The 72,089-nt window shown below is 41.1% G+C and overlaps 1 long non-coding RNA gene across 1 annotated transcript; it reads right to left on the minus strand.

The window, feature by feature from the left end:
• Nucleotides 1-14,575: 14,575 nt before the first annotated feature.
• LOC125486495 lies at nucleotides 14,576-33,663 on the minus strand. The gene is made up of 2 exons (XR_007265161.1): nucleotides 33,550-33,663; nucleotides 14,576-14,961 (listed from the first exon to the last, which is right to left on the minus strand). It is a non-coding gene; the product is annotated as an uncharacterized LOC125486495 (long non-coding RNA).
• Between the last annotated feature and the right edge of the window lie 38,426 nt (nucleotides 33,664-72,089).

Genomic DNA, 72,089 nt, shown 5'->3' on the forward strand with positions numbered 1-72,089 from the left:
CTGTGCGTGATGATCACCCTCCCTCTCTATCTCACAGTGGTTTATCCGGTGCCTGCTCTCTCTTACATTGTTTTATCTTTTATTAAGGTATGAGCCCGCATTTAGTCACTCTCTGCATAATGGAGTCAGTGTTGTGTCTTCAGTCAGTCAGTTATGTTTGTGTTATGTACAGTGACATCAGTAAGCACAGAACCTGTCTCTTGTGTACATCTGTGATTTCGTAGTTGTATAAATAGTGTTTTTAATACACTTCAAGACATTTGTCTCATAAGAATCTGACTCCCTGTAATTTATATTACATGGGATAACCTATAGAAAACTGGACACACATGAGGTGCCACTTTCACTTTTAAGCCATGAGGTGCTGAGTTCAAGAGGTGGTCTGTTGGAGGTGAACCCTTCAGATGAGATGTTAAACTGAAGCCTCATCCGTCCTCCCAAGATGGATGTAAAAGATCCCATTTGCACAATTTTGAAATCGAGCAGATGAGCCTAGTAACCTGGCTAATTTTTAATTCTACTTCACCATATTAAAAACATTATCTGGTCATTATCCCACTATTTGGGAGCTTTCTGTTTATATTACAACAGTGACCTTGCTTTATTTATTATCTTATTACCTGAAAAGTACTCTGGGATGTTCAGTAGTGTGAAAAATGCTAGATAAATGCAAATTTTTAAAAATGTTTATTTTTCATCTTTAAAATTGAAGTGTATCAAGTTAGAGAAAATTAGAGACACATAACAGAGGTGTTATAAAATGGATCCCACATTGAAGAGGCCATTTCGTGCTCTGCCAATCAAAGTGGGAGGAAGTCTTGTAGTGCAGTGAGAAACATCTTCGCCTGTGACCCAGCAACTCCAGGTTCAATTTCTCATCCTGGGGCTTAATGGTCAAAGAAGGTGCGTTCATAATGTGACCAAATAAGTTGATATCTAATTGCAAATCCTTCCAACTAATGGTAGATGATAAGAATGGGAACCATTCCTGGTCAGCAATATGAGAAAAAAAAATTGGAGTCCCTATCATCACCATCCAAATATTCCAGAAAATGAAATGCATATAAAAGTGAATATAGCTTTACAACTCGGATTTGAGTGATCACTAATATTCCACTACTGGGCCAACATTTATTTCCCATCTCAAATTGCCCTTTCAACATTGATAGTGAGGGGCCATCTTGAATTGTGCAGTCCATCTGGCGTGGCTAAGCCTACTGAGCAGTTAGCAAAGGAGTTCCAGGATTTTGACACGGTGAAGGAATGGTGGAATAGTTCCAAGTCAGGATGGAGTGTGGCATAGAGGAAAAGTTGGTGGTGTTATAGGATTTTAGCATAGCATTGCTGTCACTAACAGCATGATTTTAATGAATGATACTTCTTATTTCATACCCTGACACCACTGCATATCCTTGAATATGATTTGGAGTAATAATTTACACTCCACTGACAAATTGGTCATGAATTTTTCCAAATGATTGGTGAATGCAACAAATTGTTGCACTGCTTTTACATCTGTTGGTTGCTGTTTCCCTGCTACAGCTCTCACTTTTTCAAGATCCAGGTGAACATCTTTTACTGTCAGTATATGGCCTATATCCTTGACTTCGGACATCTTTAATTGTAATTTTTTTTGTTCAGCTTCAGGTTCTGTTTGTGGAGCAATCACAGAAAATTTTGATTGTGGTCAGCAGTAGCTTTATCTGTTATGTCTCTGCATCCATAAACCAGCAGATCATTCGTTATAGCTTCCCCACAGGGAAGATCCCTAGTTCTATTTTGTCTGTTTAGTATTTTCACTGAACCAAAGAACATCAATCAGCATGTGTAACCCCCTGTATTTCCCAAATGGCACCAGAATGTAGTTAGAAAACTATTGCTTTATCCAGCTTCATTTGCCAATAACCATCCTTCGCATCTAAGGTGGTTGATTTACAGGTATGCATTTATAGGTTGAAGCAAAATTGCTTAAATGTTGGCATAGTGGATCTCTTCAGAGCTTTATCCTTTGGGTCAATTCATGGGGAGGCGATCGCCAAGTGGTATTATTGCTGGACTGTTAATCCAGAGACCCAGTTAATGTTCTGGGGACCTGGGTTCAAATCCCACCATGGCAGATGGTGGAATTTGAATTCAATAAATATCTGGAATTAACAGGCTAACGACGACCATAAATCCATTGTCGATTGTCAGGAAAAAGTCATCTGGTTCACTAATGTCTTTTAGGGAGGGAAACTGCCATCCTTACCTGATCTGCCCTACATGTAACTCCACACCCACAGCAATGTGGTTGACTCTTAACTGCCCTATGAGCAATTAGGGATGGGCAATAAATGCTGCCTAGCCAGTGACTCCCTTATCCAGTGAATGAATGAAGAAAAAAATGCATACTTTCAGCTTTCCAGGTTGTGTGTCTGCTACCATCTGCTAATTCATTTTATAGGAGTTGTCACGTTCTTGATTGTTCCTGTCTATTCGAGCTCTTCTATCTTGGCCTTGAAGCTGCTGGAACTTTCCTCAGCAGAGGTTGAATTGGTCTGATTTACTTTGAGATTATACTCTACTGGAAAACATCCTAACCCTGTAAACATTGTATTCCCCTAGAATCTATTTCACGGTCAATGTCACGTGTGTTATGGAATAGACCAGACCCCCTCAAAATATATTAAGAAGGTAGCCTAGACCCTAACTTTTTCTTATTTTAAAGGTAAATGTGAGATGCTGTGTTCTAGTTGCGACTCGATTGGTCAAACTACTTGACGTTAAGCAAAACACAATTTATTCAAACAGTATAGTTAAAAGAGAAACTTGGAATAACTTAACTTTTGGAAAACTTAACAGAACAATAGATACAGTAACTATTACTAATTAACTGTTCCAATACAACAACATCCCATAAACATATCCTTGGTAAAAGACAAATTCAGAAATCAGATTGTCTCACATGCAGTTCTCCAATCCAGGTGGAAAGAACATAAAAATAAAAATCTGAAATAGAGATAACTCCAGCTTTCAACTGTAGCAAAGAGAGATGGCACAGTTAGTAAGTTTGCAGGTGACCAAAATTGTAGTGTAACGGACAGCAAAGAAGGTCACCTCAGAGTACAACAGGACCTTGATTAGATGGGCCAATTGGCCGAGGAGTGGCAGATGGAGTTTAATTTAGGTAAGGTGCTGCATTTTGTTAGGGGAAATCAGGGCAGGACTTATACATTTAATGAGGAGTGTTGCTGAACAAAGAGACCTTGGAGTGCAGATTCATAGTTCCTTGAAAGTGGAGTCACAGGTAGACAGGGAGTGAAGAAGATGTTTGGTATGCTTGGCTTTATAGGCCAGTGCATCGAGTATAGGAGTTGCGAGGTCATGCTGCGGCTATAGATGACATTGGTTAGGCCACTTTTGGAATATTGCATTCAATTCTGGTCTGCCTGCTATAGTAAAGATGTTGTGAATTGAAAGGGTTCAGAAAAGATTTACAAAGATATTGCCAGACTTGGAGGCTTTGAGCTATAGCGAGAGGCTGAATAGATTGGAGCTACTTTCCCTGGAGTGTTGGAAGCTGAGAGGGGACCTTATAGAAGTTTATAAAATCATGAGTGACATGGATAAAGTGAATAACCAAGGTCTTTTCCCAAAGGTAGGGGAGTTCAAAACTAGAGGACATATATTTAAGGTGAGAGGGGAAAGATTTAAAAGGGACCTAAAGGTGTTGCTCTTTGGAAAGTCAAACCAAGGTAGGACTTACACTGTAAATGGTAAGGTCCTAAGGAGTGTTGTGGAACAGAGGGACCTTGGAGTACAAGTACATAGTTTGTTGAAAGTGGCATCACAGGTGGACAGGGCGGTGAAGAAGGCATTTAGCATGCTGGCCTTCATTGGATGAAGCATTGAATACAGTTGTATAAATCGTTGGTGAGGCTGCACTTGGAGCGTTGTGTACAGTTTTTGTCATCCTGGTGTAGGAAAGACATAGTTAAACTGGAAAGTGTGCAAAGAAGATTTACAAGGATGTTGCCAGGACTAGTAGGTCTGAGTTATAGGGAGAGGTTGGCCAGGATAGACTTTATTCCTTGTAATGGAGGAGAATGAGAGGTGACCTTATTGAGATGGATAAAATCATGAGGGGCATAGATAGGATGAATGCATATAGTCTTTTTCCCAGGGATGGGGAATTGAAAACTAGAGGGCATGGGTTTAAGGTAAGAGGGGAAAGATTTAAGAAGGACCTGAGGGGCAACTTCTTCATACAGAGAGTGGTACGTATATGAAATGGGCTGCCAGAGAAAGTGGTTGAGGCAGGTACAATAGCAACATTTGTATAGGTGCATAGATGGGAAGGGTTTAGAGGGATATGGAGCAAATGTGGGCAATTGGAACTGGCTAAATGGGCACCATGGTCAGCATGGAACAGTTTGGGCTGAAGGGCCTGTTTCCATGCTGTATTACTGTATGAATCTATGACTCTAACTGAAGCAGAACATTCTTACTTTTATGTTCAATTCCTCTCTTACTAAAGGATAGCTTCCCATTAGCCTTCTTCATTAAATGCTATATGCGTACAATACGTTTTTGTGACTCATGCGCTAGATCATCTAAATCCCTTGGCATCTTTGGAGTTCAACAGTTATTATTTGTGTAAATGATAAAGGTAGTTCTGCTATAATGCGTGCTTCTTAAAACATGAATTGATGAATAGTGTAAGCTGTTTGGATAACGTGAACTTTCTGCTGTTCAGGTATAGCGATCTCCCGATAATGCGATTTTCTACAACGTGAGGCCACAGAAGAACGCAACTATCACGTTATAGGAGTGTATAACGTGATAGTTGCTGTACACCTGTACTCTGCTTTTATGTTTTTATATGTCAGATCTTATCTATATCAGTCTGCATCCTTGTGCATTCTTGAAAGGTCACTAGATCCGAAACATTAATTCTGCTTTCTCTCCACAGATGCCAAATCTGCTGAGTTTTTCCAGCAATTTCTGTTTTTACTTCCTTGATATATCAGCTTCACAATATACTTTACTATCTATCTTTGTGTCAGCTGCAAATTTACCCAGCACGTCTTTGATCTCTTCCACTAAGATGTTGATACAGATTGCGAAACATTGAAGGTCCAGCACGGGCCCCTGCAGGATCTCATGTCACATCCTGCCAATTTAAAAAAGTATCTGTTTATGCATATTCTCTGCTTTCTGCCTGACAGCCAATCTAAGTCCATGTTGGTATCTTCGAGACTATGAACCCCTACTCTGCACAATAACTTTAATGTAGAACATCATCATATGCCATCTGGAAACCCTAGCATTGTATGATAACAGGTTTTCCACTATCAAAGCACAAGTTACTCTTTCAAATAATTCTAACACCATTTCATAAAATTATGCTAAATCTTCCTGATTATCTTGAGTTTTCGAAATGCTTAGTTATGACTCCTTAAAAATCGATTCTCATACCTTCCCACATAAGATATCAAGATATCTGGCCTACAGTTTCCTGTTTTCTGTCTGTCTCCCTTCTTCAAAAGAGGGGTTATATTTGTGACTTTCCAGTCTCATGGAAACTTTCCAGAATCTAATGAATTTTGGAAAATTAACACTAGCACAGTTACTACATCATTAGCCACCTCATATAAAACTCTTCTAAGGATTAAATTGATCAGATGCCAGAGACTTATCAACCTGCAGTTCTTTTAGTTTGGTTAGTACTGTTTCCCTAATAGAAACATAGAAAATAGAAGCAGCAATAGGCCATTCAGCCCTTGAGCCTGCTCTGCCATTTATTACAACAAGGTGTGGAGCTGGAGGAATACAGCAGGCCAGGCAGCATCAGAAGAGCAGGAAAGCTGACGTTTTGGGTCTGGACCCTTCTTCAGAAATGGGGGAGGGAAGGGTGCTCTGAAATAAATAGAGGGGGTGGCGCGGCGATAGAAGGAGGAAGCTCCACACCTTGTTATCTCAGAATCCAGCATCGGCAGTTCCTACTATCTCTGCCATTTATTACGATCATGGAGATCATCGAACTTAATAATCTTTTCCTGCTTTTCCCCTAGATCGTTTGATCCTTTTAGATCCAAGTGCTTTATTCAAATTCTTCTTGAAATCATGCAATGTTTTGGTCTCAACTGCTTTCTGTGGTAGTGAATTCCACAGGCGCACCTCTCTCTGGGCGAAGAAATTTCTGATCATCCCAGTCCTAAATGGTTCACCCCATATCCTTAGACTGTGACTCCTGGTTCTGGACTGCCCTGTAATCGGGAACATACTTCTTGCATTTATCCTATCTAGTCCTGTTAGGATTTATAGGTTTCTGTGAAATCCCCCACATTCTGCTGAACTCCAGCGAATATAATTCTAATCAATTCAAACTCTCCTCATCTGTCAGTCCTGACATTGCAGGAGTAAGTCTGGTAAACTTTAGCTGCATTCCGTCTAATGCAAGAACATCCTGTCTCAGATAAGGAGATGAAATCTGCACAAAATATTCCAGGTATGGCCTCACCAATGTCTCACATAATTGCAGCAAGACATCTGTGTTCCTGTGCTTGAATCCTCTCACTATGAAGGTCAACATACCATTTGTCTTCCTTACCACCCGCTACACTTGCATGCTTACCTCTAGTGACTGATGTATGAGGATACCCAGGTCTCATTGCACATTTACCTCTCTCAATTTATAGCCACTCAGATAATAAACCACCTTTGTGTTTTTGCTCCCAAAGTAGATAATCTCACATTTATTCTCATTATGCTGCATCTGCCATGCACTAGTCCACTCACTCAACTTGTCTAAATCACACTGAAGCATCTCTGCATCCTTCTCAGTTCATCCTCCCACCCAGCTTTGTGTCATCTTCAAATTTGTTACCCCACCAGGCCCTGCCTGCCATTTGGAAAAAATCCATTTATTCCTACACTTTGTTTCCTGTTTGCCAACCAGTTTTAATCTATTTCAATATACTACCCCCAAATCCCACGTGCTTTAATTTTACACACTAATCTCTTTCGTGGACTTTGTCGAAAGCCTTCTGAAAGTCCAAATAAACCACACTCACTTGCTCCTGCTCATAAACTCTACAAGTTACATCCTTGAAGAATTCCAGTAGAATTATCAAGCATGATTTCCTTTTCATAAATCCATGCTGACTCTCTCTTGTTCCTACCACTGTTTTCCAAGTGCTCAGCAATTAAATCCTCTAAGACAGACTCTTGCACTTCCCCACTACTGACGTCACACTGACTGGTCTATACTTTCCAGTTTTTTCTCTATCTCCCTTTTTAAACAATAAGGTTATATTAGCTACCCTCCAATCTGTAGTAATTGTTCCAGAGTCTAGCAGAATCTTGGAGTATGACCACCATGACATTCACTATTTCTACAGCTAGTTCCTTAATTACTCTGGGATACAGGTTATCAGGCCCTGGGGATCCTGAAAAGGGTAATACCCAAAGCATTGACCGCTCCTTTCTTCCAGAGGTCTATAAAACTCTGGTTAGACCACACTTGGAATATTATGTTCAGTTCTGGTCACCTCATTATAGGAAAGATGTGGAAGCTTTAGAGAGGGTGCAGAGGAGATTTACCAGGATACTGCCTGGACTGGAGGGCAGGTCTTATGAGGAAACGTTGTGGGAGCTAGGGCTTTCTTCATTGGAGCGATGAACGATGAGAGGTGACTTGATAGAGGTGTACAAAATGATGAGAGGCATAGATAGAGTGGATAGCCAGAGACTTATTCCCAGGGCAGAAATGACTATTATGAGGGGGCATAATTTTCAGGTGATAGGAGGAATGTATAGGGGAGATGTCAGAGGTTGGTTCTCTACACAGAGAATGGTGGGTGTGTGGAATGCGCTGCTGGCAGTGGCAGTGGAGTCAGATATTTTAGAGACTTTTATGTGACTCTTGGAAAGGCACATGGAGGATAGTAAAATGTATAGTATGCAGGGTAGTTTGATCTTAATGGGATAATAGGTCAGCACAACATCGTGGGCCAAAGGGCCTGTACTGTGCTGTACTGTTCTATGTTCTATGCTGCCTGGCCTGCTGTGTTCTTCCAGCCTTCTGTTTGTCTAACTTGGATTCCATCATCTGCAGTTTTTTTGTTTCTAACCTGGGGATTTATCATCCTTCAATCCCATCAAACTCCCCAACACCATTTCCCTACTAATGCTAATTTCCAAAAGTTCCTCCCACTTACTAAACTCTGTTCCCTAATGTTTCTGGTATGTTATTTGCATCCTCCTTTGTGAACACAGAATCAAATAATATATTTGGTTGGTCAGCCATGTCTTTATTCCAAATTGTGGGGGAGTCCAGTACAAGGGATCATAGTTTTAAGGATAAGGGATAAACCTTTTAGAACTGAGATGAAGGAAAATTTCTTCACCCAAAGAGTGGTGAGCCTGTGGGATTTTATATTTCAAACTAGCTTCCTCTCATTCTCTAATTTATTTGTCTTGAGTAACCTTTTTGTCATTCTCTGCCATTCCTACAGCATATTCTGATGAGACATCTGACCTACCACTCACTTTTGTGTCATTATATGCTTTTACCTAAATTTTGATACTCTCCTTACCTTTATATAGTTAAACATGGATAGTAGATCCTCCCCTTGTAATTTTTTCTTATTGTGGGAGTGTACTTATTCTGAAATATCCCTTTTTACTGTTTGACGTTGCTTCTCTACGGATCTTTCTCCAAGCCTGAAAATACTGCTCACTTCTTGTGTGGTGTGTGTAATCATCACATCAATGATTGCTGCACTCTCATATGACACTTGTCACACATGCTTAATGAAAGTTTTGAAGAATCTCAAGTCAAAGAGCTCTTGGTATTAATCTCTAGTTGAAGACAAGCAAATCATCAAAGATAGTGAGAAGACTGTGCTATTCAAATTAATAGCGTAGTGTGGGATTGTGAGATACATAATCTTGACATCTTTTTAGACAGCATTTATTGTTCTTGATACATTCTTCACCTTGTGCTTCACAATCATTTGCAGGTTCCTTTCTGTTGCTGGTAAATGGTTTTTGACTTCTAATGTGTAGGCTTATACTTCTTCAATTAATTCTGTGTCTGCTTGCTCCACTACATTCAATAGCATTCTTGACAGTTTGTCTTTTTCTTCATTCATTCATGGGATATGGACATCAGTTATTGTATATTCTGACTTGCACAAGGATTATTAAGAGTCAACCACATTGCTGTAGGACTGGAGTTACGCATAGGCCAACCAGATAAGGTCAGCAGATTTCTTTCCCGAAAGGGTGTTAGTAAAACAGATTGCTTTTTATGACAATCAACAGTGGTTACTCGACCAACAATAAGCTTTTTTTAATTTCAGATATTTTTAGTGCATTCAAATTTCACCATTTGCCATTGTAGACTTTGAACCCATGTCACCAGAACATGGATCTGACTTTCTGGATTACTGATCCAGTGACATTACTACTACAACACCACATCCCCATTTGGTAGTACCTCTATATGTATTGAGTCACACCCTATTAGCTTTGATCTTAACTATTGGGCTGTGGTGGCATCTTGGCTATTTCCTTTTTGTTCAGAAATGTGACTAATGGTTTATAACAAAGCAAGAAGCACTGGAGAATCTCAGCAATCTGGCAGTATGTGTGGAAAGAGAATCACAGTTAACATTTCGAGTTCAATATGATCTTTGGAACTGAAGAGAGCTGGAAAAGTGACGGGTTTTGTACTGTAGAAGAAGGTGCCAAGGAGCAAGTGGAACAGAAGGAAAGATCAGGAGAAGGTTAGAATGCAAGATAAACTAGAGATCACAAGTATCACAGATCAAAAGACAAAGGGAATTATAATGGTTGTAGAGAATAGAGTTCCACTGTAGGTGTTAATGGCAGATTATAGATCCTCCCTTTTCCAGCCCGCCGTGTCTGGTTTTCTTGGATATGCTGTCAGCAGGGTGGACCTGTTCTGAAGTCAACCATATTGGACTCAACATTAATTCTGTTTTCTTCTGTACAGATTCTGCCAGACCTGCCAGCCTTTTCTGTTTTAACTTCAGTTTCCATTACTTTGCTTTCGTTGACTAGTGGTTTATGGTGAATTTGTACCCTAAACTGTAAGTTAATCATATAATATGAAAATGTTTTACACATCCATGTTACAGCAAAAGCTTCTTTTTCAAATGTGGCATAATGCTGTTCCATCTAAGTAAATGATCTAGCAACATAATAGCTTGGTATTTGCTTTCCTTTTTATGAACCTGAAAGATTATTAGCTCCAATCTTGTTGAACATGCTGCTCTTATAGTCAGGAGATGCAAATCATAGTGTGTTAAGATTTTTAATAAAATCATAAATTGTTTGATTTGTCATAGGATTTTTCCTGGTTGATGTTCTAACTCAACTTTTCACCCTAGCAAGAGGATTCTAATTGATAGAAGTATTGGCATGAGGAATGTAAATGATGTCAATGGCCAGGCTTTTGTTTAAATTTTAAACCAAGCAGTTTCTGATTAGTTGAGGCGTTGACCTGACAAATGAATCAGTGAATTGCTATCATCTACTTTGATCAGTTGAATAGGTGCAAGTGCATGGACATGATCTTCTTGCCGGCAAAGAACAGGCCCTGTGCGTTCATATTTGTAGCTTCCAGTATACTCAAGCACACACACTGTGCACCTAACTGACAATTCCAAATTCATTGTCAATGTAGTTTGCGCATGTTTTGCAAGCAATGGCTGGTCAGGTATCGTTGGTACCTTATTTTTGTGAACAGTTGAAGCTATATGTTCTTTGATAAAATTGCTGACCTTTGGAACATATGGTCTACATACTTGGCATCATACTGGCATTGAAATTCGTGTACCAGATTACTTATTTTTATGTGATTAGTGGATCTATTCGCCTTGATGCAATGTCCTGTTAGTGACAAATACTACATTTTGTTACTACATAGTAGCAGCATAAAACAGCAAACCTCTCTTGTTCCTCAAATGTTTGAGATATTTTTCCCTTCCACGGTGAGCTAAGGTAGACTGGGCTCATTTCAGGACCAAAGGTGTGAATTATCCTGAAGAAAGCGATACAAAAATCTTGGGCAAAATATGTGTTGGCAATAACCTAGTGCTGACAATAAATGAGTTGTTGTCAACACTAGGTTGGAGCTTTTGCTCCCTTCCACTTCTCTCCCTTAATCATGTGTTGTTGACACCATGACAACTTCATTATACATATCATTGTACATGACGCTGATCGTAAATCCATTACTTTGCAGAGGAGTCTGCAATGTATGATTCTATGAGTATAACAATATCAGGCTGATGCTTGACTGAGGTCAGGTCCCAAATTTATCAAAAATCCCAAATGAAAGTAAAGGAAGCTGGGCATTGTTCTTTGTAGCCCAGGTTGATGCTGGATGGTCTGTCTGGTTATATCCTTATTCAAAGTTTCTGCAGCAGTTTGATACACAATAAAATAGGTTCTAGGCCATTTCAGAGGGAGATTAAGAGTCAACTACATTATACTGTAGGTCTAGACATGTAGGCTAGACAAAGTAAGGACAGTTGATTTTGTTCCCTGAAGGGCATTAGGGAATCAGATGTGTTTTCACAACAGTCTGTAGTTCGATGCTACCATTACTGAGATTAGTTTTTCATTCCAGATTTATTCATTAATTGAATCTAAATTTCATCAGATAGTGTATGTGTCTCCAGAGTATTAGCCTGGTTCCCTGAATCACTAACCCTTACATCACTGTATGCTTTCATTCTTCAAATATTGGAGACTTCTATTACATTTAAGTGGGGCAACATACCAAAATGCTGAATTCCTATGAACTCAGCCACCATGGCTGCTCTCCAGGATTGAGATGGATGCACAATGGATAGTGACATCTCCACAAACAGTGCTCAGATAGTAATGGCCTCACATCGCCAACCATTCTCCTGATTGAATAATCCTACATAGGTCAGCAACACCCGCCTGGAATCCAGTGCTGTCAGCAGTGGCTTACCCCTGAAAAGTAGACTGATCTCCTAACTCCGCCCACATATTGTAAACCAACACAGTTCATGATCATTCCATTTCATCAGTGAACCCATTACTTTGTTCTAGTTAATGCCAACTAAATCCACTGCTCCCATCAGCCAATAGCATTAATAACATCATCAATCTGTCACACTTGGAAATGTCTTCATGATTACTCCAGAACTGCGTGTGTCTGTAGCAGAGAAGGTGCAGGTCAGTATTTTTTTACTTTTCTTTGAATATGTTCCTCCTTTAATTTGTTCTGATTCGTTGTTTAACATGAGTAAAGATGTCCATTGTTATAAATGACTTAGAATAGATAGGAAGACATTGTTTCCACTATCTGAAGAGTGAATAACCATGGAGGATACAGAGGTAAGATGATTGTCAAAATGTCCAGAGATGAGATTAGGATGACAGAACCAATGTAAAGTCAAATGTTTAGCCATTTCAAGGCTCTGTTATGCAACAATCTCTGTTAAAGTGTAAGGTTGAACCAACATCTGCTCCATTTTTCCAGGCAGATCTAGCAATGAATGTTAACCAGGTATGTGCCATAATTGTAGAGGTTCATGTATACTTATTAGGGAGGGTTGATGGGGTCTGTACCAAGGGAAGCCATGATGGTGGGAGTGTGAATCTTACTGATAACAGTGATGTGAAGGTTGAAGGTGAGGAATTTGATTCAGCAGAATGGTATAGCTGCAGACATGCTCTGGTGAATCGAAACTAAATAATTGTATCATCTGTTTTGTGGATTCCAAAACATAACGCAACACATGTGTTGCCATGGGAGTACTTTCATGCTCTCATTTCACAGTTATGTGATAGAAACTGAATTTCTAAAGAAAAAGCATTAAAGGAATTTCTATACTTTCTTTGCACTCCCAGGAATGTTTGAAGTGCTGAATAGTAATATAATGAGACTCACTCCTAAAAATATCCTTCTTGATTAAAAGCACTGGACACACCCTTTATTCAACTGAGTGTGTGCAGGACTAAACCATGTTTGACACTTGTACTGTCTTGTACATTGCTTGTTACGTTAATCTTTCATTCAATTATCAAATCAGAGTAACACAGCACAAAACGAGGCTATTTGACCTATTGTGCCTATGCTTTGAGCGAGTTATCCAATTAGTCCCATTACACCTGCCCTTCCTCAATGGCCGTACAACTTTTCTACTTCAAGCATTTACCCAATTCCCTCTTTAAAGTTACTACTGGATCTACTTCCACCACCCGTTAAAAGCAGTGAATTCCAGATCTCAACAATTTGCCGTACGAATTATGTATTGCTCAAATTGCTTGAGGTTCTTTTGCTTCTCACCCAAACATAGAAACATTCACAGCATAAGAGGAGGCCATTTAGCCTGTTGTGTGCATGCTGGTTTTAAAAGAAAACTATCCAGTTTAATCCGACCTCCCAGCTCCTGGAATATGACATTGTCAGTATCTGCAGCTTCTACTTGTCGCTAGACATTTTCTAAATGGTGATAAAGGGGTTTCTACCTTCATTACTCTTTCCAGCAGTGAGTTCCAGATCCTCTCCACCATTTACGAGAAACCATACTCCTCAACTCTGCTCTAATTATTCCCTCAATTACTTTAAAATCTATGTCCCTGATTATTGACTTTTCTGCTAATGGAAATTGGTTTTTCAAGTACAGTCCATTGAATTCTGCGTTCTCTGGTAGCAGTCAGTGCTTTTACAGGAAATACTTTCTTCTTATTTACATTATCAGAGCCCTGTATGATTTTGAATACCTCTTTTCATATCTCCCTTTAACCATTTCTGCTCCACTGAAAGCACTTACAGCTTCTGTAGAGTTCCACATGATTGAAGTCCTTGATCTTTGGCGTCTCTCTTCTACACCTTCTGTAAAGCTTTGATATCCTTCCTAAAAAGCGTGGTGCACACAATATTTCAGCTGAGGCCTAACTGGTGTTTCATACATGTTTAATATGGCGTCCTTGCTTTTGTACTCCATTTCTTTCTTAAACAAAAGCAAAAGATACATATTATTGAAGCTTTTTGTTTTACATATCAGGACAGAATTGCAAGAGGACTAAATCTCAAAGGGAACAACAATTTATGATGCATGAGAAGACAGTGCCAATTGGTGGTCAGTTGACTGTGAAAGTATAACCATTGTCAGAGAATGCATTAAGGAATAGTCCCAGGTATCATATGAGCAAATACGGCCATATTCTCTGGAGTTTAGAATAATGAAAGTTGATTTTAATCAAAGCATTCAGGATTATAAGGGACTTGACAGCATAGATACTCAGAGGTTGTTTCCCAAATCTAGAATCTAGAAATGGGGAATCTAGAACAATTGTACACAATTTCAGGATAAGAGGTTAACCTAAACATTTAGGAGAGAGGAGAAGGAGAAATGTCTTTATGCAGAGTTGTGAATCTTTGGAGATTGAGGGATGTTGGGAGAGGGTGGGAAAGTGGAGCTGAAATCCAAGCTCAGCTATGATTGTACTGAATGGGCCATTTGGTCCTATTTCTTAAGGTCTTGTGCTCTTGCAAGAGACATAAATAGAATTTGAAAAATTGTATTTAATTAGCTTTATTGAATTAGTTTTATTGTCACATGTATTCAAATGAGTACAATGAAAAGTTTATAAGTCACTACTTAGTGCCATTTTAAGCTTCTTCAGTTACTGATTTGTTACAGTATACCAATGTCACCAATACACGGTGCCATCTTAGGTACACAGTACCTAGATACAATCCTTAATTACAGAATAATGAAGAAAAAAATTACATTACAGCTATATGCAGTATAACCATAGGTCAGAAAAACAACAAAGTTAAAAAGACAAACATCACAGTCTTTCTCCAAGTGCTCTCTTCAGCAGAGCAGTGCAGGGGTCCATGTGGTCTGACTGCTGGCTACTGTCACACTCTGTACCGGGCTGCAGCCCCCTTGCTCCACACTGTCTCAGTAGGTATAAAAAAAGAAAGAAATCTGTTAAAGTAAACATGGGTCCAATCGAGACAGCCATGAGTGTAATTATATTGAACAATAATGAAATGGCAGAGACATTCATTAAGTGTCTTTATAGAAGAAGACACAAACGCTAGAAATATTGGGAAGCCAATAATCTAGTGAGAATGACAAACTTAAAGAGATCAGTTTTAGTTAAGAGATATTACTGGAGAAATTGAAGGCTCTAAATGATGATGAATCCACTGTGTTTGATGGCTTGCATCCTAGGGATTTGTAGGAGGTGGCTGTAGTGATTTAGATAATTCCTTAAATTCTGGAACAGTTCCAAAGAATTAAAAAGGTAATGAACATAACCTTACAATTTAAGAGGAAGAGAGAGAATACGATAGGGTATAGGCCAGTTAACCAGATGTCAATAGTAGTCAAAATGCTCAGATCAGTTTTTAGGGCCATGGTTATGGGTCACTTAAATTGTGATTTCTGAAAGGGAAATTGTGTTTGATAAATCTGGTATGTTTTTTGAGATCGTAACCAAAAAAAAAAACTGGATAAAAAAAAGAGGTCAGCAGATGTCAGGTGTACTTAAACTTTCAAAGAGGTCCTCATACAGATATAGGAGTTGTCAGGATTGGGGTAATATATTAGCATGGATTGTGTATTGGTTATTTGATAGAAAACAGAATAGGAATAAACAGGAGATTTTCAGGTTGACTGGTTGTAAAGGGAGAGGCTTTGGAATGATTAGTCATTAAGTTTCAGCTATGGGGAATCTCTGGCTGGAATTTTACACCACCGTCCCAATGTACCACCACCACCACCTAGGAGTGGAGTGAATGTACAATTGGAATGGCAGGGACGCAGCACCCATTACCTGCTCAAGTTGACTGGTATTTTACCAGTGGCAGGATAGGTATTGGATGTCGTACCCACTCCTTTGGCTAATCAGGCTCTTGAATGGCCAATTAATAGTCACCCAAGTCGCTCTTCCCACTGCTACTGGTATTTTACCAGTCATGGGGCGTGCTATGCCATGTGACAAAGCCACTAGGGACCCTGGTGTCTTTTTGCAGGTTGAGGGATGTGTCTCTCCTGATAGGACACGGGGTGCCCTATGTGGAGGCATCAAGAAAAGTTTAAAATAAAACAACATTTTATTGGACTGCTCAAAGATCGAGTAATGTTAGCATTGACAGCATCTAGGTATCCATATACTTTTTTTTCTATTCATTTGTGGGATGTGGGCATTGCTGGCTGGCCAGAATTTCTTGCCCTTCCCTAGTTGCCCTTGAGAAGGTGGTAGTGAGCTGCCTTCTTGAATCACAATACCCAACATGCAGATATAGCAAACAATTATGAAAGTAGGATGCGAGCTATTGTTATAAAAGGTTTGAAGCCTAAGAGTAAAGAGATCTTGTTACAATTATAGGGAACATTAGTGAGGCCACACCTACAATGAAATATTATCCTCCTTATCTGAGGAAGCAGATGCTTGTCTTAGAGGGAGTGTAACAAAGGTTCACTTGACCCATTCCTGGGATGAGGGAATTGTCCGATATGAGAAGTGAGATTGAGTCAACAATACCATATTCCCTGGAGTTTAGAAGAGTGGGAGTTAATCTAATTGAAACATAAAATTCTTAAGTGGCCATACAGGAAGATACTAAGAAAGATGTTTCATGGCTGGGAAGCTTAGCATATGGGAACCATAGTTTTAGAATAAAGGATCAACTAATTAGGAGAGATGGAAAGAAATTACTTATTCAAGGGGATGTGACTCTGGAATTCTCTAACTGAGAGGGGTGTGAAAGCTTATTTAGTGAGTGTATTCAATTGATAATTTTGCGTATTATGAGAATGAAGAATATAGTGTTAGTGGAGGTAGAGTTGAGGTGGATCAACAGTGATTTTGTTGAATTCAGAATAGACGAAGAACCAAAGGCCTATTTCAGCTCCTATTTCTTAGGTTATTGTGTAAAGGCTTGAAAACCTGATTGAATATTTTGAGGAAGTGAATGTAGTTCGGGGGGGCGGGGGGGAGGGGGGGTGGTGGGATGTCCATGGATATTACTTATATGGACTTCAAGAAGGCATATCCTCTCATTGGTACTGTGCGACTTGCGGCATTCTATGTATATCTGTTATTGCACCTCAAATATTTACTATTTATTAACAATTTAGTTAATGGGATAGAGCCACTTATTCCACATTTGCCAATGATACAAGGATGTTTAGCTGCATTACAGTATAGTAGGTGTAGTGATTGTAACAGTGTTAACCAGGTGGACCTCATGGAATGAGTTCCCTGATTAGGGCCATTAACCTGGTCCAATCAGGGACCCCTGGCTGGCATAAGAACAGGAGTGTCAGACATCCTGCTCACTCAGAGCTGGCTCATAGGGAGTTTCAAGGACTTTGCACATGTAAATAAAGGGTGGCTTGGTGATGGGATACTGGCCTGTGTGGAGTTACTTCAATAGTATAGATGGAAACATAAAATTATAGACATTAAGCAAATGGATTTCAATGTAGACAAGTGTAAAATTACCTATTTTGGATCAAAATGTTTAGAAGGAATAGACAGTCATAGAGGTCTGTAGCATTGTAAAAAGAGTCTTTGGCCCATAGAGTTCCACTGTCAAAAACAATCGTTTAACTATCCTAATCCCATTTTCCAGCACTTGATTCATAACCTTGTACAACTTGGCATTGCAATTGTACATCTAATACTACTTCAACGTTATGAAAGTTTCTGTCTCTACCACCCTTACGGGTAGTGAGTTCCAAATTCATACCACCCTCTGGGTGAGAAAAAAAAATTCCTCACATCCCCTCTAAATGTCCAGCCTGATACTTTAAATCTGTGCTTCCTGGTCATCAAGGATAGCAATTGTTTCCTGTCTACCCTATCTATGTGCCTCAATTTTATACATCTCAATCATGTCCCCACCTTTGTTCCAAAGGAAAGCGATCCCAGTCTATCCAATTTATCTTCATAACTGAAATACTCCAGCCCAGACAACATCCTGGTAAACCCTCTCCAGTGCTATCATATCCCTCCTAGAATGTGGATTCCAAAATTGCACACAATACTCTAGCTGTGGCCTACCCAATGTTTTATACTTATTAAAAAGGAAAAAAAAACTTGTTGAAAGAATAAAGAAAAACAAGCTGTTGTAGTATGTCATGCATGGGACTGCATGGAAATTGCCCTTGAACTGAGTGGCTTGCTAGGTCATTTCAGATTGCAGTTGAGTCAACTACGTAGATCTGGAGTTACATGGAGAACAGACCAGGTAAGTAAGGATGGCAGATTTCCTTCTTAAAAGGACATTAGTAAGCCAGTTAAGTTTTCAAATCAATCAATGATAGTCAACTAGCTTCACATCCAAGTTTGAACCCATGTCCCCACACCCTTGGCTTGGGTCTCTAGGATACGAGTCCAATAACATCGCCACTACACCACCATCATACTAAAATATCATGCGCCTCTTCAGAGTGTTATAAAGTGCAATTTGATACTGAGCTGCATATTAGAGAAGATGACAAAAAGGTTGGTCAAAAATAGATTTTAAGGAGAGTATTAAAAGAGGAAAATGAGATTGAGTGGCAGAGAAATTTAGGGTGGGGTTGCTGAGCTTAGAGTCTAGGTAGGTGCAGGAATCATAATGCAGGATTCTCAAGAAACCACAATTAAGGAGTGCAGCTCTCCGAGGGTTGTGAGTCTAGAGAGAGATTACAGAGATAGAGAGGCTTTAGAAATAGGAACAAGAATTTTAAAATTAATTCTTGGCTTGACCACTCGGCAATAGAGGCCAAACAGCACAGAAGTAATAGTGAACAGAAAACAGTATGAGTAAGGTTATAGCCAAAGTTGTTGGATGACCTAAATGGATAAGGGTAAAATGTGGAAGGTTGTCAGGAGTGGATTACAATAGTCAAGTCCATAGGTAACAAAGGTATTGATAAGGGTTTCAGCAGCAGATGAGGCCTGGAGTTAGGAGGGAGGTGGAAATAGGTTATCTTAGTGATGGCACAATGTTTCAAACAGTCTTGCTCAGCCTCAGAATTGCCAGAGGGAGGGATAACAATTTGGAGCAGAAACTGAAGACAAGATTTAAATCGGAGGAATTCTTCCAAATATTTAGTTGGAACAAATTTCTGATCATGCAGAATTGCTTTTGGATAAACACAGCCTTCTAATTTAGCTACGGTGGAAGATTGGAGAGGCATTAGTGATGTGGAAAGGATGTCAGTAGTGTACATGTGAAAACACTAACACCAACACTCTGTTTTTAGATGATGTCGCCAAAGGGCAACAAAGATGCAATGTAGGGGGGGATGAAGGATAGATCCTTATAGACACCAAAGGTGACACTGAGAATGAGAAAGGGAAACCATTGCAGGTGATTCTCTGACTAGGATGGTACAGGTGAGAATGAGTCAGGTGAGGTCAGTCCCAGCCAGCTGGACCACAGTAGAAAGGTGTTGGAGGAGGGTGATGTAGTCAACCATGCCAAAGGCAGCAAACATGTTCAAGAAGATAAGAAGGGAGAGTTTACTTTTGTCACAGTCACATAGGGCACTTTGTGATTTTGGTATTTTTCTAAACTATAGGAAAGCAGAAACCTGATCAAAGGAATTTGAACATGGAATTCCAGGAAGAGAGCATGGATTTGGGAGAATAAAAGTAGATTGGAAATCAGGCAGGAGTTTGCAAGGATTGTGGAGTCAAGAGTTGACTTTTTGATTTTGGAGAGGGGTGACGAATGGTGAAAAGCTAGACACAAATGGGGATCCAAAGGGACATTTATAATTGAACATTAAAATAGATTGGGGGAGACCATCTCAGATTGAGATGAGGAGAAATTTCTTCATTCAAAGAGTGTTGAGCCTGTAGTATTCTCTGTCACAGAGGCAGATGAAGCCAAAACATTGTTTGATTTCATGAAGTTGCTGGATATAGCACTTGGGCTAAAGGGATCAAAGGATATGGGGGAAACACAGGGTCGAATTGGAAGATCAGCTATGATCAGACTGAAAAGTGGAGCAAGTTCAAAGGATCAAATGGCCTACTCCTGCTCCTGATTTGATGTTTCAATGATCAGTGCAGAAGAAAAAAAAGACACGGACAACGAGGGACACGAATTCGACTGGGACAACGCATCCATAATCGCATAAGCCAAACAGAGACACGTCAGGGAATTCCTGGAGGCCTCGTATTCCAACCGAACTTCATCAACAAACACATTGAATTAGACCCTGTGTACAAACCACTGAGAAACTGGTACCACTGGTTCTAACACCCCAACAAACCGAGGCATATAAATACCAAGTGAGACAGAACACTAATGCTTCACCGGAGGCGCACTGACGATGTTACCTAGCAGGGTGACAAAATGTTTACAACCAAACCCATCGGCTCAACAAGCATGTCTACAACCTCAGCATTTTTTTCCTGGCATTTAAATAGTCAAGAAGTGATCAACTGACTTTAGGAGGAAACTGATGGGACAAATAGAGAAATTGCTTCTAGTTGGGGACTACAGGACTAGACGATATAGCGTTAAGATCAAAGTTATTTTCTTCAGGAATATAGTCAAGAATCTTCCCCATATAAAATGGTATAAATTTTGGAATTTCTTCTGGAAACAAAAAGTTATTAGTTTAATATCAGACTTTTAAATCGGGTGGATCTCCCACTCTCCCTCCTAAAACTGGAGGCCATCCAAAATCCCCTGCCCACATCCTAATTTACACCAAGCTCTGTTCACTTATCACTTTGTCCTGGAAGATGTCAAGCTTCTTGAGCGTTGTTGGAACTGCATCCATCCATGCAAGTGGGGAATATTCCATCACACTCCTGACCTGTACCTTGTAGACAGTGGATAGGTTTTGGGGAAATCAGGAGGTGTTTGTGGCTCAGAGTCATATTTTTTTTCAGAATGCTCTCATGGAGCAGGTTGGGACATTGTATGACATTAAAGGCACTTTATAAATAAAAGTTGTTGTTGGCAACTAACCAAATGTATTAAGGGATATAAGGTAAAAGAGGGTTTAGGAAGTGAGCTGACTGAGTAGAATGATGTAATTGAGGTGGACCAAGCTTGATGGATTAAATGGCCTTCTCTTGTTCTTTTGTTCCTCTGTCATTAACAAATATCAAAAACTGCAATGGTCTTAATACTGGTTCCTGGGAAACACAACTGGCCCGCTGTATGAAAAAGAACAGATCACCAATTTGATTTCTGTCCCTTAGCCAATTTCATATCCACACTGTCACTGTCTCTTTAAGCCTGTGGGCTTTAATTTGCTAATCAGTGTATTGTGTATGACATTGTCACAAGCTTTTTGAAAGTCCATGCATATTACATCAACAAAACTGCCCACATTGACTCTCACCATTACTGCATCAAAAATAAGTCAGTCAATCATGTTGATCATTTATCTGGACAGAGGAGGCCATTTGGTCCAATAGGTCCATGCTTTCTCTCTCTTTCTCCATGGTCGCTCCCATACTTTTGCTCACCTATTAGATGCCATAAACTTACTTGGCCCAGGACCTTCCTAAGTTATGGTGACCGGAACTGGACATAGCACCCTAGTTCTACCAAAGGTTTATAAATGCTCGGCTATTTTTCTCATACTTAATGTTGTACCCTTGTTTATGAAGTCCAAGATCCTATATGCTTTACCAGCCATTCCTTCAATGTGTCCTAATACCTGCAAGATTATTGCTTTCAAGTGCCCATTTGATTCCCTTTTTACAGTCATTGCTTCTCTGTTTCTACCATCGTATAGGCAGCAAGTTCCAGTTCCTTACACTTACAGGAAAAAAAGGTACTGAGTTGGATGATCAACCACGATCATATTGAATATTAGAGCAGGCTTGAAGGGCTAAATGGTCTACTCCTATTTTCTATGCATTTACCATAAAAACACTTCCCTAAAGTCACCAATGCACCTCTTTCTCAAAACCTTAAAGCTATGTTTCCCAGCTCTGGTACCATTAATTAATGGGAACATTTTCCCTTGTCTCTCTTATTTAAAGCTATCTCAATCTTGTAGATTTCCATCAATTCTCTCAATCTCCTTTACCCTAAGAACATTTCCAACTTCTGTAACCTAGCTGTTGTGAAAATCCTCTATTTCAGAAACCATTCTGGAAAATCTCAATCTTCTCAAGGGCCCTTGTATATATCCTAAAATGCAGTGGCCAGAACTGGACATTTTTTTTTTGCTAATTTTGCACATTGCATTAAATTGATGTTTCAGCTCATAAGGCAGAAATCACACAATATTTCTTACTAATCTTACCATGTACCATTTCAGAGCAACTCACCACTTTGGAGACCCCAGAACTGACTAGCATCCCTGGTACAAGCACCATATTTAAAAGGCCATTGTGTACCGTCAGTCCCAAGCTGCCTGCACAGTTCCTGACATTTGCCCTGAACATGACAGACAGGGGGAAATAAAAATATCAGTACCTTACTTTGCAGCCAAGGACCTAAATAAAAACCAAAAGAACTGTGGATGCTGTAAATCAGGAACAAAAACAAAGTTGCTGGAAAAGCCTTTCTGATGAAGGGTCTAGGCCCGAAACGTCAGCCTCTGTGCTCCTATGATGCTGCTTGGCCTGCTGTGTTCATCCAGCCCTGCACCTTATTGTCTCGGATTCACCAGCATCTGCAGTTCCTACTATCTCTGCTGGAAAAGCTCAGCAGGTCTGGCAGCATCTGTGAAGGAGAAAACAGAGTTAACGTTTCGGGTCCGGTGACCCTTCCTCAGAACTGACCTAGTTATCCTACTGGTCAGGGTGGTGCATAGACTTTCCCTTCCACAGGACCAACAGTGGAGACCATGTCTGTTAGTGGACTGTCACTTTAAGAGTCTGATAACGTGACATCATTGGACATTTGAGGGAAACAGTTTGGTCTCTGCTGCTTGCAGAATGAATACCTCCTTAATAAAACTTCTGCTATTGTCAACCACTTCAGCTTCCTTAAAGTATTAAAATGTAGCAACATGAGACCATGCCAGCCTGGTCTGAGGTTGCCATCCAGGACAGAGCAGTTTCAGTAGTCTGGAAGAATGCCCAGCACTGAGGGAACAAGGTCCTACTCTACTCTGTCAGAGTAAATGCAACCATCCTCATTAGGATGGTCAATCTATGAACAGCTAGTTTATTTGGCAACCGCTTTCTTGCTTTCAGAGTCAGTGTGTTTGGCCAGTTCCCCAGCAGCATAAGGCAGATAGCACTCTGGATTGCTCTGGCTGAGATGGTCTGGCACCTGTAATGAATCAGGTGCGAAGCTTCAGAGGCAATGTGTGCAAAGATGATGATGGTGAAGGAGTTCATGACATTCATGGTCTCGGACAAGATTCTGGTGGAAGGATAGACCTGGTACACGTAGATCAAGTACCTCTGTTTCAGAGTCTTCCTCCGCTTCTTGGGCAGTTTCTTGGTGACTTTGTTAAGTGACTGCTTCAATGCCTTTTGGGATGCAGTGCTCTTCGCCACAACTGCCGATTCAGGCATGACTTCTGATCTCAGTAAATCCTGATACCTTACATTCATTACTTCTGCTACTAGATCCACCTTCCACCAAGGCTCATGCTCTACCACTCTCATTATTGCCTGCAGCATCTTCCCTCACTTGTCCTCAAACACCCAATTGTGTAACACTACAGTACTAGCTAACACCGCATGCTGTTTGTGTGGTGGATTCACTTGCTCAATGCACTTCCCCACCTATAACAACAGTAACAGCTGAACCACCTGTTTTCATCTCCTGTAATATCTTACTCTTTCTCATTCCAGAAGCAAAAAGACCCATAATTAGGGCAGAAAGAGTCAAGTTAGATGGTGAGCTGCCTGACAATCAGCTCCTTACCCCTTATCAGCACAGGATTCTGACTCTAACCACTCCTTGCACATTCTGGACTGGGGGTATCAGAGGCTACCCTTGACTTACTGTGCTGGGATCCGCTGAGCAAAGACTATCACCCTTGACTGCACCAAGGCCTGCTGACAACCATTGCAATTTCCTGGCTTTGTTTCCGTGCTAAATGAGATTGCAAAACAAATAATACGAGCCATGTATCTCTGGCTAAAGAGGCAATGCACAGAAAGGCAAAGCAATGCAAGGCAGAGATGCTGTGAGCTCCAGGCAGTTAGATATGTTACCTAGTAAGTAACCAGATATGAATCCTAAGATCCTAAATGCATTGCTAAATATCTTTTCAATACGTTCTATCAGCTCAATGCACATGAAGTCCCAGGTCCCACTGTCCCTGCATACTTTAGAACTGTCATTTTATCTATATTACCTCTCCATAGCTCCTCTATTAAAATGTACCACCTCACTTTTCTTTTTAATTTGTTCACAGAATGTGGAGGTCACTAGCTAGACCAGCGTTCACTGTCCATCCTAACTGCCCTTGAGGTGATGGCAAGCTGCCTTCTTTAACTGTTGCAGTACACAGCAGCACCGTGGGTGTACCTACAAGACAAGAAGGGAGTTCCAGGGTTTTGAACCATGACATATTGCCAAGTCAGGATGGTATGTGACTCAGAGGGGAGCTTGCAGGTGGTGATGTTCCTGTACACCTGCTGCCTTTATCCTTTTGGATGGAGGGAACTGTTAAAGGAGCCTTAGTGAGTTGCTGCAGTGCCTTTTGTAGATGGTACACACTGCTGCTACTGAGCATTGGTGCAGAAGGAGTGAATTTTGAAGATTGTCGATGTGTTGTAAATCAAACAGTCTGCTTAGCCCAAATGGTGTCAAGCTGCTTGAGTATTGCTGGAATTACACCCAGCCAGATAAGTGGAGAGTATACCATCACACTTCTGACTTGTACTTCATCGATAGTTTCTGCCTTTGAGGTGTCAGGAGATGAGTTACTCATTGTAGAATTTCTAGCTGCTGACCTCCTCTTGTAGCCACAGTATTTATGTCGCTATTTCAGTTCAGATTCTGCCAAACCCCAGGATATTAATCTATTAAATTCCATTTGCCACTTGCATGTTCGTTCTGCTCCCCTGTGATGTCCTTTTGTGGTCAATTGGAAACCTCATGATGAATCTCCTCCAAGTTTGGTATCATTGGCAAATTTTGAAGTTTTACAGTATTACAGAAAAGTCATGGTCCAGCACTGACCCTTGGGGAATAGCCATTGTCCACCATCCTCCAGTCTACAAAATAACCATTTATCACAACTTGTGGCTTTCTAAACTTAAGCTAATGTTTTATCCTGAGGTGACAATGCATGCTATCCACCTCGTATGAGTCACAGTTTTGTTTGCCAACCTTTTATGTGGTGCTAGTTTGACAAATGATTTCTTAAAATTCATGTAGATAATATCCACTGCATTAACTTCAATCTTTTCTTTTGCAAAAGATTTGATTAAACAATCTGCTGTTTACAAGTTGACTGCCATCTCTCCAAGTTCCTGTTAGTTTATTTTCCAATTATTTTTTAAAACTTTACCTATCAGTGATGTTAAACTAGTCAGCCTCTAGTTAGTAGGACTATCCTTGCATCCTTTCTTGAAAAAGGATGTTACATTTGTTACTTTCTAATCCTTAATAATAGACTCGAAAATCTTACCAATGCCCTAGGTCAGGCTAACTGGCCTATAATTTCCCATCTTCTGCTTCTATCCCTTCTTAAACAAGTGTGTTACATTAGCCATTTTTCCAATCCTCCCTGACTCCAGCGATTCCTGAAGGATCATCACCAACGCCTCCACAATCTCCTCAACTATCCCCTTCAGAATCCGGGGGCGTACTCCATCCGATCCAGGTGATTTATCCACCTTCAGACCTTTCAGCTTCCCCTGCACCTTCTCCTTATTTGATTTGATTTGTTATTGTCACATGTACTGAGATACAGTGAAAAGTATTGTTCTGTGTGCTAACCAGAAATCATACCTTACACAAGTACACCAGCTTCTCTCTCTCAAACTGCAAGGTGAATTCTATCATTTTGTGGTCACTGCCCCAGGGGTTCCTTCAACTTAAGTTTTCTAATCAAGCTTGCCTCATTTTACATCACCAAATCCTCCAAAAAGTCCTGATGAAGGGGCTAGGCCCAAAATGTTGACTCTTCTGCTTCTCTGATGCTGCCTGACCTGCTGTGTTTCTCTAGCTCCACATTGTATGGGCTCTACCACAAGCTGCTCCAAAAATAAATCTCATAGACATTCCACAAATTTCTTTTCTTGTTATCCATTGCCAACCTGATTTTCTCAGTCCACCTATATATTGAAGTCCCCATAATGCTTGTAATAGTGCCTTTTTTACTTACTGATTTATTTTCTTCCCCCACATCCTGCTACCGCTAAGGGGCCCGTACATAACTCCCATCAGTGTCTTTTTCCCCTTTGCAGTTCCTCAACTCTATCCACAGATTCTGCCTTCCGACCCTACAGCAAGAAGTGATGTCGATGTCATTTCATTTTTTACTAATAAGGCAACTTTGCCCCCTCTCCCTGTCCTTTCGATAGGACATATATCCTTGGATGTTTAGTTCCCAGCCTTGACCCACTTGTAGCCACGTCTGTGATACCCATGACATCATACTTGCCAATTTCAATCTGTGCTACAAGCTCATTTACCTTGTTTCGTATACTGCATGCATTTAAGTACAACATCATCAGTCCTGCATTGACTGCCCTCCTTCTCGTAGTTATTCCCTTATCTGCTGCACTTGAAGTAAGATTCCTGACCTTTTCCATACTCACTGTTCTTTTACTTCTTCTGGAAGCTTTGATAATCTCTCCAGCCCTCCCCAGATGTATCTATTTCAGAGTCCTTGTGGCCAGCCTATTTAGCCTTTCCGCTAGAATGCCGCTCCCAGATGGGTTCAACCAAAGACTGTCCCAACAGTACAGGTTCCCTTCTGTCCCAATACTGATGTCAGTAACCCATGAAATCAAACCCCATCTTTCCCACGCAACTCCTTTAGCTAGCATGTCCTTCCCTAATTTTCTTACCTTTGTGCCAATTTGCACCTGACTCAGGTAATAATCCAGTGATCATGACCCTTGAGGTTCTGATCTTTAATTTTGTTCCTAATTCCTGATGATCACTAAACAGGACCTCTTGCCTATGTTGTTGGTCCTGACATGGACCACAACAACTGGATCCTCCTCCTCCCACACCAATATCCTTTCAAGTCTATTTGAGATGTCCTTTATCTTGGCATTCATTCAAAGGAACAAGAAACACAATAAGGAGAGAACGAGGCAAACATGGCTGACAAGGGAAGTCAGGGACAGCATAAAAGCAAATTAAAAACCTTATAATGTGGTGAAGATTATTGAGAAGCTAAAGGATTGGGAAGCCTTTAAAAACCTGCGGAGGACAACTGGAAAAGCAATTAGGGAGAGCGGATGAAATATGACAGCAAGCTAGCTAGTAATATAAAAGAAGATTGCAAGAGTTTTTTTAGGTATGTGAAAAGTAAGAGAGAGATGCAAGACTGGACATTGGTCCACTGGGAAATGAGGCTGGAGAAGTAGCAATGGGGAACAAAGAAATGGTGGAGGAACTGAATAGGTACTTTACATCTGTTTTCACGTTGGAAGACACAAGTAGTATCCGAACTTCAAGAGAGTCAAGGGGCAGAGGTGGGTTCAGTGACTATCACCAAGATCAAAGTGCTCGGGAAGCTGCAACATCTCAAGGTGAATAAATCATCCAGACCAGATGGAGTACACCCCAGAGTTCTGAAGGAGATAGCTGAGGAGATTGTGGAGGCATTGATAGTGATCTTTCAGAAATATCTGTAGACAGGGAGATCCCAGGGACTGGGAAACACTAATGTAACACCCCTGTTTAAGAAAAAAGGTGAGGCAGAAGACAGGAAATTATGGGCTGGTTAGCCTGACCTCAGTTGTTGGTAAGATTTTAAGAGTCGATTATTAAGGATGAAATTGCAGAGTACTTGGAAGTGCATGAAAAAATAGGGCCAATTCAGCACGGCTTGGAGAAGGGGACAAATTTGCCTGACAAATCTATTAGAATTCTTTGAGGAGGTAACAAGCAAGTTAGACAAAGGAGAGCCAAGGAACATGATCTATTTGGATTTCCAGAAGACCTTTGACAAGGTGCTGCACAGGAAAATGCTACATAACAGCCCATCCTGTTGGATACTGGCATGAATAGAGGATTGGCTGACTGGCAGAAGGCAAAGAATGGGGGATAAACGGGTCTTTCTCAGGATGTCAGCCAGTGACTGGGGGAGTTCCACAGGGATCAGTGTTGGGACCACAACTATTCAAGTCACACATTAACGATCTGGAAGAAGGAACTGAGGGCATTGTTGCTAAGTTTGCAGGTGATACGAAGATAGGTAGAAGGACAAGTAGTATAGAGGATGTGTAGAAGGACAAGTAGTATAGAGGATGTATAGAGAGTGCAGGGAGGCTGCAGAAGGACATGGACAGGCTAGGACTGGCGATAAAGAAGTGGCAGATGGAATACAATGTGGAGAAGTGTGCAATTATGCATTTCGGTAGTAAAAGTAGAGGAGGAAACTATTTTCTAAATAGGGAAAAGCTTTGGAAATCTGAAATACAAAAGGATTTGAGAGTCCTAGTTCAGGATTCTCTTGAGATTAACATGCAGATTCAGTTTGCAATGAAGAAAGCAAATGCAATGTTGGCACTCATTTCAAGAGGGCTGGAATACATGAGCAGAGATGTGCTGCTGAGGCTGTATAAGGCTCTGGTCAGACCATATTTGGAATATTGAGCCATTCTGGGCCCTGTATCTAAGGAAGGATGTGTTGGCATTGGAGGATCCAGAGGAGGATTTTAAGAATGATCTTAGGGATGAAGGACTTGTTGTATGAGAAGTGGTTGAGGACTCTAGGTGTGTACTCAATGGAGCTTAGAAGGATGGGGGGTGCGGGCAGGGGAACCTCATTGAAACTTACAGAATACTGAGAGGCCTGGATAAAGTGGACATGGAGAAGATTTTTCCACCAGTAGGAAAGACTACAACTTGAGGGGACAACACTTTAGAACTGAGAAGAGGAGGAGTTCCTTCAGCCAGAGGGTATTGAATTTGTAGAACTCATTGCTGCAGAAAACTGTGGAGGCCAAGTCATTAAGACAGAGATAGATAGGTTCTTGCTTGATATGGGGATCAAGGGTTACGGAGAGAAGGCAGGAGAATGGGGGTTGAGAAACATATCAGCCAAGATCAAATACTGGCGCAGACTCGTTGGGCCAAATGGTCTAATTCTACTCATATCTTGTGTATCTAATGAGCAGGCAACACACCATGTGGGACTCTCCAATCCTGTTTAAAAGGATATATCTGTACCTCTAATTACAGAATTCCCTACTACTACCACTTTTCTTTTTGCTCTCTCCACTTGAATGATCTCCTGCATCACGGTGCAGTGATCAGTTTACCCATCTTCCCTGAAGTCGTTTCTCCCATCCACACAGGGACCAGGTATATCATACCGGTTGACCTGGCCAAAAACTGAGGCTCCTCCAATGCTAAATTCAGGATGCCTCTAAACTGCCTCACTTGTTGTCACATCCTCCTCTCCCTACCACTGGCCAAATTTGAAGTACTTAATCTACAAGATGTGATTGCCTCCTGAAACAAAGTGTCTGTCTCTCCTAGATGTGTCACAATGTTTGAAGCTCAGACTTCAGTTCATCAACTCTGAGCCGAGTTCCTCAAATAACCAACACTTGCTACAGATGCGTGTCACTATGAACCACAACAGGGTCCACCAACCCCCACAACATCACCTGGCCCTGCATCTCCAAATTATTTAATTTGTTTTTAAGTTGTATTTTTGAATTTCCTATTGGCTTTTAGCTTTTAATCTGTAAAATATTCCTCTAATTTATGTTTAATCTGAAAGGAATTTAGGTCTCTTAGGTATTTAAATTAGCAGTTACTTCCCAACCAATGAATTTATTGCATTTCGTTTGATATCACAAGCCCCACCCCACTGTTTCCGATCCCTGAGTCTCTTTGTGAAGAAGGGTCTAGACCCAAAACACCAGCTTTCCTGCTCCTCTGATGCTGCTTGGCCTGCTGTGTTCATCCAGCTCTACACCTTGTTATCTCTCTTTCCCCACCGCCTTCTTTCTCTTTCTCTGGGCTCCTGGCTAAATGTGTAGGCCTTGAGCCTTTGTCTCAAATTTAAATTTCCCACTTAGTTTTAGTGTCCTCCCCCACCGACTCCTCTTTCTCCTTATGTCCCAGATTCCTTAAGACGTTACTTGGATAATAAAGAGCAGACGTACTCACCAATGAGAGGAAAGGAGGGGCTAATAAGCTCCTCCAATCACACTCTAATACAACAAAGCAGTACTCGAGTCCAGCAATAAAGAAATCTTTCTCTTGTGGTCCCTAACTCAAAGGCTGCTGGAACTGGATTAAATCAAGTGTCTCATGCTTGTTTGTTCTTCATGTGAGAAGACTGTACAAAACTGCTTTAGTAACGGTGTATGTACATAAAGAGTTATGGATAAAGTATATTTTTGCAAGAAAATAGGCTGTCTAATTAACTAGTTTCAGCTGATAAGAAAAAGCTACTATTAAGCTGCACCCAATCAAAAGAGCAACTTTTAGTTAATTACTAAATCAAAGATCAGACTAGACTTCAGATTTAAATTAGCCCTTAAATTATTCTTTAACTCTAATTACACTCCAGTGCAACAAAGCAGCAGTCTAGTGCAGACCTGCTGAAACTCTTGCTTCGCCTTACCGCAACGGACTGTATACCCTGATACCTACTGGCTGTATTGTTTGGGTTTGAATTACCATACCAAATTACGCCCACAGCAAAGAAGGCCCCCAAGAGACAATAGTTTTTAGTGATGTAATCATACAGGAGGCAGTGTTAATGCTTTATTATTAATTTAGTAATGGAAATCAGGTGCTATATTCTCCCCAGAGATAGTAGGAATTGCCGATGCTGGAGAATCTGAGATAACAAGGTGTAGAGCTGGATGAACACAGCAGGCCAGGCAGCATCAGATGAGCAGGAAAGCTGACGTTTCGGGCCTAGACCCTTCTTCAGAAATGGGGGAGGGGAAGGGGATTCTAAAATAAACAGAGAGAGAGAGGGGAGGCGGATGGAAGGTAGATAAAGGAGCAGATAGGTGGAGAGGAGACGAACAGGTCAAGGAGGCGGGGATGGAGCCAGTAAAGGCTTGGGGCAGCTGCTGCCAAGGTGCAGTGGGGAAAGACCACCACTTAGGGTCTTTCTGTCAAGGTACAATAGGGGTCCGTTAAATTATCAGACCCTCTCAATGCCTCGACTGTGTGTAAATATTGTCCTGTATAAGTAAGAAAGGCCTTGGGTTTGTTTTTGCAATGGCAGACTGTGCCAAATTCAAATGTTTGTTTGTTATTCATGTGCAAAGGCTGTACAGAAATGCTTCAGTAACTGTGCATGTATATAAAGATTTTTTATGAATAAAGTACATTTTTGCACGCCCACATTCAGAGTAAGAATTTTTAAAAATTAGAATTTGCAGCAGCGTGAAGCTACTCCTCCTAATTTCCAAAGTACATCAATTGAATGTCTGATACTTTAGAGTGTTTACAGTACACCACTCGTGTTTGGGCTTTCAGTTTCTTTTTTACATTAGATAGTACAAAAACAAACTGCAGCTGGAGGAAAGTTAACAAGGACACATGTCTGGTGACCCTGATATCAGTGCCTATTGGAACCATGACTGTGGTGATGTTCCATTGTTTGAGCTGGTGCTGAGCAGCAGTCACTCCCCTGCCCCTCACTTGCCTAAATGACGATACCGTATTTAAATTATTATACTCCCAGGGTCTCTACATTTCTGCACTCGCTTTAACATAGTACCATTGATTTATATTGCCTCTCTGCATTCTAAAACCTTCACACTTGCCAGTGTGAATTTCAATTGCCACAGAGCTGCCCATTTCAATCCATCTTGTGTTCTCTTGAATCCTTCACAACTGTCCTCATTGTTCAGTACATTTCTGAGTTTTGTGCAATCCAACACTGAAATCATGCTCAGTATACCAAAGTCCAAATCATTCACATATTTAAAAAAAAACAAACCTTCTTTACAGTACTCTCAATTGTTGGTGCTCCCTTTCTCACACATATCACAGAATGACTATAGTGCAGATAAAGCCCATTTGGCTCATCAAGACTGGACTGACCCTCCAAAGAGCATCCCACCCAGACCCTGCTCTCCCACCCTATCCCCATAACTCCACCTCTAACATGGCCAATCCACCTAACCTGCACATCTTTAGACTGTGGGACAAAATTGGAGCACCTGGTGGAAACCCATGCAGACAAGGGGAGAACATGTAAACTCAACACGGACAGTCACCCAAAGCCAGGTCCCTGGCGCTGTGAGGCAGCAGTGCTAACCACTGTACCACCGTGCTGACTTCCTCGGTTATTGGGAATACTCCTCTTTCTCTCCCCTTCTGTCTTTCCTTTTCTTTCTCATTGTGCACCTCCCATCTCCCACTGCCACACACCCACCTCTCTCTCTCTCTGCTACACATCATTCTGAGTCGTGCTCTCTCTATTGAAAATACTCCAACTCCCCACTCTGCTCTTTTTGAAAAGCCCTGTCTCTAAATGGGAGTATCCCTATCTCTGCTGTGTCCTTGCCAAGTGTGAACAATGATATTCCACCTGTTATACCATTCCCCACCCTGTGTCGGAATGTGTTGATAGATCAACTGAAATATTTCTGCTTGGTTGCATCCGACACATTCTCTCACAGGTAATAAGTGACTGAACAAGTTTGGTGTCTACATAGTGAAGTGTGGGGGAGGGAGGAGATTGCAGGGGAAAACAAAACTTGAAAAGGAGAGTAAACATGTAAGCTGATACGTTGCAAATTCCTGACACAAGTAACGCAGCTGGTGTAAAAATGTATCATCCCCTTTAAACTCCGCAGGGTAGATCAATGGAAACATTAAGAGTTGTTGCATTGGGAGCTGTCAGAAGTTACTCATGTACTCTGAGAGAAACGTGGAGGCTCTGATAAGACTGAAGAAGCAAGTGACAAAAAGAGAATCCAAACGCAAAGATGTTTAAATATACTCATCCTTGGCAGGCACTTTGTCAAACAATAGACCAAAGGAGTAAGGTAAGAATTTAGAGGATTAATTCTTTCAATCTTGTACTGATTCTCTTTTGTATAATATTCCATTTCTGATGAGATTATAAATTTAACAGTAACATTTCTAGTCAACCATGTCATTCATGAAATGTTGAAGAATATAGGCTATTTTCAATGTCCTGATCAATCTTTCGACCACACATCCACTCCAAAGACTCTCTATATCCATCACTCTAACAATGCCTGCCTCACCTCATCTATTACTGAACCCTTAAGAATGTTTTTGTTACCTCTAGGCATGATTGTTTCAACTTAATTCCTGGCTCTTTTATATTATACCCTCCATGAAGTTGTGATCATCCAAAACCAACTCGCACAAAATCCTGTTTCCCCATCACTGACATTGGCTCTAGCTTGTTTAAATATCTTCTTCTTTGGTTTCAAATCCCTTCATGTCCTTACCCTTTCTCTGTAATCTCATCCAGCTCCATTATCCTCTCAACCATCCGCATTCCTCCAATTCTAGCTTCTTCAGCATCCCTGATTTCAGTCACTCTACTATTAGTGACTGTGCCTTCAGCTGTCAAGATCCTATATTTTGGAATTTCCTTTCTTAAAATCTCCACCTCTTTAGCTCTCTTTTCTCAAACACTCCTCTTTAGCCAAGTTTTTGATTATCTGCTCTACTAACTTCTTGTGTGACTCAGCATCATATTTTAATTTACATTTCCTACTACAGTTTGGGATATTTTGTTATGTTTAAGGTGCTATATAATTTAAGATGTTATTGATGGCTGTGAAAACAGCAACTCATGCATTTTATGGACTAGGTGAGAAGCTGAGTTTCTGTTCAAGGCTGAAATTCCCACTCTGCAGTGAGACAATGCGTGAAATTCTGCCTTTGGCTTTGGTAAGACCTTAAGAAAATAAGTTCATGATCTCCCTAAGGGGAGGATCATGTACTTATGCAGAGCTAAAACATTTGAAATGTAGTCACTCATGTCGTGTAGACAAGGATGGCATGTTATTTGTGAACATTACCATTACTCAGGGCCACTAGAAATTGAAATAAATCTGAACTTTTCAATGTCACCCATGTTCAAGAACAAATTAAAGTAAATGACCCAACAACATTTCTTTTTGCGTGGAGTATATCATTAAGAAAGCAACAGTGAAAGAAAACTCTTAAGGAGAACTCCCTCCTGTTCTTTCATTAAGTCATGGGTCTTTGTTTCCACCTTGATGTAAAGTGCAGGGTAAAGGTTAGCACCTCCTGTAGGTAGCACTGCTTCTCAAATGCACTGTAGTATCATGCTGCCTTGTGTGTATTACCCTATCATGTGGGGCTTGAACCCAAAATTTCCTGATTAAAAAGGAGTGCAGTTCTTCCACAAACTGCTTGGGTAGTTTAACAGGATTCAAGAAGTGTACAATTTCCAGTGTGGCTCCTCACTGAGATTGCAAGCTCCTAACATTAGAATCCCTGCACTGTGGAAACAGGCCATTCAGCCCAACAAGTCCACACTGCCCCTCTGAAGAGCATCCCACCCAGACCCATAATCCTACCCTGATTTCCCATCTCTAACCCACCTAACCTAAACATTCCTGGGCACTACGAGCAATTTAGCATGGCCAATCCACCTACCCTGCACATCTGTGGACTGTGGGAGGAAACCAGAGCACCCAGAGGAACCCCACGCAGACACAGGGAGAATGTGCAAACTGCGCACAGTCACCTGAGGTTGGAACTGAACCCGGGTACCTGGCGCTGTGAGGCAGCAGTGCTAACCACTGAGCCACCTTGTGCCAACATTAGTCCAAATAAAATGGCAACCATGAGCAGCTCCTCTGAATGAGCATAGAGGCAATGAAAATATGCACTGACCTATTGGAGGAATCACATTAGTATTGTATGAGGAACATTACAGGATGTGGGCCAGAGTGGATAGATTGCATTTATCAACCATAGCAGGAGATGGGAGGTACATGTAAATTCAGATCAGTCTATCCTGGTTGGGATACAGGTTCACTTTCGTGAAGTGATGTCAGAGAATTGATCGCGTTTAAACAATAAGCAATGCTTCATAGATATTGTCTGGTGCTTTACTAGGTTTATCAATTTCAGTTTCACAATTTGCCCTGGTGGAGGTGGCAATCTCACTGTGGAAGAAGGGTCATTGTAAACTAACATGCCCAACGGGAGATGTCATTGGATCAGCCCCCAAATGATTCTACTCCCTTTCGCCACTATCTCAACCTGCCAGGTTGTTCACAACATCAATTTTCCATTTGCCCCTGAATTAATATTTCAACCTCCATTCTCTACATCGCAAATAATGGCCACTTTCGGTTTTGTTACATTGCATGTCATTGCTCTGACTCAGCTAATTGGCTTTACTCAAAAGCTGAAGCTGGAGTATTGCGTACAGTTCTGGTCACCGCATTATAGGAAGGATGTGGAAGCATTGGAAAGGGTGCAGAGGAGATTTACCAGGATGTTGCCTGGTATGGAGGGAAGGTCTTATGAGGAAAGGCTGAGGGTTTTGAGGCTGTTTTCGTTAGAGAGAAGAAGGTTAAGAGGTGACTTGATAGAGACATACAAGATGATCAGAGGATTAGATAGGGTGGACAGTGGGAGCCTTTTTCCTTGGATGGTGATGGCTAGCACGAGGGGACATAGCTTTAAATTGAGGGGTGATAGATATAAGACAGATGTCAGAGGTAGGTTCTTTACTCAGAGAGTAGTAAGGGCGTGGAATGCCCTGCCTGCAAAAATAGTAGACTCGCCCACTTTAAGGGCATTTAAATGGTCATTGGATAAACATATGGATGATAATGGAATAGTTTAGGTTAGATGGGCTTCAGATTGGTTTCACAGGTCGGCGCAACATCGAGGGCCGAAGGGCCTGTACTGCGCTGTAATGTTCTATGTTCTATGTTCTATGAAGAGGATGCTGACAAAATATCACTAGAAGCAGAGATAGCTGATGGGTTAAAAATTGATAAGGAGGATTCAGTGGAAAGGCTGGCCATGCTTAGCAGACGTAAGTAATCTGATCCTCCTAGGTTGCAAAAGGAAGTTGGAATGGAGATAATGGGAGGGCTTAAATGCCATAATCTTCCACACAGACCAATCTGACCTATTCCCATTTGCCAGCATTTGGCAATATCTCTAAACCCATCATATTTGTGTGCCCATCCAGATGCCTTTTAAATTATACCCGCCTCCACCAGTTTGTTGCATACATGCACCACTCTCTGTGTGAAAAATTTGCCCCTCAGATCCCTTTTAGATATTTCCCCTCTCACCTTAAACCTATGCCCTTTAATTTTGGGCTCCCCCAACTGAGAAAAAAGACCTTAGCTATTCACCCTATCCATGACGCTGATGATTTTATAAACCTTTATAAGGTCACCCCTCAGACTCTGAAGCTCCAGAGTAAAACGCCCCAGCCTATTCAGCCTCTCCCTACAGATCAAACTCTCTCGTCCCAGCAACATTATTGTAAATCTTTTCTGTATCGTCTCAAGTTGAACAACATCCTTCCTATAGAATGGTGACCAGATTTGTATGCAGTATTCTGAAAGTGGCCTCACCAATGTACTGTACAGCTGCAACATGAGGTCCCCACTTCTAAATTCAATGTTCTGACCAATGAAGGCAAGCATGCCAAATGTCTTCTTCACCACCCAGTCTACCTGCAACTTCACTTTCAAGGAACTATGTACCTGAACCCCTTGGTCTCTTTGTTCGGCAACACTCTCCAGGGCCATAACGTTAAGTCCTACCCTGATTTGCCAAAATGCACTCCTCACATTTGTCTAAATTAAACTCCATCTGCTACTCCTCAGCCCATTGGCCCATCTGATCAGGGTTCCATTCTACTCAGGTATAATCCTCTTCATCGACTACTGAACCTATTTGGATGTCATCTGCAAACTTACTAACCAGGCCTCCTATATTCATATCCAAAACATTTATATAAATGATGATCAACAGTGGACACAGCACTGATCCTTATGGCACAACGCTGGTCATAGGCCTCCAGTCCAAAAAGCAACCCTCTACCACCATTCTCTGTCCCCTACCTTCAAGCCAATTTTGTATCCGATTGGCTAGCTCCCCGGATCCCAAGTAACCTAACCTTACTAACCAGTCTACCACGCAGCCTTGATCTATCTTTGTGACTCTTCAAAAAACTCAATCAAGCTAGTGGCATGATTTTCCACATACAAAACCATGTTGATGCTCCCTAAATCAGTCTTGCCTTTCCTAGTGCATGTAAATCCTATTCCTCAGAATCCCCTCCAACAACTTAACCACCACTGACATAGGGCTCACCAGTCTATAAGGTTTTTCCTTACCACCTTTCTTAAATCATGGCACAACATTAGCCACCCTCTAGTTTTCTGACACCTCACCCATGGCTGTCAATGATACAAATAACTCCACAAGGGACCCAGAAATCTCTTTCCTATCTTCCAACAAAGTTCTAAGAAACACCTAATCAGGTCCCTGTCCATCAATTTTGAACCATTCCATTTCTTCTGCCATCCCCTCTTCAACTGATACGTTGTCAGTCCTCTTTTCATTTGTAAGTACTGATACACAGTACTCATTAAGAATTCTAGCCATACCCTGCACTACAAAGCAGATATTACCATTTTAATTATGTCTAATTGCAACCTCCTCACTTCTTATATACTATTTCCATGCCAGTAGAAGATTTTTGCTTCTCTTTCATGTGAACTACCTTTCATGTTCTCCCTTTGTCAGCCCTATCTTTTCGAAGCACTTTGGTTCCATGAATCTAAATTTTTCAGTTCTCATCACTTTTTATGTAACATTCTGGTACTGCCACTACATCATATTCTCACGTAGCTATTTATGTTTCTGGCTAATCTATCTTATTCACCACTTCGTGTGGTTACATACTTGTATTCCAAACCTGTCTTTATTTTTCTCAAAGTCATACACATCCTGTTTCCCAAAGTCGATATAAAATATGCTGCTAATCTAACCCAAAATACAATATCCTGCTCCCCAAATACGTCATATAATATCTTGCTACCCCGAAACCAACATATAATATCCTATTTCTAAACCCAACATACAATATCCTGCTCCCCAAACCCGACATACAATATTTTCCTCACAAAGCCAACATGCTTTAATATACAGTTCTCATCATTACTGTAATATAGGAAAATATGGCAGCTAATTTTGACACAGCAAGATCATGCAAACACTAAATGGTAAGGTACTGAGGAGTGTTGCTGACCATGGAGTGCAAGTTAATCCTTGAAAGCAGAGTTGCAGGTAGATAAGATAGTGAAGGAGGCATTTGGTATGCTATCCTTGCATTAAGTAAAGGAGTTGGAAGGTCATGTTGCAGCTGTACAGGACATTGGTTAGACCACTATTGGAATGCTGTGTGCAATTCTGGTCTCCCTGCTTTAGGAAGGATGTTGTGAAACTTGAAAGGGTTCACAAAAGATTTATAATAATGTTGCCAGGGTTAGAAGGTTTAAGCTGTAGGGAGAGGCTAATTAGACTGGGTTTATTTTCCCTGGAGCGTGGGAGGCTGAGGGGTGACCTGATAAGAAGTTTATAATATCATGAGGGGCATGGATAGAGTAAATAGACAAGGTCTTTTCTCCGGGGTGGGGGAGTCCAAAACTAGAGGGCATAGGTTTAATCATTGTAGAATCCCCACAGTGTGGGAAAAGGCCATTCGGCCCAACAAGTCCTCACCGACCCTCAAAGAGCATTCCCTCTCAGACCCATTGCCCTATACTATCCCTGTAACCCTGCATTTCCCGTGGCTAATGCACCTAACCTACACATCTTTGGACTGTGGGAGGAAACCGGAGCACCTGGCAGAAACCCACGCAGACACGGGGAGAATGTGCAAACTCCAGGTTGGAATTGAACCTGGGTTCCTAGTGCTGTAGGGCAGCGGTACTAACCACTGAGCCACTGTGCCACCCATAAGGTGAGAGAAAAATATTTAAAATGGACCTAAGGGGCAACTTTTTCACAGAAAGGGAAATGGAATGGAATGGAATGAGCTGCCGGAGGAAGTGGTGGAGGCTGGTACAATTACAACATTTAAAAGGTATCTGGATGGGTATATGAATAGGAAGGGTTTAAAGGAATGTGGGCCAAATGCTGGCAAATGGGACTAGATTAATTTAGGATATCTGGTCAGCATGGTCGAGTTGGATCAAAGGGTCTGTTTCCATGCTGTACACCTCTATAAATCTATGACTGTATGACTAAATGTGGTAATGACCAGATATTCAGTTCTAGCAATATTGGTAAAATATTGACCAGGATACAGAGCAAGGGTCCTTGCTTTCATCTGAAGACTACCACCTCCAACAGGCCTCCCCAACTCCTACGTATTTGTTGGGATTGTAAAGTGATGTGCACTTTTTAACTGGGCTATTAATTGATGGGACAGCCCATGCCTCTGTTGATTCAGAAATGCAAATAGCTTTTAGCTCTGTAACACCGTAACCCAGCTATCAGCTTTGAAACTCAAAATTGTAGTGAAACACTCACAACCCATCGAAAAATAAAGCTGAGACAATGAGTGAGGTTTGCCTCTCATCCAGCTACCCTCATAGTTCAAGTTCCATGACGACAGCCAGCAATTCTCTGATTCATATAATTGCAATATATTGTCAGTTGAGGTTTCTGCATGTCTATGACTCACTCTACTGGAATGGAGACAGGAATGAGGTTAAACCTACTCTTATCAGACTAACATTGCCACATTCTTTCAATTACGCAAACGTTTTTTTGGAATTCAGGAGTGTCCAGTTTTGGTTTCCATTGGTCATACTGCAGGTCATCAAAGCATATCATCATCCACATTGTGCTTATCAATTCCTCCTATTGTTGATGTTACTGAACATGTGGTTTCAGTGGGAGGATACCTCACCTATATTGGGCAGGTGTATCAAATATTTCTCCAGTGCCTAGCTGACCATGGGGAAGTTTCCCAAGAGGGTGCTAAGAATCTGGAACTCACTTGCTGTAAGGATAGAAAAAGGCATAAATCCTCATATCATTTAAGAAGTATTTTTGATGTGCACTTGCGATGCCAAGGCTTACAAGGGCAAAGTGGAAAATGGGATTAGAACAGTTAGGTCTTTGTTTTTGACTGGCATAGACTGGATGGGTCAAAGGGCTTTTTTCTGTGCTGTGGACCTCTACCACCCTATGACCCTATAAAGCACTGTACGACCAATGAATTGCTTTAATTTTAAAATGAGGACACTTTTACAATGTAGGAAACCTAGAAAATTATTTGTCTGCAACAAGACCCAACTCTCAGTATTGGTGGTAATGACCAGATAATCTCTTTTAGATATGGATTAGGGATAAATATTGGTCAGAATCCCAGGTCACCAGGACACTTCCCCAAATCATCTTCAAAATACATCTATGGGATTTTTGTTTAACTTTTACCTGAGAGCAGGTGGAGCCTCAGGTCAACATCTCATCCAAAAAATAATATCGCTGGCTTTGCCAAGCTTATTTCAGATTGTTTTGCTCAAGTCCTGGATCAGCATTTGAACCTATAACCTTCTCACTCAGAGGCGAGAATGCTGCATACTGAACCATGGGGAACAGCAGGAGAACACCAGGTGAAGAGTTATCATAAATTAGGAACTAAATTGAAAAGCAGGACCTCATGGATAATAGCCTAAAGACTAATTGCTATTTGGTTGTTCAGAACTTGAGTATGGCTGAAAATAAGACATATTTTGTTGAAGCTTTTCACCTTCCATCCATCAGGACAATTCACAAGAAATACCAATTCAAGGGGAAAGCAACATTTATACTGAGAAAATAAACCAAAGAACTGTGGATGCTGGAAATCTGAAATAAAAACAGAAAATGCTGGGAAAAAAATCTCAGCAGGTCTGGCAGCATCTGTGGAGAGAGAAACAAAGTTAAAGTTTCCAGTCCAGAGTATCATTCTCAAGAAAGCTCTCTGAACCCAAAACTTCAATTCTGTTTCTCTCTTCACAGATGCTGCCAGACCTCCTGAGCTTTTAGCCATTTCTGTTTTTGTTTTATACTGCGAGAGATGAGTCCTGATTGCTTGGCAATTAGACTCTGATTGGTAGGGTCATGTCGTGGAGAATGCACCCATTAATGTTAATTGGCTATTAACTGCCATGTCTTATTTAAATTCAGCCAACCAATCAGCACTGTCCTTTCATATAGTATAAATGTGGGTTTTTCCCTAGACTTGGGATTCTTGTGAGTTGCCCTGATGGGTGTATGAAAAGTTTTGACAAAAAAAAAATATGTCTTTTTCAGCAATAACTGCTGTTTAGCAGAGGATGAAACAGGTCAGGAAGGTAAGTATATTTAAAAGACTAGTGAAAAGGATGAGTTTGATTTCTTGTGACAGTGACATGATTTCTGGGGATAGAAAGGAGTTATCAGTGCTGCGCCTGACTGCAATTGAACTATGCTGGCACCAAGGTCCTAACTGTAAGGATAAGACAACTAGAACTTTCAACTAATAGAGGTGAAAAGTAAATATTACAATAACCAAAAGATATAAAAAAGTATTAGATTAAAACATTATCATTTCAATGCAGATAAAGTTAATATAAACATTCCAGGAACAGACAATAAGGAAGTGATAACAAATATTATAAATAAATCAGGAGTGATTAAACAATGTTTTTCATAATGTTTCCTGTTCAGCAATGCAGAAGCATCAACAATGAATAGTGTGACAAGTTTTTAAAAAGTCAGGGCTGTTATCAACATCCTTTATGTTAACATTAACCAGAAGCCATGCTGAACCAGCCATTTAAATACAGTGGTCACAAGATTAGGTCAGGGACTGGGACTTCTGCGGCAAGTGACACACCTCCTGACTCCCTAAAGCCTGTCCACCATCTGCAAGGTACTAGTCAGCAGTGTGATGGAATACTCCCCACTTACCTGGATGGGTACCACTTAAACAATATTTAAGAAACTTAATATCATCCAGGACAAAGTTGCTTATTTGATTATCAACCCATCCACCAAAATAAGCATTCAGTCCCTCCACAACCACCAATCCACAGTGACAGCAGTGTGTATTATCAAAAGATGTACTGCAGCAACTCATCAATCCTGCTTCGACATCAACTCCCAAACTGAGGAGGACAAGAGTACTACCCCAGTATGTTCCCTCCATTTTTAACAGCACTGTGGGTCTCCCTTCACCACATGGACTGCAGGAATTGAAGGACACGGTCCATCACACCATCTCAATGGCAATAAGGATGGGCAAAAAATACAGGTCCAGCCAGCGACACCCAAAACCCATGAAAGAATTTTTAAAAATAGCATATGGACAGGGCAGGAACCGTTACCCAGATAATAAGCTGCACATAACATAAGAAACAAAGTACAGTCATATAGACATGCAGCACAGAAACAGACCCTTTGGTCCAACTCATCCATGACAACCAGATATCCTAAAATAATCTAGTCCTATTTGTCAGCATTTGGCCCATATCCCTCTAAATCCTTCCTATTCACGTACCCATCCAGATGCCTTTTAAATGTTGTAATTGTACCAGCCTCCCGCCACCTCCTCCCACAGTTCATTCCATACGTGCACCACCATCAATGTGAAAAAATTGCTCCTTAGGTCCCTTTTAAATCTTTCCCCTCTCATCTTAAATCTGTGCCCTCTAGTTTTGGACTCTGCTACCCTGGGGAAAAGACCTTGTCTATTTACCCTATCCATGCCCCTCATAATTTTATAAACTTCTATAAGGTTACCCCTCAGCCTCCGACACTCCAGGGAAAATAGCCCCAGCGTATTCAACCTCTCCCTATAACTCAAACCCTCCAGCCGTGGCAACATCCTTACAAATCTTTTCTGAACCCTTTCAAGTTTAACAACATCTTTCCTACAGCAGGGAGACCAGAACTGAACACAGTATTCCAAAAGTTGCCTAACCAATGTCCCGTACAGCCGCAACATGACCTCCCAACTCCTATACTCAATGCACTGACCAATAAAGGCAAGCATACCAAATGCCTTCTTCAATATCCTGTCAATGTGCGACTTCACTTTCAAGGAACTATGAACTCACATTCCAAGGTGTCTTTGTTTGGCAACACTCCCCAGAACCTTACCATTAAATATATAAGTCCTGCCCCGATTTACCCTATCAAAATGTAGCACCTCACATTTAGCTAGATTAACTTTATCTGCCATTCCTTGACCCATCTGATCAAAGTCCTGTTGTAACCTTCTTGGCTGTCCACTACACCTCCAATGTAGATGGAGAGGAAGTTATTCATCTTAGAGAGTTGTGATGTTGTGATTATTTGAGGAGTGGTTGTATTGCTAGCTGTAATAGAAAGGCTATAGAATCTTTTGAAAAGACAAGGTGATTGGGATAGGATCAGTAGCAACATTGTTAAACAATTAAAAGACTTTGCATAAGAGAGAACACAGTGAAAACTGTAGAACCAAAGCAAAATAATGTGCTGTTGGAAGTCTGAAATAAAAATAGAAAACACTGGAAATACTTTGTAGATCTAGCTGCTTCTAGTAATGGGTTAATATTTTAGATCAATGAATTCCCCTCAGTACTGGATTTGAATATTTTCTGGAATTTGGGATATTTTCTCAATGGTGAGAGATAATGAAAGGTGGAAGATCAGAGGGATCTAGGTGTCAAATAGAGTGCAAGTGTAAAGAACACAGCTAATGGAATCTGAGTCAGTGTCACTGAGGAAACACAAGGAGAAAGAAGTGATGCATTAGCTGCGCAGACCCTCATTTCTGGTATGGAGTTCATGATTATACTGCTCAGGAATGTGATATTCTTAGTACCATGAAGCTTCACCTGAATCTTATTGGGAGAAAGACATTGAAGATTGGATGTAGAAACTCGCTTGTATTCAGAAGGTTATTTGTAATCAAATTGCTGTAAACCAGGGATTCAGCTTTTCGTGGAGCTGTGGTATTAATTGCCTAGAAGACTAATGATAGAGAAACTTGAGTTCATATTTCCACTATGGCAGTCAGGAAATTTAAGTTCAGATATTTTTGTAAAATTCTTTGATGACATATTGGCATCACAGGCAATGCTGAATGAGAGTCATACTGGATTTGAAATGTTAACTCTTTTAATGTTAACCCACAGATGCTGCCAGTCCTGCTGAGTTTCTGCAGAATTCTCTGTGTGTGTATCAAGTGATGCCATATGGGTAGAATTAAAAATAGAAAAAATGGCAAACACATTGTTGGGTATGTGCTATAAGTGAAGCTGCCATAGTCCCAGAGGACATAAGGCTGCTCTTTCATTAGTAAGAAACAAGTAGTGGTAGATGAGGGTCAAGGGTGAGAAGGCAGGACCTTCATGTTGATGTCAGCCAGTCCAGGTATGGAATTGTACTGTTGGCATCACTCAGCATCGCAAACCAGCCATCCAGCCAACTGAGCTAAGCCCCCAAATAGTTAGGGAGAGAAAGATAGATTAAACTTGAGGATCAATGTATAATCAAAGTGTAAGAATAATAAGGCAGTAACAGTAGGAGATAACAACAATTAACTAGGATAGTATTTGTGTCCAAGATAGGGAGGGACCAAAATTCTTAAGAGATAGTAGGAACTGCAGATGCTGGAGAATCCGAGACAACAAGGTGCAGAGCTGGATGAACACAGCAGGCCAAGCAGCATCATAGGAGCAGAAAGGCTGACGTTTCAGGCCTAGACCCTTCATCAGAACCTTTACCAAAATTCTTAAGTTGTGTCCTGGAGAAATTTTTAGAAAACCCAATAAGGGAAGGGACACTATGTAATATTCAGAAAGCAGTCCAATTCTGAATAGGGGTTGCTGAACGTGAAACGTTAACTTCTGCTTTTTCTCTCCACATGCTGCCAGACCTGCTGAGTTTCTCCAGCAATTTCTGTTTTGGTTCACTAATGTCTCTTCAGAGAAATTTGCCACACATACTCTATCTGACCTATATGTGACTTCAAATCCATAGGCATCTGGCTGACTCTTAACTTCAGGGTTAGTATTGGAGATAGCATGAAACCTCCACCCAATCTGATAATATCACACAGCTGGAGACAGAGGGTAGCGGTGGAAGAATGCTTTTTGGAATGGAGGGCTGTGACGATTGGTGTTTCACGGGGATCAGTGCCGGGACCTCTGCTGATCATGATCTACATAAATGATTTGGAGGAAAACATAGCTGATCTAATTAGTAAGTTTGCAGATGATACAAAGATTGTTGGAGTTGCAGATAGTGAGGAGGATTGTCAGAGGATACAGCAGGATATAGATCAGTTGGACTCACGGGCAAAAAAATGGCAAATGTAGTTTAATCTAGACAAATGTGAAGTGATGCATTTTGGAAGGATAAGCACAGGTGTAAGTTATACAGTGAATGGCAGAACCCTCAGGAGTATTGACATGCAGAGGGATCTGGATGTGCAGGTCCACGGATCACTGAAGGTGGCAGCAAAGGTAGATAAGGTAGTAAAAAAGGCCAATGGCATGCTTGCTTTCATTAGAAGGGACACTGAGTATAAGGACAAGCAAGTTTTGCTGCAGCTTTATAGAACTTTAGTTAGGCCACACTTGGAATATTGCATATAGTTCTGGTCACCACACTACCAGAAGGATGTGGATGCTTTGGAGAGGGTACAGAAAAGGTTTTCCAGGATGTTGCCTGGTACGGGGGATTTTAGCTATGAAGAAAGTTTGGATAGACTGGGTTTGTTTTCACTGGAACGCAGGAGGTTGAGGGGCAATCTGATAGAAGTTTATAAGATTGTGAATGGCATAGATACAGTGGAAAGTATAAGGCTGGTCAGTTAAGGTCATAAGGTTATAAGGTGGAGGGGTCAGTTACTAGGGAACACAGGTACAGCGTGCGAGGAGGGAAGTTTAGAAGAGATGTGCAAGGCATGTTTTTCACACAAAGGGTGGTGAGTGCCTGGAATGTGCTGCCAGAGGAGGTGGTGGAAGCAGACACAATAGCAACTTCCAAGAAGCACTTTGACAAATATGAATAGGAAGAGAAGGGAACAGAGGGTTACGGATCCTGTAAGGGAAGACAGTTTTAATATAGAAGGGTGAAATGTGATGGCGCAGGCTTGGAGGGCCAAAGGGCCCATTCCCGTGCTGTATTGTTCTTTGTTCTTGTGGCTGGAACACAAGAAGAAGAACGCAAGTCTAGCTCTAGATCTCCATAGAGAAAGATGTGTCAGGTCTGATAGTTTTGAATAATGCCCAAGTAGCCAATGTAACTTGTATTTATTACTATCATACAATAAACTACATCTAATTGATAAGTGTCTCTTCTTGTTGAGTCGTTCATCTGCTTGCTAACTAAATAGGCCCTTAGACCTAATATAGAGAGGAGGATTGGTGATACCAATCAAGGACGATTATTCAGTTCATTCAGGCAATTAGGGATGAGAAACAATTGCTGGGCTTGTCAATGACTCCAGTATCTCATGAAAGAATAATGTTGTAGTGTAGGTTGAGGAATAAACATGTTATGGGGAGAAAGGGAAGAAGGCTTTACTGTAACATTTCATCCAAAAAGCATCATCCCAGACACTGGAGTTCCCTGACTGGATTGTCAGTCTAGATGTTGTGATCTCATAAAAAGTGTCTATAGTACAAGGTCATGCTTTGGTTGTGAACATTAATAATGTTTACTCCATAACAAATAAATTAACATGTATTCACTAAATAATTTTCACCCTAACAGAAAGGTGATTTGATTCTAATCTTATTGTAAGAGAATCTTCATTGAACTCCGATTTAATCCAGAAGACTACAAGGAACAGTAATACTGGAGACTAGATCAATCAGCCTTCTCCAACCATGCTCTTTGACCAAACTTCTGGCTGCCTATCCCTACCTTTTGTGGCTTAGTCTAAGATTGTGCACCCGTGACACACTTTGTAAATTTAAAAGGTACTACTGAAATGCAACATGTCGCGTACAGTGACTCTACCATTGTAAAACATGCCAAGGCACTTTAGAGGAGGATAATCAAAGAAAGGTTAGATCAAAATCAAAACAGACCAAAAGTAGATTTTCGAACATTTTAGCAAATAGGCAGTTTGTAAAGTACATTTTAGTTTTTATTTTATTTTGAGGATATGAATGTCACTAGCAAGGCCTGTATTTCCACTGTAGGGCATTCTAAGATTTTAACACAGTGACAAAGAAAGAACAGCAATATTGTTCCATGTCATATGGTGAGGGGCTTGGAGGGGAACTTGCAGCTGGTGGTGGTATTCCCATGTATCTCCTGTCCTTGTTCTTCTAGATGGAAGTGGTTGTGGGTTTGGAAGATGCTGTCAGAGATAACTTGGTGAGTATATGCAGGCAGAAGCTCCCAGGAGCTAATGGTACAAGGTTCCTGATTGGTGTGATCCAGCCTCAAACAGTGACAGGAAATGGATGGGAATGGTGACTAAAAACAGAGTTTATGATGAATGAGCAAGACATTGGCTTTAATCTTTCTCAGAGGAAATCAATTGGAAGCGATTTCTGTCCATTGGAAGAGTAATGTGACAAATCAGAGGCTGTGGAGAGGTTGCGAAAGGAGGTGATGAGGTAGAACTATGTATTATCAGTGTGCTATGTAAACTGACAGTTTGTGGATCATGTTCCAACTTGGTATCAAGGGGTAGCTTGTAGATGAGAAATAGGTAGGCAAAAGATCCTCCTGAGGAGACAAACATGTCTCACCAAAATGAGACAAGCCAGTGAAACTAAACTTTTGACTGCCAGTAAAACCAACCACTCCCAGATTAGAAATAGAAAGATACCATAGAAGATAACACTAAAATAGAAATAGAAAGTTCTAGAATGACACAACTGATCTGGCAGCATTGTCAAAGGGAACCAGCAGATTAATGCTTGAGTGTAATCTGTTGTCAAAACTGAAGATTAGGAGAAAAGATATTTCCCCAAAACCAACTGATAAGAGTCAAGGGAGAGCTATAAAGGTCATGAACCTTGAAAACACAGAACAGGTTACAGCACCAGAATTCCTCTAGCCTATCACGATGAGGAGCCTATGAGCGGGAATGGATGGACGAGTGGACTCAAGCAGGCAAAGGAAGGACGGATGAGAATGCAGAGTGAGAAGAAGCATGAAGGAAAGGGACAGAGGCAAGAATCAACTATCACAAGGATACTAAAACATAAATACTGGAGACATTAAGGCAACAGCATCAGCTCATAACTATACCTTCTTCGTCAAATCTGTGTATGATTAAAGGGTTTATATTCAATGAGCAATCCTCTATATCCAACAACAACCTCACCACCAGCAGGGAGGCCCCTTCCTTTGCAGATGTTGATTGATGGGCTCAGGTAGTTGCTTTGAATTTGTCCTTCCAAGTTGGCTCTGGGCTGTGTTTGAAGGGCTTTGGCAGAAATGATAAGAATTCATTTCACTCAACAAGCATTTGAGTAACAACAGTTCTCAGTCAGTGTGAGTGGCTGATGCTGTTGAAGAGTTAGGCTTAGAACAGTTAGGTAGATGTTCTTGACCATTGTAGTATTAATGTGCCAAAGGGCCTTTTTTCTATGCTGCAGACCTTGATGATTTTATGAGTTGAAAAGACTCATGATTAATATCTGGACACTGTTGCAAGATTCTACTAACTCTACAGAGAAATAGAGTGAATGCATATTAAAGCCACTCCACATGGTTAGGGAATATTAACGGATTTGTACTGATGGAATTCAAACTGCAAATAGGCCAGCATGATGGCCAATGTTTATTAGCATTCTGAGGAATTACAACTGCATCCAACCTCACTATAACCTTTCTGTGGGTGTTTTCTGTGGCTAGATAACGTGTACCAAGTATGTTGACTGAATAAGTGTTTCATCTGATGTATAACTTATTTAATCCAGTTGAGAGAAGCTTGTTTATGTGGAAAACCTTTCATTTGTCAGTAATGAAGGCATGTGAATGAACAACATCCAGACAAGCTAGAAACAGAGATATGGAACTTGCTTTGGTCCATATTTATTTGTCCCTGTTGTGTTTACACAGGAAAATTAACATGTACTTTTCATTTTTGTAACAAATCCCTTTATTTTGAGCAACACTGCTGTCTCTGTTGCCCTACCATTTGATGTAATTGAGTGCAGTTCTTCCTTGGTGGCTGATGCAACTGCATTAAGCTGTTCAACTGGAACTGGATTTCACACTTCTATTGGATTCCCTGTCCCCTCTCCCCAGTATCCCGCCCTCCAACCCCCAACTATCACCAATGCTGCCAGTTAATTCTCTAATGGGGAGGATGTTTATATATTCTGTAAATTACATAGAATTGCTTCAAGCTAGTTGTGGTTCTCCCCACTAGAAAGGAAGGACTTGTATTAGGTAGCATTTGTCACAACTTCAGAATGATGCAAAGAGTTTTACAGGCATCCAATTGTCTTTTGAATTGTAGTCATTATCACAATGCAGGAAATGAGGTAGCCAATGTGCAAGCTCCCACAAACTGCAATAAGATGTTGACCAGTTTTTAGTGGTGTTGCATGGGAAGAGATGTACTAACATGATCCTTGAACCAGCCAACAGCACCAACATTGCGGTCATGATAATCTAAAACCAAGTCCGCTGGGCTAGCCAGGTGTTTCAAACTGCCAAAGCAAATCTTCTTTGCCCAGCTCAAGGAAGGCACTCAAATGAGAGGAGGACAAAGGAAGTGTTTCAAAGACTCCCTGAAGGCTTTCCTCAAGAATTACAACATTGATGTCAACGCATGGGAGACCCTTGTTCAGAAGAAACCGACTTAGAGGAAACCCCTGTATGAAGGGACATGATTCTTTAAGAATACCCATTGGCAAGAGGAAGTACAGAAAAACCAGAGAAAGGAATGCCAGTGATCTCAGCGCCATGGACCAATTCCACGTCCCAGAAGCACCTGACAAATGTATAGTCGGAGATACGGCTCTAGGATCAGTGTCATCACCCACAGAAGGACCTACTGAACCCATGACCTGTGACATGGAATTTCCTATATTTGTATTTGTTAGTGAGTGATTGACAACAGGAAAGCAAAAGAAAGCTGACCACCTCCTTCCTCATCCTCAGCCATCCTTCTATAAATCATATCATGGGATCTTTTACATCCACCTGAGGGAGCAGTCAAGACTTTGGTTTAATGCCTCGTCTCAAATACAGCACCACCAACAATGTAGCATTCCCTTAGTGCTACTCTGGAGTATTAACATGAATAATGAGCTCAAGTCTCTGGAATGAGACTTGAACATATGACCTTCTGGCTTAGAGACACGAGTACTTCACCTGAGTACTTATCCCAAAAATAAAGGGAAGAGATTAGTGACAGTAGACAAATAGGTTCAAGGCAGAGACAGCTGAAATAATGGTAAATAAGGAAGTACAGCAGAGATATTAAACAAATACTTTGATCTAGATGTTCAAGCAACACCAAACCCAGGCTCCCCAGCCTCCATCTCCTACCTCTAAGTAATACTCATCTCACTTTTTGTAGTTTCATAATTGATGATAATTACAACATCAAAAATGAATGACTAATAACAAGAAAGCTTTACCCTGGCAAGCCATTAAGTGCAAAACTGAGTTGTACCGTGCACACACTCACTCCCTCCTCAAGGTAGCTAAGGAGGAGGTGATAGCAGCCTGCTTCCATTCTACTTGCACCCTGCTGAGATGCCAGTGGCTTTTGACCTTGTGGCCTGTTGTCAAATCCCTGAGCAATGATGGAATACTCCATGAACAGACTCCACCATTCTCAGCCTATGCCCCAAGGTCTCCCCAACATTCAGGAACTGACGGTCCCAGGAAAGCCCTCCTCGTGCATAAAACCCAAACACCAGCATCTTTGCCCAGCACACCATTGCCATGTCTGCCCTCCAAGGGAGATGATTCATAGGGACTCTGCCTCGATCTCCTCCTGACCACGTGCTATGTTCTGCTCAGTCAGTGCTCTTTGTTCTAAGTTTGATTCAGGCCTAGTGAGGATGTTTGAGCTGGAGGATGGTATGGACGAGGTATGACTTGACTGTGGGAGACACCAGAAGCTGCTGATGAGAACTCAAGCAGCTCAGTCAGTGCCTTGACACAGCCAAAACTAGAGGAGCTACAATGCAAATTGGGCAAAGATTCTGCCCTTTCCTGAAGATCAAACTATTGAAGGATCTTGTCGTTGCTGGCTGGCCAGCATTTCTTGCCCATCCCGAGCTGCCCTTGAGAAGGTGGTGGTGAGCTGCCTTTTTGAACCATTGCAGTCCTCCTGCTGTGGGTTGACCCACAATGCTATTAGGGAGGGAGTTTGGAGAAAGAGTGACATATAAAAGTGATCTGAGTTCACTCATCAGTTCCAGCAAGACATTGATGTGAGCTGTTGTATGCCCAGTAATAACTCTGCTCAGTCACGCTCTATACATCAGTGATATGCCAGGTTGGCTGACATAACTAGTCACTTGTTCTGACAGTGTTATGGAGTTGTGGTCACTCGATCTTCTCAACTCATGTATGTGTGTGTGTGTTTGAGCATGAGTGTCTTTATGCATGTTTGTCTGTGTGTGTGTACGTATAATGTGTGTGTGGGCCTGCAAACAAAATTAGAAGCTTGTCATCCAATGTTGCCTACCACTTATCTTTATCAGGTTATTGAATTGTTTTCAGCATTGAACTCACATCCTCATGGTCATTCCTCTTCTGCTTGATTCTTGTTATAGTTTTAATGGACAGCCCTCAGAAAGACACAATAGCTTTACATTTTCTAGACAACATCACTGCATGTGGCACACTAGAATAAAAGGTCTGTGTCTGACTCTCTATCCATTCACTTGGTAGCCAGTCAGTCTGTCTGCTAGACAGTCAGCCTGTTAGTCAATCATTCTATTAATCTGCTAGACAATCTGTTAGGAAGTCATTTTATTAGTCTGTCTGCTAGACAGTCAGCTAGTCAATCCATTTATCAGGCTGCTCGTCAATTTTTAAGGCAATGATAGATAGATTTTTGAGTAGTAAAGGAATTAAGGATTATGGTGGGTAACTGGAGCCATGATCTTATTGAATGGTGGAGCAGGCTTGAGGGGCCAGATGCTGGCCCTGCTCCTTGAACATATTTCTTATGTTCAATCTGCCAATCTGCCCGACAGCCTGTCCGTCAGCAAATCTGCCCGACAGCCTGTCCGTCAGCAAATCTGCCCGACAGCCTGTCCGTCAATCTGCTAATGAATCTGTTAGACAGTCAGCTAGTCATTCTGTTAGTTAGTCAGCTTATTACTCTGTTAATTAAACTGTTAGTCAGCTAGTCATTCTAATAGTCTGTTAGTCAGTCTGCTATATAGTCTGTTAGTGAATCAATTAGTCAGTCTGTATGTTAGACAGCAAGTCAACTATCTACTAATTTAATCACTAATATAATTGTAATCTAAGTAAATGTTTAACCCAGACCGGATATGTAGATCTGAGATGTCCAATTAGTGTACATAAGCTTCCAGATGTCTATCTCAATATAAGCATGACTGTCTACAGTGTATGTTAAATCAGCCAACATAGAAGAAACCACAAGCAAATTAGGTGCTACCTCTATTCAAGTCCTTTTGGTGTCTCCAGACAGAGTTCTTCTACCAGAAGCTGGAACAAATATCTCTCACATCTTTACATCTACATTAATTAAAGTATCAAGAGAGGCATCAGAGAATGTTGAGGACTCCATGGACACCCACCTGTGCCACCACAGACTGACTGCAAACATCTCCTCAGTGCATGCAAAACCCAGTTCTGGCTGTTGCTCACCTTTTCAAAGAGCTCTTAACTTCCTTTCCCACCTCCAGGCCATTAATCAGACTTTCCCCCTCCCAGGCCAATGAGGTACCTTATATCAAATACTCGTAGTATGTCACTGATGCTGGTGTGGGTTCAGGACCTGAAAATGCTCTTGCCATTTGATTCCTTGCTCCAAATTGAAAACCCAGACTTTTGTCCCGATCCAGACCCACAATAGAAAACACATAATATTCCAGATATAATGGTGAACCAAAGGACTAATCAGGAACTTCATGAAGTCAATGATAGTAAAGAAGCAGTCTTGAAGAAATTAATGGGATGACATAGTGACAAATCTCTGGGCCTGAAAACCTACATCCTGGGTTTTTAAAAGAGAGCTGCAGAGCTAGTTGTGTGCATTTGTTTTGAACTTCCAGAATTCCTTAGATTCTAGAACAGGATTGGAAGGTAACAAGTAACACTCCACAATTTAAAAGGGAAGGAAGAAAGAAGCTGGGAAATGGTAGACCTGTTAGTCTAAGAAAATAGTTAAAAAGCTTGGATCGATCATTGGTAATAGGGCACTTAGAAAAGCATATGATTCAGCGGAATCAACATGGATTTGCAAGAGGGAAGTTGTGTTTGACTAATCTGTTAGGGGTTTCTTGAGGATGTAATGAGGAAGATTCATGGGAAATCATGGATTTGCTGTTTGGATTTTTTAATTGCATGATGCCACAAAAGAGGGTCTAGAAAATTAGGGCTCATGAGCTTGAAGGTTTAGCATGGACTGAGGATTGGTGATGGACAGAAAACAGTCAGAATAAATGGGATATTTTCATTTGGTCAGCTGTAACTAGTGGAGCACTGGAAAGATCTGTACTTGGACCTCTGCCATTTACAATAGTATTAATGACTTGGGTAAATCTGCTGAATGTAATGTATTCACATGTTTTTGATCATGCAAAGCTAGTTGGGACAGTAGAGGTATGGTAGACAATTTACAGCATGTGAAGTTGACCATTGATTGGAGGTGTTTGGAGACTGGGAAATATTTATATTTAAAGGGACCTGGGCTTCCTTGTACTTGAATCACCATTATATCACATTGCAAGTGCAGTGAGCGATTAGGAAATAGATGGCATGTTAGGTTTTCATTTACAAAGGGATTGGAATATAAGAGTTAAGAGTACAATTATCTAGGATATCAGTAAGGCCATAATGTACTAATCTGGACAGTTTTGTGTATTTGGAATATGAACCTAAGAAAGGAGGGGCTCAGTTGGCTACATGACTACAGTGTGGTGCAGAATAAAGCCAAGGGCATAGGTTCAATCCCGCATCAGTTATGGTAGTTCTTGGAGGTCCTACATCTTCACCTTATCCCGTGCTTGTGGAGTGGTTACCCTCAAGTTATACATAACCAATTGTCTCTCTCTCTCGCTCTTTATCTCAAATGGAGAAAGATGCCTATGGTCCTCTACAGACTGTGACTCCATACCATTCCACCTCAGGAAGAATACATTTTCCCTAAAGGAAATGCAGTAACATTTGTTGGACTCGTTCCTGGGATAAGAGGATTACATTGTTAAGAGACAATGAATACAATAGGCCTATGGAGAATTAAAGAATGAGAAGTAATCTGATTTAAACATTAAGATTGTTAAGGGGTTTGGCAGTGTAGATGCCAGGAGGTTAGCAAATATAGAACATGGGGACACAATCTCAGAAGAAGGGATCAGCCATTTTGGACTGAGATGACGAGAAATTTCTTTGTTTTGAGAGAATCATCCATTGAAATACTCTATACTTTGGAGGCTCTATCATTGAGTACATTCAAGACAGAGATCAATGAATCTGTGGGCATCAGGGGAACTGAAGGAAATGAGGATAGTGCAGGAAGATGTGGGGTTAAAGTGTTGAATGGAGAAGCAGTGGCCAATGATACAATTGATCAGTATTGGATATTGAGGTATGAGCTGTGTGACAAAACTCCAAATCGGCTGGAGAAGTCTTGGAGAAAGGGATTGAAAGATGTACTTCATTGTTGAAAATGATATGCCAATTAGTCAGCAAATTATGACTATGATCATTTGGGTAGTATGCAGTGTTGGAGATTTCTGGTAATTGACCAGAATCATCTATCGATCTATACTAGGGTAAGGTGAGCTATTAGAAGAATTTATAGAAATCCTACAGTGCGGAAGCAGGCCATTCAGCCCATCAGGTCCACACTAACTCTCTGAAGAACATTCTACTCAAATCCACTTCTCCTACCCTATCCCTGTAACCCTGATTTCGCACAGCTAACCCACCTAGCCTACACATTCCTGGAGACACCATGGACAATTTAGCATGGCCAATTCACCTAACCTACACATCTTTGGATGAAACGAAACTGGAGCACCCAGAGGAACCCCACAAAAACACAGGAAGAATGCGCAAACTCCACACAGTCACCCAAGGATGGAATCGAACCCAGGTCCCTGGCGCCGTGAGGCAGCAGTGCTAACCACTGAGCCACCATGCCGCCCATGCTGTAAATATAATAATTATGAAGAACAAAAATAAAACTATTTACATATTGTCTGATATGATATTAGACAAATGGCAAGTTTAAGAGCCCAAAGAGCAAAATGGCCTCCTCCATTTCTTGTTCTTTATGTATATCCAGAAGCCTAGTTACATTTAGATTACATTGCATATTTCTGGTCACAATCTAAAATGAATATAAAATCATCTGAGAAAGTGATACCAGAATTGAGAGGTTTATAACTGTCAGGATAGACTAAACAATTCTCCAAGATCTCCAGGCTCCTACAATTGTGCTTCCAAGTTTTCTTTGCTCTACCATTGGTGGCTGTGAGTTCAAATACCAAGGCCCTAAGCTCTGACATTCTCTTCTTAAACTTCTCCATTTATCCACCCCTGTTTCCTCCGTACACTCCTTTAAAATGGTTTAAGACCGTAAGAGATGGCAGAGAAGTAGGCCATTTAGTCCATCAAGTCTACTCTGCCATTCAAAGCAATCATGACTGACCCAATAATCCTCAACTCACTTTTCTTGTCTTTTCCCCCATAATCCTTGCTTCCCTTACATATAAAAAAACTGTCTACCTCAGCCTTGAATATACTTAATGGTCCAGCCTCAATAGCCCTCTGCAGTAAAGAATTCTACAGATTTGCAACATTTTGAGAGAAGAAATTCCTCCTTATCTCTGCCTTAAAATGGGCAACCCCTTACTCTGAGATTATGATCTCTGGTCCTAGACTCTCCTACAAGATCCCAAGACAATACCTGCCAAACCCATGACCACTTCATCTAGAAGGAACAAGGGCAGCAGCACCACCTGCAAGTTCCTCTCCAAGCCACTCACCTTCCTGACTTGAAAATATATCAGCATTCCTTCACATTTGGTAGGTTAAAATCCTGAAATTCCCTCTCTAGCAACACTGTCAGTCTACCAACAGCTCATGAACTGTAGCAGTTCAAGAAGACAGCTCACCACGACCTTCTCAAGGCCAAGTAGGAACGGGCAAAATAAGTTAGCCAGCCAATGATCTTACAAGTAAATTAAGAAAAAGGAGAATAATGTCTCTGCATACAAGCTGTCAAACCCCCTTTTATATTTCAAGAAGATTGCCTCACGTTCTTCTAAATTGTAAAGAGTACAGGTTCAACATACTCAACCTCTCCTCATAAGACAATTCCCCCATACCCGACACAAGCCTTGTGACTCTTCTCTGGACTGCCTCTAATGCCAATATATCTTCCCTTAGGTAAGGGGACCTAATGTTCCCATTTTTTATACTCCAATCCCTTTGAAATAAAATTGAAATTCTATGTGCCTTCCCTATGACCTGCTGAACTTGTATGCCAGATTTTTACAATTCGTTAACAAGGGCTTCCAAGTACATCTGCAGCCTTTTTCCATTTAAATAACATACAGCTCCTCTATTCTTCCTGCCCAAGCATACAACCTCACATTTTCCCACATTATAATCCATCTACCAAGACTCTTCCCACTTGCTTAACCTGCCTATATCTCTCTTTAGACTGTTTGTGTCATTTCCACCACTTGTCCTCCCCATTTATTTTTGTGCAAACCTAGCCATATGTTTTTCTGAAGGACAGATGTTAATCTAATTGGCCCATGGTTACCTTTATTTTGTCTCCTTCCCTTTTTAAATAAAAATGATACATTGGCAGATTTCCAATCCTCTCTGATTTTTCCAGAATCTAAGGACTCTTGGAAGATTACTACCAGTGCATCCAGTATCTCTGTGGCTACTTCCTTTAAGATCTTTGGATGGATCCCATCAGGTCCAGGGAACTTATTGGTCTTTAGGCTCATCAGCTTTCCTCGTAGTTTTTCTGCAGTGATAGTAATTGTATTTATTTCCTCTCCTCCTTTTGCCACTTAGTTACTTAGTATTTTTGGAATGCTATTAGTATCTTCTACTGTGATAATTATGCAAAGCATTTATTCAAATCCACTGCCATTTTCTGGCTCCCCAGTATTATTTGTCCTGCCATGTTCTCTAAGGGGCCTGTGTTCACTTTGGCTTCTCTCCTAATTTTTCTATATTTAAAGAAGCTCTTGCTGTCTGTCTTATTATTTCCAAATCTACCCTCAAATTTTATCTTCTTCATCATTAATATTTTGTTTTTTTTTTTAAAAAACTTTCCCCAACCCTATGATTACCAGTAATCTTTGTCACATTTTATATTTTTTGCCTTCAATTTGTTTCCACATTACAGAAGTGAAAATACTTCTAAAGGTTGTTGATTGTAATACAGTTTGAAATATCGAGTGGCCATAAGAAACGTTGTATGAGTACCAGCCTTTCTTTGGTTTTGTCATTTTTAAATCTTGTCTCTTGACCAAGCTTTTGGTCACCAGGCCTAATATCTTTTGTATGTGACTCATAATTAAATTATGTTTAATAACAGTCCTGTGTTTAGCACCGTGAAATGTTACGCTTTATTAAAGATGCTGTATAAATGCATGATATCAATGGTGATGTTACTATGCTGGCAAGATCAAATCAAATAATTTGGAAGGAGGATCTTGTATTAATTCCAGTAGAGAAAGGTTGTGCCAAACAATGTTTCTGTTCTGTAAATTCTATGTAACTGTTTGTTGAAACCGGCAGAAGTAGTGCTTAGAAATACAAGTAAGTATCAGAAGGTCATCTGAAATTGGACTTGGGCCTCTTTTGAATAAAGAGTGAGCTGTCTGGAATCAAAACAATGCTGCCAGTGCTGGAGAGGGGAAGGTTTACACTAGGTCCTGGGTGATATTACTTGTATAAGGATTTGGCTGGCAGCATCTCACTTTGGAAGAAGGAAGGGTGATCACTCTTACCACTGCTTCAGTAAAGTTGGAAGACCAGAGGCTGGCGTGGTTGCCTTCTACACCTTGTTTGTGCTCACATTTTGCAGATGGTTCTGGAACAGTGTCTAGGGTCTGAATTTGCATATTTAAATTGATCTAGTACTGATCTAAGACACAAAAACTGAAAGGATCAGTTTGACGTTGATGTTGCCAGTGCAGAAGCATGTGGCCAGAACTTGGTTTATATTCAAGACAACAAGGTGCAGGGCTGGATGAACACAGCAGGCCAAGCAGCATCATAGGAGCAGAGAGGCTGACGTTTCGGGCCTAGGCCTGATGAAGGGTCTAGGCCCAAAACGTCAGCCTCTCTGCTCCTATGATGCTGCTTGGCCTGCTGTGTTCATCCAGCCCTGCACCTTGTTGTCTCGGATTCTCCAGCATCTGCAGTTCCTACTATCCTTGGTTTATATTCAGCCCATTTACACCCAAAATACAGTTACAACGTATTTCTATCAAAGTGTGTCTGAATAACCTTTGCTACATTTGGCCCATGGCCTGGATATTTGAGCATGAATAAAAGATAAGTACTTTGTCATTTCAGTGAGATTCTCTTTCATTTTTCGAAATTCTAGAGAATGCAAACCCAGTTTGCCCAATCTCTCCTCATAGGCCATCCTGGGAACAAGTCTGGCAAACTTTGTTGCACTCCCTCTATGGCAATGACATCTTCCCTGAGATAAGGAGACTAAAACTGTACACAGTAGTCTAGGAGCAGCTTAACCAAACTCCTATACAATTGAAGCGAGACTTCACTCCTCCTGTACTCCAGTCTTCTTGCAATAAAGGCAAATATTCAATTAGCCTTCCTAATAGTTTGCTGCACCTGCACTGTAGCCTTCAGTGACTTATAAACAAGATCACCTAGGTCCCATTGTACATCTATGCTTTCCAAACTCTTAAGATTTAAGAAGAACTCTGCACAGCTGTTCCATGTACCAAAGTGGATGAGAGCACACCGTGTAAACTGAGTTTAATACCCTTTTGTAAAATTTATACCTGTTTAAGATAAAATGTGTGTCTTGTCCAGCTGTAAAAGGGCTTAACTCACCAAAGTTCCATGAAGTTGACCAGTCTGATTGCAATGTGTTTCATGATTTCTTGTGTCTCAAACTATCCAGGTAACAGTGTTAAAGGTTCATCTGAAATATTGTCTCACTATATCTATTGTAACATAGGCTATAGATCATTTCTAAAATTTCTATCTGTAATTTCAATCAGTACAGAAGTTCAGTCCATTGTAGATGGATTCATTTCAACCTCTTACTTCCTGACAGCTATTAGTCTGGTTCACTATGAAACACTCCCTCTTGTGTAATCTGAACTGCAGTAAAGCTACCATCAGTGTTTAATGATAGCATTGTGGGAAGTTCAGGAAATCGCAGGTGAATAGAAAAGAATAAGAAAACTTTTGGCAGCTGTCCCTATAGTCTCCTGATTCATGTCATTGCTGTTACTCTTGCTGAATTCATGCCTGTTTATGCTTAATTTTGTTGCAGCATCTCACCAATTCACCTTCTCTGCAGACTGGACTATGTTAGCTAAACGTGTGAGGGAAATGGGAAAGCAAACTCCAACAAAGTCTGTAAAAGAACAGGTATGGCTGCGAGAGTGAGAGACTGCAAACCTCTATAACTAGGAGGCCCACCTATCACACACTGCACTTGTGTGTAGAGTGCCCCAACTTGTGGAGCAACTTGCAGCCTCCAAGTCCTGCAATTCCGCTCCTCAAAGCTCAGATAGCTCAACCCTAGACAGCTTAACCCTTTATGTTGTCATATGAGGAAAAGTTGGGATTATACTAAGCGGAGATAGAAAAATGAGAAGTGGGGTTGTTGCACTGACCCCTGACTTTCGACTTCATATTTCTGGTGGCTCTGGACACCGGACCTCTCAGTGGCTGCAATGACAAGGTCAGGTGCAGGCTTTGGAGCTGGGGCTGGTTTCAGTGAAGTGGAGCCATTGCTTTAGGCATGGTTTCAAATTAAGGGGTTCTCATTTAAGGTGGAGGTGAAGTAGATATTCTTTCCGTTTATGGACCCTGCAGCCCTCTGGACTCAATATCGAGTTCAATAATTTTAGGGCCTGAACTCTCCCATGTCCTAGCCCCCTACCCCCTACCCCATACACCAGATCTCGTTATCACCATAGCCTGCCATTACACACCACCTGTTGTTAGTCACTAATAGTCTCCATTCACTCTCCTTGCCAGATCGTCATCAATTCCTTTGTCTATCCAACCGTTCTTCTCTTTCTTTGGGCTCTATCCCCACCTCACCCCTCCCCCTACCCTATCTTCTGCATATAACCTGATATTTTCCTAGTTACCATCTGTTCTAAGAAGGGTCACCGGACCTGAAATGTTAACTGATTTCTCTTCCAGATGCTGCCAAACCTGCTGAGCTTTTCCAGCAACTTCTGGTTTTGTTTCTGTCATTAATCTTTGGAATTCTCTTCCCTGGACAGGAGCGAAGTTTGGCTCAGTGAATATACTTAAGGTTGTGTTAGACAGACTTTTAACCTATGAAGGAGTTGGGGTTATGGGGAAGATGTGGGAAAGTAGAGTTGAGACCAAGATGACATTGGCTCCATTGAATAATGGAGAAGGCTCAAGGGGCAGAATGAAGTACTTCATGTCATAATTTCTTATGAGCTTGTAATCCTGATTTGCCAGTTTGTCTTCCTTATATTTCACAGCAGATTTAGAAGGACTTGTTTCTTTTTGTGTTGTCACTTCTGAAAACCACAAAAAACACAAACTAACAGGAACATTGGATTGGCTATGACCTGCTGGTTTACACAGGGTTATGTACAATACCAGTAAAGCCCAGAGAGGGGGAAATTATGTTTACCAAATGATGTACTTCTTCTTTCTTGTTTGGAGTGGAGAGACAGCCTAGGAATGGAACTGTCAATATTGCCATCATTGGCTAAAAATTGCTTGCATTCTGAGCAAAGTCTGGGCCTGAAAGAGGGACGTACTGATGTGAAACAGAAAAATTGTTTATTTTCACAACGGATGTTTCCTGAGCTTCAGTGAATAAATCATCCATGCTAATTACAACCCGCCCCTTGTTCACATAAAAAAATTCCAGGAAGCATATAGTACGTCTGCTGTTGGGAGGAATTGTCCAGGACAAGTTGTTGACGATGCTCTGAGGACACCTCCCTGGATACCGTTTAACCCTTGGCTGTCCAGTGCTATTTTGTTTTACTGTTGCTTAATGATTTATTTATCAGGAAGAATTAAAAAGGCTGGGTCTCTTTCTGCTTGTGAAGAGAAAAGCCCACTAAAAATTATGCAGAGTTCAGTAGAGTTTGAAGTTGAGAAACTGGTTCCACTTGTGGGTGAGACAAAACAAAGCTCACTAATGGATTAAATCAAAAATATAAGAGGAAATAATCTAGAGGGAAGTACTTGCCATTACATGAAGTGTTCAAAGTGGAGAGTAATGATGCAAACCCAAAGGAAGTTTAAAAGGCATCTAAGGGTGACAGAGGAAATATTGAAAGAGATAATTTGAGTGGGAGGTAGATTGTAGGGAATATAAAAATGGCTTGGAATCATTGGGATGAATGGCCTGTTCCTATAGGTTCCATGTTACCCAAGTCACAGTATTGTTGTTGTAGTTGTGATGTATTGTAGTGTTGTACTGTTGCTGTAGTGGTGGCGTATTGTTGTTGTAGTTGTGCCATTTTGCTGGTGTTGTTCTGTTGCAGCAGTATCATTGCTTCAGTCATGTCATATTGTAGTAGCAGACTGTGTATTATTGTTGTGGATGTGCATTGTCGTAGTTGTGTAGTGTTGTTGAAGTTCTGTTGTATTGCTGTTGTAGTGGTGTCATACTGTTGTTATTGTATTGCTATAGCCCTTGAAATTTTGTGAGACCCCCGTGACCTGTCCTACGAGAACTTCAAAGGGTCAGCTCTGAGAGAGCGCTGCACTGTCGAAGGGCCAGCGCTGAGGGACTGCAATACTGTCGGATCTGGTGGTGCTATTTCAGGATTAATGGATTTTTCTCTATTCAGGCCATGACATCACCTTCTCACTAAAGCATCGGATAGTTGGTTTCTCATTGCTGTTTTGTTGAACTTGTATTGAAATTGGCTGCAGTTTCTGAACGAGGGATCTACTGGTAAACTCTCTGTCCTCAGTTTATGAAGGGAAGTGATGTGAGATTTTCCTGAGGCTATGATTTGGGAAGGAGTTAATCAATGAAGGGGTCAAGTATGACTGGCAGGACATTTACTACTGTGCTTCATTTTACTACTTCTTAAAAACTTCTAACAGCAAATGTAACCTTCCTCGGATCCTTTCCTTCACATGATATCCTGTTTTATTGGAACTTTGGCAAGCAGTAAATCTCTGGCCCACCCTCTCTGCAGGACTGGGTGTGGTGCAGTCTCATACACTCTGCACCTCACAGTAATAATGTGGCGAGTTTAGAGTAGGAGTACAGAGCACCCACAGGTACACCTCGGTCTGAGCAGAAGCTGCAACAACCTGTAAGGTAAGGTCAAAGTGTGTGTTTAAATCCTTTGCTGGAACTGAGTATTCAACCGCGGAGTACAGCAAGTGGCACAGTCTGATATTTGCACTGCCTCAGTGACTTATTCATTTTAACCTGTCTCAATTTGATTTACATTGCTTAATGACAGGCGGTTTTTCAGTTAGTACAACAATAAACTCACCATCTGAACGTTTGTGTGAAATCTTGTCAGGCATATATTGACAATGGGAGATCCAAAACGCTTTCTCTTTCCCTTCTAACTGCAATTCCTCGGTCCAGCGCTCCAGGGGAATGAGTTTGGACTTTGAACTATGTTCTTAGTTATTGGGATTGAAAAATTAAAACTCACTTTACAGTCAGTAGCAAGCACTTGCTAATGCTGCCTGCCATTTTAGATGTGACCTGCCTGTGTTGTAGAATGCCATTAATTGGAAATCTGTGTAAGTTTTATATGATGAAGAGGAATTGGTGTGGGGCTGGGTGGGGCAGGGAGCTGAGAGGGACTTGTCTGGTGATCCATTTGAGGCTGTAACACCGGACATTGTAACATCAGTTCCATAAACAGACCTCAAATTCTCTACGTGGGGAGAACACCTTTATTATTCAATATGTGATCAACTGATAGCGTGACTCTCCGTCTATAGTTTAGGACTCTTGCAGGATTGTGCATTTTCTGCCTGCTTAAAAGGTGGAACACTCTTGAGAAGAGAGTTTGGCTGCAGGACTGGTTTATTTGACATAGAATTAACAAATGAAGTAAATAGGTTTCAGTGAGATGAATATTCTCATACCTTTAAGAAACAAAATGTACATCCCTACTATCAATCTGAGTGGCAACTTGCTTAGACACAATCCTTGAATTAGTGGGTACTAAACTCCTTTGGTAGAGCTGAACATATTCATACTTCAGATTAGAATCTGTCAAATGTCCTGCTGAAAGATTTCCCTCTTCATCTGCATTGGGCCCTGGTCTGGCAAGTTTAAAGATTCTTGACCTTGTTTTCAAATCCCTCATGGCCTCAACACCTCTATTCATCAAGGTCTTTGCATTCCTCCAATTCTGGCCCATTGTACATTCATGTTGTCTTTACTACACTTTTGGCAGCTGTGCCTATAGTCTCCTGACTCCTAGGCTCTGGAATTATTCCCATAAACTTTTCTGTCTCCTCCATTAGAACTCTCCTTAAAACCTACCATTTTGTCCAATCTTCAAGATATCAGTCCAAAAAGCTCTGAATGGTACCAAGTTCAATGACATTCCTTTGAAGTGGCTTGACGTTTCTCACTACAGTAAAAGTGAGAGATACTGCAAGGTGTTGATTGTTCCAGGTTACCCCAGATTGTCTGTGCTGTACACTTCTCTGTTACAAACAGTCCATGTTCATTCCTTGGCATTGGGTTTCACTCACTGCCTCTCTAACAGGGAGATCTCTGGCTGTTTTCTTCATTAGTAAAGTCTAACCTCTGATACCTCCCTCAATCACTAAGTTCTTCAAAGTTTACATCTTTTGTCTAATTGTGCTTTCAGGGTGGGTACACATTCAATATGTTGTCTAACTTATCCTCTTGCCAGGAATATTAAATGAAGCATCAGGGTGTGAGCTGCCATTAAACCTATTCAATACTTATCCTTTTGAACCGCAGAATGATTCTGTACAGAAGGATGCTATTCAGCCCAACATGTAGATCCCACTCTCCCGTTCTAATCCCTCCAAGTATTTCTCCAGTTCTTCTTTGAAAGTTCAGATTGAATCTGGTTCCACTGCTCTTTTAGACAGCACATTCCCTTCACAACAACTTGCTGGGCTGAGTTTTTAATCTGGGCTTGAGAACACCCGACTTGCACATTTTCATGGTTTATAAAATGCATACCTGACCCATGTGTGACTTTACAAAGGGTATTTTCACAGTGCATTGTGTGTGAGAGAAGCGTGCACTGTCTTGTTCTCTAACAATGCTGTCTCTTATTTTCTACTCCCCACCTATAGTTTTGTGGGTTTTTTTTCCTTTCTCTGGAACAACTCTAAATGTGCTCCATACAGAATGGTCAATAATATTGCTGTAAATTTGCTTTTGATTTAAAGAAGAGAAATTCATTAACAGTCCTCAGCAAAGATTTTAAAATACTAAAATCAAAAAATGGCAAAACGTGACCCAGAGCTTAAGATGGTGTTTGGGTGGAATTGACTGAAGCTTGGTAATATGGGTAAGTTTTGGGATAGGCCAATGGAATTCACAACTCATTTTAGTTGTGATAGGGATGAACAAGAATTGCAGAGGCCTGGAGCGGATATAGGAAATAGCTTCAATAAGGAGACTTTCTGCCCACCCCTGCCTTGCCTGCTCCTTTTAATGTGCCACTTGTTGTATCCCCCTCCACCCCTGGTTGTTGCATTTACTGCTGTAGCACAGTAATGTCTGCACCATCCTCGAGGCTTTCAGGGGATGTGTTGATGGGAGTCGGGAGTAGGAGTTAGTTAAATGAGATGTTAAATCGCCTGATGCTAATGCTTCAGTTGTCTGAGAGGCCTCCACCACCACTTGCATCCACATTGCCTCCCCTCTGCTATTCCTCCCCCATTTTCCACACCCTGCAGCTCCTGACCAAGCCCGCTGGCATGGACATGGAAACCAAGGTGACTATGGAGCAGACACTACCTCCTGCACCCTGCTCTGTGATATGCTGATCTCCTGATGTCAAGTACAGTTTATTGAGGGAATTAGAATCTTTGCCTAATCTACATTGACTGTGGGACCTAAATTCATGCCCAACTTTTCCTGTGATGCCTTAATGACATTTATCCAAAAAGTTGCAGATGAAAGCAAATTTATCAGAGAAAACTTCCCAATACACTACACAACAGTACAATCAGACAAAATATCAAAACCACAGAAGGAGATATTAGCAGGAGTGAGTATGTTTGATTAAAGGTGGGATTTATGGAGAATGGCAAGGACTGGAGAGACCAGTTTTGATGATGAGATGTAGACTCAAGCCACCTGAATGGATAGTCACCGGCAAAGAGAATTTTTTTTGTGTGTGTGTCCCCACAGGAGGTCAGAGGTAAAGTGAGTTTTCGGGAGCTGAGTGAGGTACAAAATTTTAAAATACAATACTTTCTCTAAAGGGACAACAAATGAAAGGAAAAATCCAGAAGTGATATAGTGCCAGTTTTTGAGATTTGCAACATGCAAATGTTTTTCTGCAGACAAAATGGGTGTATTTCTCTAATTTTACTTTAAATTGTTCAGAGTAGGTATGTTTGTTGGCAACTAACACGTCATTGCCACCAGTGGGATGGCTCACCCATCAGTCAGCTCGTTCAGAATGGGGAGCAAGTGCCTTATCCTATCACAGGTCTTGACACTGGCAACCTAGTTGGCCAGAAGCTTCCAGCTGTTCATTAGAAACCCACAGCCTGAAGGTCTTAAAGTTTGCTGGTTGAGACCTACTCTTCAGAGGATTCAGTGGTGTGAAGGTAAGCAAGTACCATTTATACTCATGTTGCAGGGGTGGAGGTTTTGGCAGGGTGGGGAAGAGGAAGCAAGTGCAGGAGGGTATCTTCAGTGTGAGGACAGACCTTTACCTCCGCAAGCACAGTGCAGTGTGCACTGTGACCACTGTGCCACAGTCATTCCTACAATACAGTCATGGACAAATGCACCTATGAGAGGTAGATTGGTGAGGAGAAGGTTTAGGATGTTTCTTCTTCTTGGCTCCCCCACCATATTCCACAGAATCGATCTAGCAGTTAATTGCATCAGGACTTGGTCAGTAGTGGTGCTTTCGAAGCTCCTCACCAAATTCTGTAACTTTTCTTCTCCATAAGAATACAAGATCTCGGACCAGGAGTAGGTCATTCCCTACATCAAAGTTGTTCCACCATTGAATAGAATCATGTCAGATGTCATCATGGTGTCTTTCCACTTTCCTGCCTGTCGTATATTCTCCCCCTCTCTAATATAATGGGAGATCCCTCATTCCTAAACTCCATCTGCTCTTTCTGTAGTTCACCCATGAGGTGAATTATATTCTCAGCATCCAGTCTGTGAAGTCCTCTTACAATCTTACATGTTTCAGTAAGGTCACCTATTATTCTTCTAAACTCAAATGAGCACAGGCCCAACCTCCTTTAGAATAGAACATAGAACAGTAGAGCACAGGAACAGGCCTTTTGGCCCACTATGTCTGCGCCAACTGTGATGCCATTCTAAACTAAACCCACTTACCTGCACATGGTCCATAACACCCTATTCCCTGCCCATTTGTGTGTAAGTCTAAACGCCTCTTAAATGTTGCTATTGTATCTGATTCTACCACCTCCCCTGGAAGTGCATTCCAGGAACCTACCACCCTCTGTGAAAAAAAAAACTGTCTCGCACATCTCCTTTAAACTTTTCCCCTATCACTTTAAACCTATGTGATCAAGTATTCAACATATTCACCCTGGGAAAAATACTCCAACTATCCACCCTACCCACGCCTCCCATAATTTTATATACATCTATCAGATGACTCTGTGATTCTGTGAAATGTATGAAATGGTTTGGGTGTTTGGAGAGGGGAGCTTGTTCTGCAAATGTCACACAATGTGCACTCATCAATTATCTCTCCCTGTTCTACTAGGAAGTACAGCTGCCTGTTACATGTCTATTCAAACAAAAGGTTTCATTGAAAATTGAGTAGCTGGCTGGATATTTGAAAGTTTTTTTTTTCAGTTGCCATTTAATGAAGGGAGAGATTCCAATATAATACAGGTGATACAAGCACAAAAGTGCAACAAATGGAAACAGGAGTAGACCATATGGTCCAGATTAGTTCCAATTTCTACATGTAAACTGGGGCACATTATTTGATCTGAACAACAAAGCAAAGCCAGAGTTTCTGCTGCCTCTTGAATATTTGGTGATGGACATTAGATAAGAAAAAAAAATCATTCTCTTGCTTTTAAACTTTCTATATTTGCAAGGTCACTGATGTTCCATGGTATTAGTAAAGCTACATTTAGAGTACTGCATACAATTCTGGTCACCTTGCTACAGGAAGCATGTTATTAAAATGGAAAGGGTGCAAAAAAGATTTACAAGGATGGTATCAAGACTGGAGGGTTTGAGTAATAAGGAGAGGCTGGATAAGCTGGGATTTTTTTTTTCCCTAGAGCATAGGAAGCTGAGGGGTGACCTTATCAAGGTTTATAAAGTCATGGGGGACGTAGATAAGGTGAATTGCCAATGTCTTTTTCCTGGGGTAGGAGAGTCCAAAACTAGAGGTCATAGGTTTAAGGTGAGAGGGGAAAGATTTAAAAGGGACCTGAGGTGCAACTTTTTCACGCAGAGGGTGGTACTTATATGGAATGAGCTGCCAGAGGAAGTGGTAGAGGAAAGTACAATTACAACATTTAAAAGACATTTGAACTGCATTTATTGCTCATCCTTAATTGATATAGGGAAGGTGGTGGTGAGCTGTCTTCTTGAACCAGGGCAGTCCATGTGGTGTTGGTACATGTAGTATATTATTTGGAAGGGAGTTCGAGGATGTTGACACAACAACTGTGGAGGAATAGTGGCCTATATCCTAGTCAGGCTTGTGTGTGAATTAGAAGGCTAATGGATTTGGTTTGGTTTTACCATTGTTCTGTTGAGGACATTACCTTGATGAGCTCCTGACTCAATGCCCTGGGAAACAGATGACTGACTACTAAAAATAACTTTTTGATATTGATGACTCCAATCAGTGTAGAGTTTCCTCCCTGATTTATCATTCCTCAAAAGGTGACCTCGTCATCCCATGAATCAGCCTAGTGAACCTTCTCTGAACTGCTTCTAGTACAAGCATTGCCTTCCTTAAATAAGGGAACCCAAATTCAATACAGTATTCTACATGTGCTGTCACACATGTTCAGTTGTAATAAGATTTTGCTACTTTTATACTTGATCGCTGTTGCAATAAAAGCCAGCATTATCTGATTTTCTAATTACTTGCTGTAATTTTATGCTGACCTTTTATAATCCACCAGTACCAAGTGTTGCTCAACATGGAGGAGTACTAATTTATCAACTGAGGGAGGTGGTACATTGTAATCAGGAGGAGGTATGCTTGCCCATGAAACATCTTGTGCCATGAAACATCATGGGATCTGTAGTCAATGTTGAGGACTCCCAGAGCAATTCCCTCCTGACAGTATGCCATTGTGTTACCACCTCTGCTGTATCTGTCCTGCCAGTAGGAGGAGACCACAGGGATAGTGATGGTGGTGTCTGGGTCATTGTCTGTTAGTCATACTGAAACAAACCTATGTCAGGCTGTTGCATCACTCAAGCCCTCAGGAGTTTGAGGAGGATTTGCAGGGTCTTTTTTCATATGGACAAGATTTAGAAAAGAATACTTTGTACCACTCTGTTATGTCATAGTTATTTGGAAAGCAACATTTTACCAATCCTCCTTGAAAAGCATCTCCCAAACCTGTGAGCTCTAACACATAGTAAGATGAGCCGCTACCACGGTGTTAAAGCTCCCTAACAAACTACACGGCATCCTGTCTTGGAACGATATTCCGTCACTGGGTCAAAATTCCTCCTTAACAGTACTGTCGGCTTACCTGAAACACAGATTGCAGGCAGCTCACAAATACCTTCTCCGGAGATGGACATTAAATGTTCATATTACTAGATATACAATTAATGCCTACTAATGAACAAAAAAAAACTTGCAGCCTGTTCAACCAATATGCAAATTAATCTTTCCAAATGTGTGGAACTGGAGTGTAGAGAATGAGATTCCTATTGTCAGCATGAAGTAACTTTGACCTGGCTGTGTTAACTTTATCAGCAGTTCAAGGCTGTTTTGATAAACCTTTACAGTATAATAAAGCCTAGCCCAATGGGAACACCTGCTAAAGTTGAATGACAGAACCTGAAAAATAAAAACACTATTCTGAGCAGCAATACAAGATCTCAAATTCCACTGTAAACTGGAGATCAATGTTCACCTGGCAGCTGGGACTGACATTGTTACCTTAAACTTGTTGTGTAAAGTTCAGAGCTTTCCAGAATGCAAATCTCAAAGTCTGATTTAATGCCTTTAGGTCAGAGGTATCGACTGATATTTTTGCCAGCTCTTCATTCATCACTGTGCAATACAAAGGTCTTTTGTATTTACCTAATACTCGATCCCACATCACAGGAAAATTGTCAATACATTTCTTTTAAAAGGTTCGCACTGTCCTACAATCAGCAAGATTACATAAATAAGATGACTAACCAGCAAAGCCAGCTGATCTATGAGACTGGGACAGGTGCTGAACTATATCTACTTCTGAAATTTAGGGCCCCAATATTTGGGTTGGCCTTCTAAGCATGGAACTGTGTCCAGTTGGGTGTTCACCAACTGTGTCACAAATCCTTGGAACAGATTGTGGGGATCAGCACCATTCCTGGTGTAACTAATCATCTGCTAGGGTCGGAGCTTAATTCAGATTGACAGGAGAGAAAAAAAATGGTTCCTTTTTCTCTGTTAGTGACTGATTTCACATTGCAGTCAGTCATCCTGTGACCTACCGCAGAAATCCCTCCAATCAGCTGCTGTCACAGAATTGAAATGGCCTGAACGGAAATAGCAATTGAAATCCAGTATCACCATGGGAAATATTTCTTCACAACCCTCTCGAACTGCATTAGCTTTTGATCCTCCTCCAACGTCCTTCCACTGTCATGTAGCTTGATGGCCTTGCCTCACTGGTTCCATTCTTATCTGGTGAGTCACAGCCATTGTGTTTGGTTAGTCTATTATCTAATACTGGATGAGCAGAGATGTCCTCCAACCTATTATTCAGAAGACCGAAGCTGTCAACAGCCAGCACGCCACAAATTCCACTCCCTAGCTGCTATCTCTGTCCCTGTCTCTGAATGTCTGAGGATGAGCCATGCTGTTTGTGAGAGGTCCATTTCCAACCCCATATTCTTTACGATACAAAAATGCCAGCTTCAATACCTTGAAGTATTTATGTTGCCCAGTGAAGAAGTAGAGGCTTCCTTATTGACTGTTTTAAGGCAAAGATAGATTTTGGAACAGTAAAGGAATTAAGAGTTATGGTGATTGGGTGCGTAAGAGGAGCTGAGTCCATGAAAAGATCAGCCAAGATCTTGTTGAATGGCAGAGCAGGCTTGAGGGGTCAGATGGCCTACTCCTGCTCCTGGTTCTTATGTTCTTATGTCCAGTTCTGGAACCTTTCAGCCGCTGACTCCAATCTCCCTTCCTTGTCAACCAATGGGAGCCATGAGTTTGTCTGCTGGGGACTTGGCTCTGTGATATATGGGTATCCCAAAGTTGAGGATGGTACCGTCTATGGGCCCCTGAAGCTCCTGAGCCCCTTTATTTCACATTTTTGTGGGATAGGGCCAGTTCTACAGCTTTGAAGTCCAGATTTGGTTCAGTCAGTAGATTTCTTTAGGTTGCAACATTATTAATTTCATAAACTAAGTGATCCCTTAGGATCATTTCGGGGGAGGTGATGGCCTAGTGGTTTATCACTGGACTGTTAATCCAGAGACCAAGATAACGTTCTGGGGACCTGGGTTTGAATCCCACCATGGCAGATGGTAAAATTTGAATTCAATAAATATCTGGAATTAAGAATCTAATGATGACCATGAAACCATTGCCGATTATTGGAAAAACCCATCTGGTTCACTAATGTCCCTTAGGTAAGGAAACTACCTTTCTTACCTTGTCTGGACTACATGTGACTCCAGACCCGCAGCAATGTGGTTGACTCTTAATGGTCCTATGGGCCATTAGGGATGGGCAATAAATGCTACCTAGCCAGCAATGCCCTCATCCTGTGAATGAATAAAGAATTTAGCAAAGTGTTGACTGTTGTCTGTGTTCCACCAATTTCCCAAGTCTTTACAAGAATTCAATATCTGGTTTCCCTGGTACTCTATTTGCTCAAAGGGCCTGTAATGCTGCAATATAACAGACAGTTTAGGGTCATAATGGTCTAAAACCATATCTATCAGTTTATCAAAACACCTTGACTCCGGGTCCACCAGGTGGTTTCAATCTTCATGATGCTGGAAGTGGGGGCTCCACAACTGGTCAGGAGAATGATTTTGTTTTTGTCAGTGATCTCCTTCTATCCTGTTTGTCTGAAAAAATATCACATTCTTTCAGTGTACTGGTGCTAATCCTCCACACCTGCATTATACGGTTCCAGTGTCCCAAACAGCAACATTTCCAATATTTCCCCGTCATGGTCTTAGTGGGTTCATTGAAAGGCAAGGGTG

This window comes from Rhincodon typus, chromosome 29, assembly GCF_021869965.1.
Source record: "Rhincodon typus isolate 14 chromosome 29, sRhiTyp1.1, whole genome shotgun sequence".
NCBI classification, from domain to species: domain Eukaryota; kingdom Metazoa; phylum Chordata; class Chondrichthyes; order Orectolobiformes; family Rhincodontidae; genus Rhincodon; species Rhincodon typus.